We start from the raw sequence: 64,481 nt of genomic DNA on the forward strand, positions 1-64,481 counted from the left end.
AAGCACAGACAACTTCATTGCAAGTTTTCTCTTGGAATAAAACATTTATAAACCTCAATATGCTTCTGCAGGTTGGATGGCGAGTTTTTGTAGGCCATGATGTGGTTCGTTTCGGCAAACAAAGCAAACATTTAAAATGAAATGACTCTCTAATCCTTTCAGAAATCTGAAACATGGGTTCCAGGTATGGCCATGGGTGCGTGCATCCCCAGAAGAACCGCCTCCTTCCATTCTGCCATCAACTGATCATGTTCAAATAACGCTGCTGAGAAATCATTGAACTTGATCTTATACAGTCTATGGACGTGACGTGACCCTCATGATTACTGATCAGCTGTCTCAGTGTCTCCTGCAGAAAAAAAAACAATCACGTTTTAGAAAAGGAAAGAAAAAAACATCCACTTTCAAAGCTGCTTCATAGTAACGAGTAACGAGGACCTTGATAGAAATGTAGTGGAATGAAAAGTACAATATGTGTCTTTCAAACGTAGTGAAGTTAAAGTCATAAGTTGCCAAAAAATACTCAAGTAAAGTACAGATACTCAAAAAGTGTACTTAAGTACAATACTCAAGTAAATGTACTTCGTTACTGTCCACCTCTAGAGAAAATGGATCTAGGACCGACTTAATACTGTATATACAGTAGCATGTTACAAAGAACTATTACAGGAAGTTTATTAAGTGTTTAAATGTTTATGTTCAGTAATGCCATTTCATCTAGCTTTTGATCCGTCTAAGGGCCCGAAGAACCCATTCATCTAGTTTTTGCAAGCTAGCAATCTGGATGCTAGCTAGCAGGAAACCAGCTATGCAAAGTAGCTAAGCCTGGTTAAAATACAACCCCGATTCCAAAAAAGTTGGGACAAAGTACAAATTGTAAATAAAAATGGAATGCAATGATGTGGAAGTTTCAAAATTCCATATTTTATTCAGAATAGAACATAGAGGACATATCAAATGTTTAAACTGAGAAAATGGATCATTTAAAGAGAAAAATTAGGTGATTTTAAATTTCATGACAACAACACATCTCAAAAAAGTTGGGACAAGGCCATGTTTACCACTGTGAGACATCCCTTTTTCTCTTTACAACAGTCTGTAAACGTCTGGGGACTGAGGAGACAAGTTGCTCAAGTTTAGGGATAGGAATGTTAACCCATTCTTGTCTAATGTAGGATTCTAGTTGTTCAACTGTCTTAGGTCTTTTTCATTGTATCTTCCGTTTTATGATGCGCCAAATGTTTTCTATGGGTGAAAGATCTGGACTGCAGGCTGGCCAGTTCAGTACCCGGACCCTTCTTCTACGCAGCCATGATGCTGTAATTGATGCAGTATGTGGTTTGGCATTGTCATGTTGGAAAATGCAAGGTCTTCCCTGAAAGAGACGTCATCTGGATGGGAGCATATGTTGCTCTAGAACCTGGATATACCGTACCTTTCAGCATTGATAATGTCTTTCCGGATGTGTAAGCTGCCCATGCCACACACACTAATGCAACCCCATACCATCAGAGATGCAGGCTTCTAAACTGAGCGCTGATAACAACTTGGGTCGTCCTTCTCCTCTTTAGTCCGAATGACACGGCGTCCCTGATTTCCATAAAGAACTTCGAATTTTGATTTGTCTTACCACAGAACAGTTTTCCACTTTGCCACAGTCCATTTTAAATGAGCCTTGGCCCAGAGAAGACATCTGCGCTTCTGGATCGTGTTTAGATACGGCTTCTTCTTTGAACTATAGAGTTTTAGCTGGCAACGGCGGATGACACGGTGAATTGTGTTCACAGATAATGTTCTCTGGAAATATTCCTGAGCCCATTTTGTGATTTCCAATACAGAAGCATGCCTGTATGTGATGCGGTGCCGTCTAAGGGCCCGAAGATCACGGGCACCCAGTATGGTTTTCCGGCCTTGACCCTTACGCACAGAGATTCTTCCAGATTCTCTGAATCTTTTGATGATATTATGCACTGTAGATGATGATATGTTCAAACTCTTTGCAATTTTACACTGTCGAACTCCTTTCTGATATTGCTCCACTATTTGTCGGCGCAGAATTAGGGGGATTGGTGATCCTCTTCCCATCTTTACTTCTGAGAGCCGCTGCCACTCCAAGATGCTCTTTTTATACCCAGTCATGTTAATGACCTATTGCCAATTGACCTAATGAGTTGCAATTTGGTCCTCCAGCTGTTCCTTTTTTGTACCTTTAACTTTTCCAGCCTCTTATTGCCCCTGTCCCAACTTTTTTGAGATGTGTTGCTGTCATGAAATTTCAAATGAGCCAATATTTGGCATGAAATTTCACAATGTCTCACTTTCGACATTTGATATGTTATGTTCTATTGTGAATACAATATCAGTTTTTGAGATTTGTAAATTATTGCATTCCGTTTTTATTTACAATTTGTACTTTGTCCCAACCGGCACGGTGGTGTAGTGGTTAGCGCTGTCGCCTCACAGCAAGAAGGTCCGGGTTCGAGCCCCGTGGCCAGCGAGGGTCTTTCTGTGCGGAGTTTGCATGTTCTCCCCGTGTCCACGTGGGTTTCCTCCGGGTGCTCCGGTTTCCCCCACAGTCCAAAGACATGCAGGTTAGGTTAACTGGTGACTCTAAATTGACCGTAGGTGTGAATGTGAGTGTGAATGGTTGTCTGTGTCTATGTGTCAGCCCTGTGATGACCTGGCGACTTGTCTAGGGTGTACCCAGCCTTTCACCCGTAGTCAGCTGGGATAGGCTCCAGCTTGCCTGCGACCCTGTAGAACAGGATAAAGCGGCTAGAGATAATGAGATGAGATGAGATTTTTTCCCAACTTTTTTGGAATCGGGGTTGTATTAAATATACAGTTGTAGCATGTTATCATACATCAATACTTTATTAACAGTGTAAATATAACTGAGCCTTCAGAGATAAGTGCACAACATTCATGTGTGTGTGTGTTTTAAAATAATCTTTGTGTTTACATTAATGCTTATCCACCAGAACTCTAAAGTCACTCTTAGTAACTATCTGAAGTGGCAATACTAATGTCATGTTCCCCTTACAAAATCTCATTCATTCTCATCTCATCATCTCTAGCTGCTTTATCCTGTTCTACAGGGTCGCAGGCAAGCTGGAGCCTATCCCAGCTGACTACACGTGAAAGGCAGGGTACACCCTGGACAAGTCGCCAGGTCATCACAGGGCTGATACATAGACACCCATTCACACCTACGGTCAATTTAGAGTCACCAGTTAACCTAACCTGCATGTCTTTGGGGGAAACTGGAGCACCCAGAAGAAACCCGCATGGACAACATGCAAACTCCACACAGAAAGGCCCTCGCCGGCCACGGGGCTCAAACCCAGGACCTTCTTACTGTGAGGCGACAGCACTAACCACTGCACCACCGTGCCACTCCCCTTACAAAATGTATTTCTGTATTTTTAAAATAAAAAATACTATATGTCCCTGCCCAGTTACAGAAATGTAAACCTGACCGCTAAGTGCTAACTAGGCACAATGACATATTCTAATTCGATTACTACTTCATTCTAATTCGATTACTCCCTCATTTTATTTCTATTACTCCTACATGTAAATCATCCTAAAACTGTCACCAAACTGCACTAATACCTGTTTATTCAGGCATAAAACAGGGTGTGATTAAGTGAGCCAGGGTGGAAAGAGAGGAGGAGAGTCAGCCAAAACTCTGCGAGGAAAACCGCAGGATTAAGCTGAGCCAGTTCTGACAGAGAGACAGAAGCCCCCATGCTGCGAGAGAGAGAGAGAGAGAGAGAGAGAGAGAGAGAGAGAGAGTGTCTCTCCCGTCCCTCCCTCCTCTCTGAAGTGCCTGTCAAGAGCTTCTCTCCTGTCACAAAGTGAGAAAGAGAGAGAGCGAGCAGTTCTATGCAGACATGAGAAAAAAGAGACGGCCAGTTCTGAGGACTGTTTTTTAAGTGCATGACTGCAAAACAACAATAGAGTCTGTCTAGCCATTCTGGGCGCGCTCACATCTTGGTCCTGGTGAAGTGACAGTCAGCAGGCATTTTAGATTTAAAGGCATAAAAGGCTGTCAAAACACAGGATGAGGATGCCTCAGGGGACGCAATTGAAGATTAAGTTGCTGGAGACATCAGCAAGGAAAACGAGCTCAATGATGTTCAAGGAGCGCCGTAACACAAATGTGCATCTCAGGACAATGCTATGAGCCTACACTCGAGAAAGTAGATTATTGAGGTTAGAGGATAAATGTCTGAAATAGCTAAATGTAGTAAGCTGACCGGTTAACAGTGGCAGCTTATCCGTAGGGGCAGGTGGGGCAAAGCTGCAAAATTTATACCAGCCCTTCAACAAATGTTCATCTTCATAAAACCCTCATTCACACATCTATACATTTTTAAACTACAGTGAAATACTAATTACCGTTTTTTAGTGAACAACGTAAAAAAAAAAGTTGCTATTTTACAGATAAGGCAATGTTCCGTTACCATATTGCCGTTCTAGATGTTGTGAAATCATGGGGTAGCATGCTCACTGCCCACTTTTAGCTCCACAGAGTTATTACTACAGCCCCAGGTTTGCCAGCATTTTACAGCAAATTGGGCTGGATAAAAATATTCTGTTGTAAAATCTTGTTTTATAGCAAATCATCAGAATGAAATCTACTGTAGTAAATTTCTGCAAACAAAGGCAAATTGTAAGTGCAAACAGGGTATGTTAAGTTTGCTTGAGACCACGTTGTTAGTAATGCACCATATAGGTATTGAAAACGCAGACCCTTTAAACCAGATCAGATAATAAGTCACATATAGACATTTGTGCTCGATTTTGGTCACAGCATGTCTTGGCAAAAGCTCATTAGCATTAATAGAGGGTTGATGGGATCAACTTTATTAATGTTTGCTGGAGGGAAGGGCTTTTAAATTGGGTTTTATGTGATAGTTCAAGGAAAAACACCCAAAACCTGTTTTGAGGACTGTTTAACATGTGGTAGCTCAGAAATGCTTTCGACACTCTTATCTCAAAGAAATCTAGATTTATTAATGTGCAAATTGGAAATGCTTCCATCTGTACTATACAATGGTGAAATATCATGCATTTGCATTTTAGCCAAATCTGATTGGCTTTTCTGTGACACAATAGCATACGCTCATGTCACATGCTCAAAATTTCCATTATCCATAACCGCTTATCTTGTGTAGAGTCGCGGGCAAGCTGGAGCCTATCCCAGCTGAAGATGGGCGAGAGGCAGGGTACACCCTGGACAAGTCACCAGATCATTGCAAGGTTGACACGTAGAGACAAACAACCATTCACACTCAGAAATGAAATGAAATAAATTTAAGAATGTTTATTTCATTTATTTTGGTGTATTTTCCAGAAATGACACATCCAGATATTTGAAATCTGCAATTTCGTCCTCTGACAGAAAGTCAATAGACTGGAAGTGTGTGTTTGTGCAAAAGAGTGTTTATTACAGTGTATAATTTTATAATGTGTGTGTTTTTATTTCAGAGTATGGCTACTTGACTTAGTGAGGAGAAGTACTCCAGAACTGGAGAATTATAACTAACCATAAATTTTGGTTAGTAATGGGTGTGTAATGATATATTGCGTGATGATAAATCGTGATACAAATTTGATGATTCAGATCATCTCATCTCATTATCTGTAGCCGCTTTATCCTGTTCTACAGGGTCGCAGGCAAGCTGGAGCCTATCCCAGCTGACTACGGGTGAAAGGCGGGGTACACCCTGGACAAGTCGCCAGGTCATCACAGGGCTGACACATAGACACAGACAACCATTCACACTCACATTCACACCTACGGTCAATTTAGAGTCACCAGTTAACCTAACCTGCATGTCTTTGGACTGTGGGGGAAACCGGAGCACCCGGAGGAAACCCACACGGACACGGGGAGAACATGCAAACTCCACACAGAAAGGCCCTCGCCGGCCACAGGGCTCGAACCCGGACCTTCTTGCTGTGAGGCGACAGTGCTAACCACTACACCACCGTGCCGCCTGATTCAAATCAATGAAATAAAAAATTAATAATTATTGTTGTTAGGCTGCAAAATCTCTTAGTTTTTCCAAGCTGTAATTGCATTGTTTAGACAACAGCGGGCACAATCATGTGCAATAGCAGGAATACAGGTGACTTCATCGTAGGTGGAAGTAACACAGCAGTAATGCTGAAACGTACAAAAACCAGATCTAAAATGAGAAAGAGCTGTTGTGTGATTGACTGTTCAAATAGATTTAACAAGAAATCAGAGCTCTGGTTAGAGCTCAAGCAAATGGAGGGAGGACAAATCTTGATAAAAGTTTATTAAGAAGAGGCCTATTTGTTATTGGTGTTTTCATTTTTCATCAAAGGAATATTTTATTTAATAGGCAAATATTTTTCTCTAACCTTTACAAATATGGGTAATTAATTATTGTTAGTTATTAAGAAAATGAAACAAAGGTTTATTTTAATTCAACAAAAGGAATATTTAAGTTGATAAAGAATAGGTGAATACATTTTTGAAATGCTTTTTGATAATAAAAAATTCTTCATTTAATTTTTTTTTTCAAAAATATTGTGGGGAAATTTGAATTGTGCGTCAATTTAGAGCTACCAATTAACCTAACCTGCATGTCTTTGGGGGAAACCAGAGCACCCTGAGGAAACCCACACAAACACCACACAGAAAGGCCCCTATCAGCCACTGGACTCAAACCCAGAACCTTCTTGCTGTGAGGCAACAGTGCTAACCACTACGCTGCCCATGCTCAAAATTGTTTTCGTTAAAAATAATGCTGTAAAAGTGCCATTTTCACAATTTTAAATAAATTCCCCCAGAATTTTGCAATTATTAAAGAATAAAAACCAACATTTTAATATGTCTAAGGTCAAGTAGAAGATTAAGGGCCCAGTCCCACAACACTTATAACTATAACTATAACTATGACGATACCCATGCCTGCATTTAGTTCAAGTCCGGAGCAGTCACACCACAACTATAATCCTGACTATAATATCGATTGGTCCTGTCGCTCAGGTCAATAAATATACATGGTTCTTGGTTGTCGTGGGAAAATGTGGTGGTTGTATGCTGTTTGTGTGCACACCCAGTGCACTCAGCAGCACACAAAGGCTGACAGTGACAGCGAGGAAGAGCTGCTTTTGATGCTCATTTTGCATAGAAGGCAAAGCTGAAAAAAGAAGAAGAAAAGGAGAATCTGGGTGCATGAAATCCTGCAGCACAGAGAGAAGCTGGGAAAATTCCACCATCTTTTCCAGGAATTGTCTTCCCATGAAGACAAGTTCTTCCAATACTTCCGAATGTCTGAGGTGCAGTTTATGCAGATTCTCCACTTGGTGGAAGGAGATTTGACAAAACAAACCACCACATACAGAAGACCAGTTAGCACCAAGGAAAGATTAGCTTTATTGCTCAGGTAAGTATTTAATGCTGTCATCAGACAAAAAATAAGATAATTCCAAAGCACAAGTGTCCACTATACAGTATCAAAATAATAGGTGTGTGTGTGTGAGTGTGTAGTCATAATAATATTTTACTGGTAGCAATAAGAATCTGAATGATATGGTTTCAATGATAATGTTTAGTGGCAACGTTCACATGTACAAATATGTACAAAGATACCCAGGGAAAATAGCACATGTTAAGACAACGTCACGTGTCAACAGTTACCTGATTGGTTGGCAGATGTTTTATCGGATCAGGTCCAGGCCTGGAAAAATCGCTCCAGAAGCAATTTCACTGATATGGATAAACCCAGGCCTGGACTATAGGTATCGTTATCAGTCTGGTGTGACCACTAACCATATAAACCGCAGGGGACCGATTTATTTATACTTATCATTGTAGTTATAGTTATCGGTATTGTAGGACCGGGCCTTAACAAGTAGATCAAGTTCAATTTTATTTTTAAAATGAGTTAAAATTCAATTTAAAATTAAAAGTACAGTCTCCAGCCTGATGGACATTTGTGATTTATCGCAGTTTGTGGAAGTTTATTAATACCCTGTACAGGAAACCCTTTGCTCATTTGCCTTTCTTCTTGTCCCAGAGTAGTATAGGTAAGGATGCCAACATCTCTATGAATTCCATTTTCACAATTAAATATGCTTAAGCAGGTGGTGTAGTGGTTCGCACTGTCACCTCACAGCAAGAAGGTTCTGGGTTTGAGCCCAGTTGTCGGCGGGGGCCTTTCTGTATGAAGTTTGTTCTCCCCGTGTCCGCGTGGGTTTCCTCCGGGTGCTCCGGTTTCCCCGACAGTCCAAAGACATGCAGGTTAGGTTAAGTGGTGGCTCTAAATTGACCGTAGGTGTGAATGTGAGTGTGAATGGTTGTTTGTCTCTATGTGTCAGCCCTGCAATGACCTGGCGACTTGTCCAGGGTGTACCCCGCCTCTCACCCATAGTCAGCTGGGATAGGCTCCAGCTTGCCTGTGACCCTGTACAGGATAAGTGGTAATGGATAGATGGATACTTTTAAGCATCAGAGTTTTTAAGTAAGTTCAAACAAAATAATTGTAGAAAAACAGCTCAACTCTTTTTGACCACGTGCCTCTTCCTGCCTCCATATTTGTATATTTGTATGTAGCATTTAAAAAGTAGAACTACGGGGATGTCGTGGCTCAGGTGGGTAAGGCGCTATACCATAAATCTGGGGACCTGGGTTTGATTCCGACCCGAGGTCATTTCCCGATCCCTCCCTGTCTCTCTCTCCTGCTCGTTTCCTGTCTCTACACTGTCCAATAAAGGTGAAAAAAGCCCAAAAAAAATCCTTAAAAAAAAAAAAAGTAGAAATATACTGAATATGGTAGAATATGTCCCAGAGGAAGCTACATCACTCCTACGGGAATCTGTGCTTGTTTGGCATCTGTGCAAATAAAGCTGAATACTTTGTGGATGAGACGGAAAGACCAGATGGAACAGCAGTCTCATGATGCATGGAATAAACATGGAGCAGAAATGAAAGAGAGAGAGATGGAAACACTGAAAAGTAAAGGGGAGACCAGAATTCACCTCTCTTATTCAGTTTGTCCCTCCTTCATATGCTCTGCTTTATATTACTCTGAACTGTGGCACCTGTAAAGACGAGTATTACCAGCTGGAGGCTATGAGCACTTGCCAGACTGTAATGCATTCTTCATTTGTCATGGTTCTGTGTGTAATTTTATTTTGTTTCACATTGGCATTGAACAGAAAAGCACAGGAAGGCAAACATCCTATACAGTATGCATTTTTTTCCGAAAAAAATCTGGGCAATCACCGCACCCTGTGAGTCACTTACTCCTGACTCCCCAATTACAAAAAATGCCTTGAGATTTGTTATACACTTTCCCCATTCAGAATTGCTACACTTTGCCTACAGATCGACACCTGATATTAATAGATGTACAGTGTCTTGCAAAAGTATTCATCCCCCTTGGTGTTTGTCCTGTTTTGTCGCATTACAAGCTGGAATTAAAATGGATTTGTGGAGGGTTAGCACCATTTGATTTACACAAAATGCCTACCACTTTAAAGGTGAAAATTGTTGTTTTATTGTGACACAAACAATTGTTAAGATGAAAAAAACAGAAATCTGGAGTGTGCATAGGTATTCACCCCCCCAAGTCAATATTTTTGTAGAGCCACGTTTTTGCTGCAGTTACAGCTGCAAGACTCTTGGGGTATGTCTCTATTAGCTTAGCACATCTAGCTACTGGGATTTTTGCCCATTCCTCAAGGCAAAACTGCTCCAACTCCTTCAAGTTAGATGGGTTGTGTTGGTGTACAGCAATCTTCAAGTTATGCCACAGATTCTCAATTGGATTGAGGTCTGGGCTTTGACTAGGCCATTCCAAGACATTTATATGTTTCCTTTTAAACCACTCCAGTGTAGCTTTAGAAGTATGTTTAGGGTCAATGTCCTGCTGGACCATGAACCTTTGTCCCAGTCTTAAACCTCTGGCTGACTCAAACAGGTTTTCCTCCAGAATTGCCCTGCATTTAGTGCCATCCATCTTTCCTTCAGTCCTGACCAGCTTTCCTGTCCCTGCAGATGAAAAATATCCCCACAGCATGATGCTGCCACCACCATGCTTCACTGTAGGATTGGTGTTCTCAGGGTGTTGGGTTTGCGCCACACATGGCATTTCCCATGATGGCCAAAAAGTTTAATTTTAGTCTCATTAGACCAGAGAATCTTCTTCCATGTGTTTGGGGAGTCTGCCACATGCTGTTAGGCAAACTCCAAACATGTTTTCTTAAGCAATTACTTTTTTCTGGCCACTCTTCCATAAAGCCCCACTCTGTGGAGTGTACGGCTTAAAGTGGTCCTATGGACAGATACTCCCATCTCCGCTGTGGATCTTTGCAGCTCCTTCAGTGTTATCTTTGGTGTCTTTGTTGCATCTCTGATTAATGCCTTCCTTGCCCGGTCTGTGAGTTGGTGGGTGGCCTTCTCTTGTCAGGTTTGTAGTGGTGCCATATTCTTTCCATTTTGCTATAATGGATTTAATGGTGCGCCCTGGGATAGTCAAAGTTTGGGATATTTTTTTTATAACCCAACCCTGATCCATATCACATATACAGACATCATGTGACAGATCATGTGACCCTTTGATGGCACACAGGTGGATCTTAATCAACTAATTATGTGACTTATGAAGTGAATTGTTTGGACCAGCTCTTATTTAGAGGTTTCATACAAAAGGGGTGAATACCTATGCACACTCCAGATTTCTGTTTTTTCATCTTAAGTATTGTTTGTGTCACAATAAAAATACAATTTGCACCTTTAAAGTGGTAGGCATGTTGTGTAAATCAAATGGCGCTAACCCTCCAAAAATCCATTTTAATTCCAGCTTGTAATGCGGCAAAACAGGACAAACACCAAGGGGGATGAATACTTTTGCAAGACACTGTACATAATCGATCAGTGTGTTGCAGTAGGAAGGCAGCTCGGGAGATAGCCTTTTGGGCAGCATGTGCACATATTCTAACAGCTTCTTTCCCCCAAGCCATCAGACTCCTGAACTCTAAATAATCCCTTACCATATATATCTGGACAAGACCTCACTATGTGGACTACGTGCAATATCTTACATGCTGCTATAAATTCTTTATTATGTAATATATTTAGTATATCTAGTATAGTTAGTATATTCTATTCTATAGAATATTTTATTTATTTATTTATTTATTTTACTTTACTTGTAAATTTGGTATTTTTGGTGACTGGATTCTGTGCAATAATTATATGCAACAGTTATATTGATGTAAGCCAGGGGAACGAAATTTCGTTCAAATGTGCATTTTGAATGTACAGGTGAATGATAATAAAGTTATCTATCTATCTATCTATCTATCTATCTATCTATCTATCTATCTATCTATCTATCTATCTATCTATCTATCTATCTATCTATCTATCTATTCAACATAAAGGCAGATCTGTTAGGAATGCTGCTGCCCAACATTTCACTCTGACTGAAACTCTATACACTCGGAGTTATGTCAGAGTTAGAATTGATATTTGCGTCCATAGATTGCCAGAAGTCATTTTGTTGTTAAAATTAAATCGTAGAAAACAACCTCACAGCCTCACACTGAATGCTCTTTCTAATCAAAATCATGATGCACAAAAGATATACTTACATTAAGCAGATGCTGTTATCCAGAGCAATGTACAGCATACCCAGAGCAGCTTGGGTGCCTTGCTCAAGGGCACTTCAGCTATTCCTGTGGGTTCAGGGACTCAAACCAACAACCTTTTGGTTGCTTCTCTAACCATTAGGCCACAACTTCCCTGACTTGTTTTTTAACAAGCGATTCAGCCCATGCCAGCTGTGCTGCACTTGTTCAATTCAATTCAGATTTATTTGTACAGAGCATTTAAGATCCCTAATGAGCAAGTCAGAGGTAACTGTGGCAAAGATAATCTCCCTGAGACAACATGAGAAAGAAAGACTGAGACTACTCAAAGGGAACCTATTCTCTGATACTGACACTGAATAGTGTGATTATAAATGATTAGCATATAGATGTGTAAAAGAGTAAAGGCAAACCGTACTGAGTGTGTTGTTTAGATCGTTCAGGATGAGCACATTGTGAATAAGTGAACCTGAGAGGAGCACTACACTACTACTACTATTTCGAGGTAGCTCGGACATCGTCGACTAGCTTCCTCCATTCTTCACAGTCATCCATGATATTTTTCAATTCCTCAGTGGGTAATCTGGTGTCTTTCTTCAACTGGTCAACATAAGTAAGTGCTGGTCTTTTCCTCCTTCTGACTCCTTGCTTTGGCTCCCAAAGAACCATTTGACTCACTAATTCCTCCTTTCTCTTCCACATGTGTCCTATAAACTTCAGCCTCCTTACACGAAGTGTTGATGATGTGCTGCTGAGGTCTCCGTACAGCTCACTGTTTGATTTGTGATCATTCCAAGAAACACAGAACTGCTTTTAGCATCCGTGTGTACGTGCCATCTAATCGGCTGTTCATATCCTTTGTAAGTGTCCAGCACTCTGCACTGTGCAACAAAACACTCAACTGTCGCTCTGAAAAACTGTATTTTTAGTGATCTCTCTAGATTAGAGGAGAGGAGTACAGGACTGTTTTTATGTCTATAGGAGCAGTTTTTAGAAGGGGGAAATCTACAGAAATGGAAAAAAAAACACTCCACTGAAATCCCTTTCATTTTCTATACACTGTGAATCTCATTTAAAACCATAATCTAGTATAAGGATGTCTTGATTGTGTAATTTGTAGTTACAATGACCCATATGAGTAACAAGAATAAAACGCATTAGTCCTAGTTATTTACTCATTATCTCATTGCTTCTTGTCACTTATTATTGTAATTATAGCAAATCCAACTTCAGCTGTCCCCATGGTCACTGTTATGCATATGGGTGTTAGCTTTCTTGATAAAAATACAGTGTGTTGAAATGTCAGTGGCATGTGCAGAATGTGTGGTGCAAATTGGGTGGGCGGGCGGACATCAGGCGCTGTCCATGTAAAGCAGACATAGGGCTTGTGCAACTAATCTGGTGTGAATTCAAGGTTAAGCCAGCTTCACGCTGGACGATTTTCAGCCCGATTTTGCTGTCACAGACAAAAATCACACACTGTAAAAGAATTATTTGTTCATGTGTTGAGATGGAGATGGTGGTCGAATTGGTGAATGCATCATGTGATGCGCCATTGTAGCCAGCACAGGATGACGCAAAAGTCACCAAAGGTCTATAAATATGATAATGGTGAAATGTAAATATAACACAAGCCTTTTTTTTTTCTTGATGATGTAAGCAGAAAATATCTTCATCCTATAATCTGACAGAGTGAATATATTGTTGCATGTGAAGCCATGGACTAGTGGTTATAGAAGCAGCTTTGGGACCAAAAGGTTGCTGGTTTGATTCCCTTGACCAGCAGGAATGGATGAAGCCCCCTTGGGTGAGGCACCTAACCCCCAGGCTGCTCTGGGTATGTTGTATGTGGATAAGAGTATCTGCTAAATGCTTATAATGTGTACATTAAAGAATTGGGCCTGTTTTTTTTTTAAATAACCTCTTTTAATGTCTCATCTCATCTCTCATTATCTCTAGCCACTTTATCCTGTTCTACAGGGTCGCAGGCAAGCTGGATCCTATCCCAGCTGACTACGGGCGAAAGGCGGGGTACACCCTGGACAAGTCACCAGGTCATCACAGGGCTGACACATAGACAACCATTCACACTCAGTCAATTTAGAGTCACCAGTTAACCTAACCTGCATGTCTTTGGGGGAAACCGGAGCACCCGGAGGAAACCCACGCGGACAACATGCAAACTCCGCACAGAAAGGCCCTCGCCGGCCACGGGGCTTGAACCCAGACCTTCTTGCTGTGAGGCGACAGCGCTAACCACTACACCACCGTGTCGCCCCTCTTTTAATGTAACAAGTAATAATCTTAAAAGACTTCTGTAACTGTTCAGTCTAAAACCGTCTTTAGTCTTTATATCAGCCACTATTAGCCAATTTTTATATCAGCTGTGTACAATGGATGAAGATTAACAACAGCATCTCCACCCTCATTGGAAAAAGATAAAAAGCTGGGTCACTCCCTACACTCCCTATTTTTATGATGAAGGTTTAGAAACATCTTTTATATAAAGAAATAAACAACTGGATACAAAACTACAACACACCCACAACTTGATCAAGTTTTCGAGCACCTAGGGACATAGAAACACACACGCACACACAAACAGAACAATCAGTAACACCAGGGCTCAGCATTCGCAGTGCTGATTTGGCATGAGCACAACATTACAGCACATTAACAAACACCATATCGAGGCCTCACAATCGTTCTGTACCCTTTTACTGCTGATGTTGGACAAACGGCCGAAACAGCAAGGTTTAATGGGCTGAGACCTCGTTCACAACCTCCAAAACGATTCCCACCACCCCAAAACACCCCTCGCTGTGACAGTGCTTTAAATATTTAGGTATTTCAGTTAAAGCAAACGACGCTGACCTTCAGCTTGTCCCTCAAATCCCCTCTAGGTCCTGGCCTGCCCACCTCCCTCGCACCTGGAACACAGTAACGTGAGCAGGCTGTAATGATATTTGACATTTCAGTGGTTGCATTTCATGACTCTTTAAATGAAGTTAGCACTGTGCTATTTGGAACGGCTGGCGCTATTCCCTGAGTAGCTGCTAATTCACACTCCTGGCGCTTGTCAGTTGGTGCATTCACTAATGAGGAAGCATGATTTCACATGAATGGTTTGAAAATAATCAAAGCCAGCATTACTTCGGATTCATCAAGGCTCACTCGGCGACAGCTATAGATTGACCTCATGTCCACATGTAGCAAGCCGAGCAGCCCTGTTGCTTGCGACGGCTATTTGGGAACCAAAATGAATTTTCATTGAGCTATTCTATCATTATGCACGGATCTTATCTCTGGCACTATGCACTAACCAGCTCAAACATAAGGAATAAACATTCTCCCCAGCAGCTGTCCAAAAAAGGGCCTCCAATAATACGAGGGAGGAAAATAATAGACAAAAGCACATTGTTGTTAGAGTAATATGAATACAAGAATGTGTATTTTCCTGCTCATTATGGCCATGCTGTTGGGCAAGCGGCTCTGCTTTCTCTCCCCCACCGTGCCCTGGCATCCCAGCGCATCCCTGCTGTGGCGGCTTCCTTGCCGTGATGAGTTTTTGACAGGCCTCAGCGTTGCCCGTGCCAGCCCAGACGTAGCAGGATGGCAGCTTCTTGGCCGTTGCCCGACTCTGCAAACCGCAATCCAATTTCTTTCTCTCTCCTCTTAAACACACGAAGAGAGAATAGGCGTTCTCATGATCATTATCCAAAGGTCTCAGAGTTTGCTCGGGCGCAGATGTGGAAGATGGTTGTAGGATATCCCATGGATTAGAGACCACTCTAGATAAGAGATCCTGCTTTATCTGATGCAGCCTCCAGATGCTGTGGTCCAGCTATTTATCCTGTCCTGACATTAAGTGCGTCAACGATTAACTGTACAGATACAGAGTATTATATGATACATCCAAGTGTACATGTGTATACGGACAAGAAGAAAGGATAATCAAATTAAAACTAAATAAATGTTAGAGGTGACTTTAAATAAGGCACATGTTTTTGTAATGAAATCGTTAAAACCCACAAAATGATAGAATGATGTCTTAAAAGAACAGTTTCTTGATTACTTGAAGAAGCTTTTGATTTTTTTGGTGGCGCACAAAACTGAACAATCATTTCCTACGATAAATATTTGTAAACATTAGACAAAAATTGTCTGTGGTAGTTAATAGCTTCAGATTATGTGGTTGAAGAACCTTGGCATTACTGTGAAAAAAAAAATCCGACAAGTTAGAATGAGTTTTATAAAATCTGGCAAATTAGACATTCATTCTGTCACTAAGCAGTTTATCCTGGTCAGGGTTTCAGTGGATCCGGAGCTTATCCTCAGAACGCCGGGTGTGAGGCAGAGCTACAACCTGAAGTGCCACCAATCCAGTACAAGGACCATGCACACACACACACACACACATTAATTCATTCATGCTTAAGGACTATTAGAGTCACTGCCAATTCACCTAACAATTGGAGGGAACCTGATAACCCAGAGGAAGCCCATGTTGACACAGAGGACATGCAGAACCTCCTACAGACAGTATTCGAAAACCTGGCTGTCCATATGCACTTATACACTGGGACAAAATCTCAGGTCTTCAGATGTACATCCATTATCTGTAACCGCTTATCCTGTGCAGGGTCACAGGCAAGCAGGAGCCTATCCCAGCTGACTATGGGCAAGACGCAGGGTACACCCTGGACAAGTCACCAGGTCATTGCAGGTCTGACACATAGAGACAAACAACCATTCACACTCACAGTCAATTTAAAGCCACCAATTAGCCTAACCTGCATGTCTTTGGACTGTAGGGGAAACCGGAGGAAGCCCACGCAGAGAACATGCAAACTCCACACAGAAAATCCCTCATCGGCCGCTGGGCTCAAACCCAGAACCTTCTTGCTGTGAGGCGACAGTGCTAACCACTACACCACCGTGCCACCTTCAGGTGTCCGGTGAAGATTTATTCTTAATTTTACACAAATCCTAAAAGCAAACTCTGTCGTAATATATACCATAACCTGACTCACTTAAAGCGATCCTGCAAATAGAGATAAGTGAACTGTAGTAAAATGTTGTGTTATGTATGTGTGTGTATAGTAATGTTTGTCTTATTTTAAAGCCTGAAGCCTCCAGGAACAGATTAAGCCTCACCTCATACCCTGAACACACCTTGCTTTCTAAAGCAGCATCCATTCAGGCATGAAAATCAAGTTACTGCTGCCATCTGCTGTCTCTACACTTTGGTTTAACACTTTTATTAAAGCTATCAGAATCCGGTTCAAGCACAAAGCCATCAAAATCAAAGGGGCAAACACATTCATATGGCAATATTACAGGATTGAGTCAAGTTTATCAAGACGTCTTTTGGGGGAAAATACCAGAAAGCCACCATTAAAAATGAGGCAAAACGTGAGCATGAGTACATAGGAGTACTCCAAACACTCGTTACAACACGTAACCAGTCTGTGGGTGGAAGAAGGCTATAGTGTAGTAATAGTGTAATACACAATAATACCAGTAATATACAATCCCTTCGGAAAGTACTGAAGTAGCAAGGTCAATTCTGGTCGTGTAGCGGTTAGCACTGTTGCCTCACAGGAAGAAGGTTCTAGGTTCGAGCCCAGTAGCTGACAGGGGGGGCTTTCTGTGTGGAGTTTGCATTCACATGTGGAAAATGTGTTTTGCACATTGGAAACGTGGTTTTGGCCCAATTTTATGTGAATCACATGTGGGAATGTTTTACACGTGGTAACGTTTTCCACATGTGCTCTACATGGTAACACATGTTACAAAATCTGATACCATGTATTCCACATGTTACCACATGTGAAATACATGGGAAATTCATGTGGTTTTTTCTGTAAGGGTTGTGGGTTTCCTCCAGGTGCTCCAGTTTCCTCCACAGTCCAAAGACATGCAGGTGGCTCCAAATTGACCGTAGATGTGAGTGTGAATGGTTGTTTGTCTCTATGTGTCAGCCCTGCAATGATCTGGCGACTTGTCCAGGGTGTACCCCGCCTCTTGCCCATAGTCAGCTGGGATAGGCTCCAGCTCGCCTGCGACCCTGCACAGGGTAAGTGGTTACGGATAACGGATGGAAGGTCAATTCTCTTGGTTTTGCTATACACTGAAGACATCTGGTTTTGAGATCAAAAGACAAATAAGACAATAGATCAGAATTTCAACTGAGTTACCTCACATTCATCTTCAACCCGAATGTCTTCATTTATAGGAGAAAAAAAAGACAACAACAAAAAACTAAAGAACTAGCCTTGCCATTCCAACCCTTTCGGAGGGGGCTGTATGGACTTACAAGGAACTTCTGATAACCTCACAAACATAACAGCATGCTTTTCTAAATTGTCCACAAGTCACTGAAGGGAAACCATTTCTCCCCATACAACTGTTAAAATTAAAAGTACTGTGCAAATATTGCACAATTGACATCGATTATCTGATATTATCTGATATACAGTTTATCTGATATTGGCTCAGTGTCAGCCTGCACAACACAGCAGTCATTTGTGGTTATTACAACACTGGCTTTTGCAATCTTCATACAGAAAAGTGCAATATGCAAAGTGCATGACGTGCAATGTCCACATGTCCTGGCCGTCTATATGACGGAAAAGAAAACGCGATTCCTCAGACCAGACCACCTTCTTCCATTGCTCCATGATCCAGTTCTGATGCTCTTGTTGCCCATTGTAGGTGTTTTCGGTGGTGGACAGGGCACTCCACAGCCTCATACACAGGAAGCTGTGATGCTCTGTGTGTTCTGACACCTTTCTATCATAGCCAGCATTAGCTCATCTCATCTCATTATCTGTAGCTGCTTTATCCTTCTACAGGGTCGCAGGCAAGCTGGAGCCTATCCCAGCTGACTATGGGCGAAAGGCGGGGTACACCCTGGACAAGTCGCCAGGTCATCACAGGGCTGACACATAGACACAGACAACCATTCACACTCACACCTACGGTCAATTTAGAGTCACCAGTTAACCTAACCTGCATGTCTTTGGACTGTGGGGGAAACCGGAGCACCCAGAGGAAACCCACGCGGACATGGGGAGAACATGCAAACTCCGCACAGAAAGGCCCTCGCCGGCCCCGGGGCTCGAACCCAGGACCTTCTTGCTGTGAGGCGACAGCGCTAACCACTACACCACCGTGCCGCCCGCCAGCATTAGCTTTTTTTAGCAATTCATGCTACAATAGCTCTTCTGTGGGATTGGACCAAGATAGGGTAGCTTTTGTTCTTTGTGCATGAATGAGCCATGGGCATCCATGACGCTGTTGTCATTTCTTGGTCCACTTTTAGTAGGTACTAACCAGTGCATACTGGGAGCATCACACAAGACTTTTTCGCCAGGCTGTGTCTCTCTGTGTGTCTGTGTGTGTGTGTGTCTGTGTATATAATGTATGTATGTACAGTATATACAATGCCCTCCACGATTATTTCCCCCTGCCGCCGCTGTAAAGATTAATAAAAAGGGTTAGGAAAAAAATCCACCTTCTGGTGAAGTAGCTTCATCTCATACTGAAAAAAAGAGAAAAATCCAACCTTTAATTAAAATAAATGTATTCAGAGAAAAAAAATCAATCCCTCATCAAGAAGTAATATTTTCAACAAAAACACGTGCCACTATTATTGGCACCCCTGAAAATGATAGTGAACACAACGTAACTGAAGCATGTTTCCCATTTAAATTGCACATTGTTGAGCTGGTTGGAGTGTGTAGGAACTTTCAAGCTGGAATTCATGACTTCCTGATTAACTGGGGGACAAATATGAGGTGACACAGAGGCCAAATTCCCTTAGTCATCCATCAAAGTGGGAAAGATAAGAGAACACACAAACCAAATAAGGGATCTTCATAAGTCAGGGAATGGTTATTAAAAAAAAAAAATTGCTACACGCCTGAAAATGTCCATTTCTACTGTTAGTGCAATAATAATAATAATAATAATAATAATAATAAAAGTGGACACCAACTGGAACTGTTATAAACTTGCCTGGAAGAGAACCCAAGTTTATTTTGCCCCCACACACAGTGAGGAGGAGGGTAAGAAAGGCAAAATAAATTCCCTAAGCATCACTGTTGGTGAATTACAAGAAAAAATAAAATCTTGGGGTTTCCAAGTCTCTAAAACCACCATCAGACGCCACCTTCATGCCAACAGATTATTTGGAAGGTTTACCAGAGAAAAGCCTTTTCTGTCAGTTAACCACAAACATAAGTACCTGAAGTTTGTGAAACACTACTACAACTTTGACTGGAACTGTGTTCTATGGTCTGATGTAACAAAAATGCAGCTTTTTGGCAATAAACACTCAAGGTGGGTTTGGCGTAAAAAGAAGGATGGCTTTAATGAAACGAACCCGATCCTAACTGTAAAATATGGTGGAGGTTCTGTCATGTTTTTAGGCTGTTTTTTCCTCCAAAGACCCTGGAAACCTTGTTAGGCTACATGGCATCATGGACTCCATGAAATACCAGGATATTTTAAATCAAAATCTGGCTGACTCTGCCAGGAAACTAAAACTGGGTCACTATTGGAGCATCCAGCAGGACAGTGGTTAGATGAGAACAGAATCAAGCTCAGTCCCCTGACCTGAACCCCAGTGAAAACCTGTGGGCTGAGCTGAAGAGGAGAGAGTACAAGAGAGAACCAAGGTCCCTGGAGGAGCTGGAGAAATTGCGTAAAGAGGAACGGTCTCAGATGCCCTGCTCTTTATCTCCAACCTTATAAACTGTTACAGGGGAAGACTACTTCACCTAAAGGTGGATTTTTTTTTCTAACCCTTTTTACTAATATTTACAAGGGTGGCCAATAATCATGGAGGGCACGATATATGTTTATACACACACACACACACACACACACACACACAAAAGTCCAAAGTTTGGACACACCTTCTTATTCAATGGCTTTTCTTTATTTTTATTATTTTATGCATTGCAGAATGATACTGAAGTCATCAAAACGATGAAAGAACATCTATGGACTTATGTAGCATGCAAAAAAGTGTAAACGAAGCAAATTATTTTACATTTTAGATTCTTCAAAGTAGCCACCTTTTGCTTTGATGACAGTTTTGCACATTCTTGGCATTCTCTCAACCAGCTTCATGAGGTAGTCACCTGGAATGGTTTTCAAACAGTCTTGAAGGAGTTCGCATACATATTGAGCACTTGTTGGCTGCTTTTCTTTCATTCTGTGGTCCACCTCATCCCAAACCATCTCAGTTGGGTTTAGGTTGGGTGATTGTGGAGGCCAGGTCATCTGATGCAGCATTCCTTCACTCTCCTTCTTGGTTAAATAGCCCTGACATAGCCTGGAGGTATGGTTTGGGTCATTATCCTGTTGAAAAAATAAATGATGGTCCCACTAAGCGTGAATCAGACGGGATGGCATGTCACTGCAGAATCCTGTGGTAGTGATGGTTAAGTATGTCTTCAATTTCAAATAAATCACCAACAGTGTCACCAGCACAGCGCCCCCACATCATCACACCTCCTCCTCCATGCTTCACGGTGGGAACCACACATGCAGATACCATCCATTCCTCTTTTCTGCTTCTCACAAAGACAGGGCAGTTGGAACCATCCATCCATCCATCCATCCATCCATTATCTGTAGCTGCTTATCCAGTGCAGGGTCGCAGGCAAGTTGGAGCCTATCCCAGCTGACTATGGGCGAGAGGCGGGGTACACCCTGGACAAGTTGCCAGGTCATCACAGGGCCAGTTGGAACCAAAAATCTCAAATTTGTACTTATCAGACCAAAGTACAGATTTCCAGTCGTCTATTGTCCATTCTTTTTGTTTCTTGGCCCAATCAATTCTCCTCTTCTTATTGTTTTCCCTCAGTAGTGGTTTCTCTGCAGCAATTTGACCTTGAAGGCCTGATTCATGTAGTCACCAGTTGATGTTGTTGATGTGTCTGCTACTTGATCTCTGAAGTGTTCATGCAGGCTCTAATCTGAGGTGATGCTAATTGGCGATTTCTGAGGCTGGTAACTCCAATGAACTTATCCTCTGTAGCAGAAGAAAGTCTTGGTCTTCCTTTCCTGAGACAGTCCCCATGAGAGTCAGATTCATCATAGCGTTTGATGGTTTTTGAAATTGCATTTGAAGATGCATTCAAAGTTCTTGTCATTTTCTGGACTGACTGATTGACCTTCATGTCTAAAGTAATGATGGATGTCGTTTCTCTTTACTTAGTTGAGCAGTTCTTGACATAATATGGATTACTACAGTTGCGGAATAGGGCTATTTACTGTATTTTTATTATTTACTAGTTGTTCTCAAATATATTAAGAAGGTAAGAAATTGCACTAATTAACTTTTGACGAGGCAGCTGTTAATTGAAAAGCATTCCAGGTGACTACCTCATGAAGCTGGTTAAGATAATGCCAATAGTGTGCAAAGCGTCATCAAGGTAAACGCTGGCTACTTTGAATAATCTAAAATATGAAACGTACAGTCCCAGTCAAAGGTTTGGACACACTCATTCATAATAATGAGTGTGTCCAAACTTTTGACTGGTACTGTATCTTTTTTTTAAAAACAATTTTATCATCTACATAATTCCATACGTGTGGTTTCATGGTTTTTCTGTCTTCAGTATTGATCTACAATGTAGAAACTAGTCAATCGCGAGTTGGCCTAGTGATTAGCGTGTCCGCCTCTCGACCGGGAAATCGTGAGTTCTACTTGCGGTTGGATCATACCAAAGACCATCATAAAAATGGTACCTACTACCTTCTGGTAAGGCACACTGCAATACAGATGTGAGTGGGGAAGTCAAACTCTCCTGGTTACCAGAGGACTAGACCCCCACTGTAACCCTGGCTGTATTGGCGAGAGGCCGAGGGCTATCAAAACGGAGATCGGCGCCGCACCCATACACCTTAAAGAGTTGGTTAGTACTGGAACCGGAGACTGCCTGGGAAGACCAGATTCTGATGTGAGAGCGACTTTGACTTGTAGAAAATAGTCGAAATACAGAAAAACCTGTGAATGAGTAGGTGTGTTCAAATTTTTTGACTGGTACTGTGTGTATATAGTATTCTGTGGTTGTATCTAATTCGAAGTCATTTGTGCTTTTGTCATCATGACCTGCTTATTTATTTACTGAAGCCTAATCCGGGGGATTTTGAAAGGGGAATGCCCACAGCAGTCATCCATTGTGGTGTTTCAAACTGAAAGGTCACTACTGAAGGGACTAACTGATGGACACTTAGCTCTAGAGACTCTTTGCACCGTTAGCTAAGGTTTAAACATGAACGCTAACAGTTTATAATAGTGAAATGTACCTAAAACCATCAAAAAAGGTTTTTATTGCTACCTCAGCGAACAATTTGTGCATTTGTCTCTGTTTATGCTTGTAACAAAATCAGACTTGTGAAGTGAAGTCTGTGTGCGTTTGTAGTGACAATGTGGAGAATTTAAATGTGTCCACACTTGTGAGAAGGTTGAGCCCAGGCTTGGAAAAATTACATTGATGTAGATTCTTATTAGCCAGTACTTTCAGTCATGGAACCCTTCTCTTTTAACTGTGAATAGTGGAGCCTTTGGAGACAGCAGATCATGGTCAGACAGCATCCGGTGTATTATGTTCCACGTATTTTTCATTTTAATGCATTTGTTTCATTGCTGTTCTCTTACCTATATCGCACTGATTGGAAAATATGTTGTGTTCCTGCTGTACTGTAGTCCTGGAGGCTCCATATTTCAGAATTATTAGCTCATCCGGCCAACAGGTGATGAGCTTATGTGCCATCATGTGTTATCCATCCGGCATCATCCACATTTCATGAAAATCACTTTTTCAATTCTTCACCAATTTTTATTCTTTTTGGCAGGAAGGTAGGTCTGCCTGGGGTGAATATAGCTTTGACCCAAACTTGCATAATTGCAATTAATAATTTAGATACGGAGTAATTAAATCAATCCCTAACGAGCAGTTTCCACACAAATCGCTTCTTCTCCCTTAATTCTTCACTGATTTTGATTCTTTCTGGCATGAAGGTAGCAGTACCTAGGGTGCATATGACTTCCACCCAGATCTGCTTAATTACAGTTATTATTAATGAAGTTAGGGCGGCACGGTGGTGTAGTGGTTAGCGCTGTCGCCTCACAGCAAGAAGGTCCTGGGTTCGAGCCCTGGGGCCGGCGAGGGCCTTTCTGTGTGGAGTTTGCATGTTCTCCCCGTGTCCGCGTGGGTTTCCTCCGGGTGCTCCGGTTTCCCCCACAGTCCAAAGACATGCAGGTTAGGTTAACTGGTGACTCTAAATTGACCGTAGGTGTGAGTGTGAATGGTTGTCTGTGTCTATGTGTCAGCCCTGTGATGACCTGGCGACTTGTCCAGGGTGTACCCCGCCTTTCGCCCGTAGTCAGCTGGGATAGGCTCCAGCTTGCCTGCGACCCTGTAGAAGGATAAAGCGGCTAGAGATAATGAGATGAGATTAATGAAGTTATGGACCAAGTAAGCCTTAATGAGCAGTTCAACAAAAATCACTTCTTGGTCAATTCCTCACCGTTTTGGATTCTTTCTGGCAAATAGGTCGGTATTCCTCGGGTGTATATAGCTTCTATATATAGCTTGCAACATTTGTGCAAGGTGGCCCACTTTAGATCGTTCCTTCTGGACTAGATAGGGCCAGAGTGAGCTACACCGTCATTGACTGCCCGTTGAATATCCTTATGGATATGACGATAAACATTTACCAATGAACAAAGTTTCCAAACGTCATAAAAACGTCTCTACAAGCAACATATCTTGCAAATGTGTTTTTGTAAGCAGAAGTGTCTAATGTGGAAAATGACCATCCACCAGTTAATAGAACAGAGGAACTACCAGTGCTCTCCTTTCAGCCATGCATTCATCTGAAAGTAAATACAGATTTTTGAGTCTTCGTAGGGACTTGAAAAAGGAGCAGATATAGTCATGGCTATGCTGCTCATGACTGCAGAATGCTGGAAGACCGACAGGATGGCATTTTCTTCTTCACAGTAATCCCGACAACCTCTTTTTCCAAAAAGCCAAACACACCAGTTTGCCAAATGCAACCGCCACTATTTCAGCAGCCTCCAAATAATGACATCTGATGGCCAATTACAGAGCATCTTGCTCCAAAAACGGTTACACTGTCTCCTCAAAACATTTAAAACGGTCTCGACAAGCATCACACACCATTAATAGTTGTGTCTGCTCAGCTGTATCCTCTTAAATCTGTTACAGATGTTCCTGATATACTTATGCACAATGTGTTTGTGATAAAAATGACATAATAAAGCTGTTGTACATGGCAGTAAGGACTCGTGTCGATAAGAAACCCTGTTAACTGGAATCTTGTACATCATTATTATTACAAACACATGATCTAGACAATACAGAACACAGTGTGGGCGATGCTCGGTCTGTGGTGAAGGGCAGTGGGTTTGATTGATTCAGAACGTCTCTGTCCTTGGCCTTGCTTATTGAGGAGTGCAGATTGTGGGAGGATTGTTAGCACTGCAGGCACTGTAACATCTTTCTCTTCAAAACAGTCACAGCCGCGTCAGGGAAACTTAATATAAGTGCGCCTGAGGTTTATTGCGAAAGCAGATCCCCTGTGAGGCTTAAATATTTAAGGAGACACTGACGTGTATACTTCATAGACGAGGCATGAATCAAAACACTAATAAAAGAAACCAGGGAAACCTGGAAGACGTAATTAAATTGTGTCCAAGTAGAGAAAGGCAGAGGAAAGGAGATGGTTTTAATTGGGACAAGGAGATAGAGTGAAACCCTATCTGCAGGAAGCCTCTGAAACTTCCCAGCTCTGCATTATTTCACCACAGTTCAGACGCTTTGAAAACCACAAAGGACAAAAAAAATCTAAATCACTAGTGGATGAAAGGAAAATGACCTCAGACTTTATAATCTTGCAAAAATAATTCAGTTGTTCCCTTGCTAAATTCAAAATGGTGATCAATGCCAATATATACATCATGCATGCTTGATATAATGCCATGCTGGCATGTCTTTAGAAAGACATTCAGAGAAATTATATACTATTGTTTTATCCCCCTCTTTGCCTCCCAGAGGTTATTTACAATCCCTAAGGATGTGATTTCGGACGTGCTGTTGGAGAAAATCACTAGCAGACCCCATGAGGGGTTCATTAATCTGAATGGGTGTGTAATTCCCTGCATGCACAAAAACAAGTGCCAAAATGTACAACTTAAAGGTTCTGGCTTCAGATCCAATGCTCGGTTCCGAGCCAGCCATAATCAACATACGTGAGCGACCGTGGACAATGCTGATGTCAAACAACCTTTAATTGGTAATTGGTAACAGCCTCCAAGCAAGGTGGACTTTAATTAACACCAGCAGAGAGAAGATCCTTCCTGGACATGTATGGCATATTTATTATCAGACGTCTGCACTCTGGAGCTCGTCATACTCACAGTTATGAACACAAATGTGCCAGATGCGCCAGGTTCCCATCATCACATGGGGCAGCAATCAGCAAAGGTTATCACCGAGCATCGCACCGGACTGAATCCTATTTAAAAGAACATACCTCTGACATTTAGAGAGCTGGAGAGATTTACTGTGAATGAAAGCTGGAGGGCTTTGAGGTTATTGGCGTTTCTTATCTGCACATTAAGCAAGAGGATTGTATTTGCTGTATGTCATGTCTGTCTGCTGCCATCCCATCATGCGCTGCCATTCTCTGCTGTAACATGAGCTAAATGCATTCCAGATGTACTCAAGAAATTGGGCCAAATTTTTCAAGCTTCAGTATTTCACACTGCATATATTAATCATGAGAGGCATGGCACAGATTTCTGCATTGATAACATCACACACTTTAAAGATGGCTGACTCGAATCGAACCAAAGTGGGGTCGAGGTTAACCAAACAATTCCAGAGAAAGAGAAACTTCTTTCAAGCAGTTGTTGCACTCATATGTCATAACAATAAGTGCTTCCACATTTAAAGTTTCAAGCTTTTTTTTTTTTAATGCTGGTAAAAACTGACACCAGATCACAGACTTAAGCTGTCAACATTATTTTTTATTTCACGCTGCAAAACAGGACTTACAAAAAATATATTATGCAACAATTTATTCATGCGTTTCCATATTTCTGAAACCAAGTCATAGTTGTGAAGTTCTTCTCAGTCCCAGAGGTGTCATTCCTGGACGGCTGCTTCTGTAGAACACATCACGTAGGGTTTAATAAAGTCCTGTCAGGCTAAATTAGGTGTTATAGCAAGGAACACACAAACATTTAGCACTCAGAGTCCCAGAACTGGATTTGAGAAGGACTGTACTAGTGCTTTATTCAAAGCGCATTCCCGGTAGCAGCTATTGTTTTTGGAACCGGGTACCTTGCAGTATGATCTGCAGAACAGCATCGTTAAGAGCCTCAGAATAATTCGACTTAAGGAAGTACCTGAGACAATACTATTAAAAGAAGCTGATCCTACAGCTTCACGTGTCTGTCCGAAGGCTAAGACAGGATCAGTCTCCTGGGTCAGTCTTCCTCTGAGATGGCCCCATCGTCATGCACTTCTCTGTATGCAGTCAGAGCGCCCCCCTCAGGATTATAGCTGTTCATACTGACGGTCAGACCCTCGGTCAGCTTCTGGGCAGCTAATTTGGCTTGGACCTCCTGAAAGATGTTGGGGGAAACATAAATACAGATGTGCATTCAATAATTTGGCAGACACTTGAGCAAAAGTGATGTGGAGGGGAGATAAAATGCCTAAGAGAGTCCAAGTGCACAGCTATTAACCCTCTGGGGTCGAGAGCTTCACCAGCGAAGCTCGACAGGTTTAGAATGAATAGGTCATGTATTTAGATAAATTTCTTAATGAGTGTTTCCCATCATACAAGCATGATAAACATATTGACAAACATTATACTTTACACTTTCCTATGTGCCCACTGACAAATATAGTTTTTTTTTAAATGACCTAAATAAGATGAAACATAAAACTCATCATCTTACTCAGTCACACCGGAGTCGGAGCCCACTTCCGCATTCATAAAAGACTATTCACATGATAGACATGATAATCACTTTCACTCTTTCGGTTTCGATTGGTTTCTCTTTCATGGTGGGAACACCCACCATAGACAGGATAAAATCTGTCAGCCATAGTTTAGACCATTTGGAGGTAAAACCTGTTGCAAGATAGCATGCGGATTTTATGCGCTTCAGATGATTCAGGACACAGAGTCAATTCATGATTCATTTCATGATTAAGGACAGCAATTCAATTTCAGGACAGCGATTCAATTCATGATTCAGGACAGCAATTCAATTTCAGGACAGCGATTCAATTCATCAGGACAGCGATTCAATTTCAGGACAGTGAATCAATTCATGGTTCAGGACAGCAATTCAATTCAATCTTGAGAACTGCGACACTGATGATGAGCGGTGGCTTTTTTTTTTTAAACTTCGACTCGATCCAGCTGAAGCTCAACTCAAGTAAGTGTAAATATTTATTCTATTTCTGATGAGCAGATCGGTTGATATGCGTGCACTGTAGTGCATACACAGGAAAAATAACTGAGCAATTTATCCAGAGTTAAAAGTATTTTCCTCAAAAATAGTTCGTTTTGCTCCATTCTGAGTTGAGAGAGTAAAATTTGGAGTTGGAGTAAAATTACAGAGTAATTGTGTAACAGAGTTGGTTGTGGCTCTGAACTGAGTAAAATAGTAAATTTCAAGACCCACTGAATAAAGTCAAATACCAGATAAATGAAGGTGTTGTAAAAAGCATTTTAGAACAGTGTTGGAATGAGTGGAAAAAACATTACATTACCCATTGTGACCTGACCTGATGGGAGTAAGAGTTAATCTGATGGGATTAACAGTTGGTAGTGGGAGGGGGTTTCACTCTTCTCATTGAATGAATGGAAATTTTTACCCTTTTCATTGAATGCCCCTCCCACTGCCAACCCTTTATCCCAAAACAGGACATAAATTTTTGATGGCCAGTTCTCATCTCATCATCTCTAGCTGCTTTATCCTTCTACAGGGTCGCAGGCAAGCTGGAGCCTATCCCAGCTGACTACGGGCGAAAGGCGGGGTACACCCTGGACAAGTCGCCAAGTCATCACAGGGCTGACACATAGACACAGACAACCATTCACACTTGATGGCCAGTTAATTGTCCAAATTAATGGAGCAGATTGAAGTTTTTGTGCAAATACAAAATGATACATTCCTAAAACTGAACAGAATCGCCTCAAGTGACCAAAACGGTTCATTACAATGGGTAAGGTCATGCTTTTTTCACACATTCCAACACAGTTCTAAAACTGCTTTTTACAACATCTTCATTTAGGCCACACCAATTCAATTAGTTGGTTCTTGGAATCGCCGCTTAAAGAAAATGCAAAACGAAAAAAAAAAAAAAATCAAACTCCCGCCAACAGAAAAGGTCACGTGACGTTGAAAACCAATCAAATCGCCCCTTTCACTTTCAATACAGACTTGTGGAAGAAACATGCCTGTGGAGGGAAGTCCTGTAAAGCCTGTGTTTGTGATTGTTAGGATATTCAGCGAACAGAAGCGTAAAATCTTTGACAGGTGTGTTGAAATTCTGTTTACTGGTTTGCCTGTATTGTTTGGTCGATTTCCACCACTAATTTTACCATCAGAGCATTTTTTATTTTTTAAGATTTTTTTTGGACTTTTTTCACCTTTATTGGATAGGACAGTGTAGAGACAGGAAATGAGCGGGACAGAGAGACGGGGAGGGATCGGGAAATGACCTCGGGCCAGAATCGAACCCGGGTCCCCGGATTTATGGTATGGCGCCTTATCCACCTGAGCCACGACACCCCCCAGAGCATTTTTTTAATTTTATTTTTATTTCGCCCGCTTGCTTCATAGTTTTCCTGAAAAAATCCGAGAACCAACTACCGTATTTTCTGGACTATAAGCCGCTACTTTTTTTCTAGGTTTTGAACCATGCGGCTTATACAAAGGTGCGGCTATTCTGTGGATTTTTCTTCCACCGCTAGGGGCGCTCTAACCGGAAGTAGAATCAAAAATAAGATCGACGAAAAATCGATGCAAAGAAGAATTAGCAGATCTTTAGCAGATAGAACACACACGACAAATTACTAACTGGTAATTATTTTCAAATCCAGCGAAGATGATTAAAGTGACTTGTGGTTTCAAACACAGGAGAAATGAAGGTAAATAAATACCGGTTATTTTCTCTTGGTTCTGTTCCGTTTTAATCAGCAAAGTTGCTGCCGTGTTAAAAGGCACTGTTCGGAAAGAATCTGTTCAGGTACATACATGTACATTTACAGTACAAAATCGTTCTGTACATGCAGTAAATATCTCATTTTTCAACATAGATATCTGCAGCTTATAGCCCGGTGCGGCTTGTATATCTTTTTTAAAAATTTTTTTAAAAAATAGAGCGGATGCGGCTTATATACAGGTGCGCTCTATAGTCCAGAAAATACGGTAATTAAATTGGTGTGGCCTTATCTGTTTTTTTTTTTTAAGTACAATCATGACATACATACTACATAGATATTATTGTAGCCGTAATTGTGCTGAATACAAAAAAAAAAAAACTCATATGACTTTGAAAATACTGCTTAGATTTGTTAAAATTGACAAAATCAGAGCATGCCAAAATAATTAAGAGTGCCAGAAAATACCCTCAGACCCCAGAGGGTTAAAGGGCCCCAACAGTAAATACTGTAAGTAGCATATTAATAGCATACCTGTGCAAACAGATAATCAAGCATGGGAAATATAAAAAGGCTTTTGTGATTGGTGCTTGACTACTAGGTAATTTGTAAAAATCAATGCTTCCAGTGTTACAGGGGCTTTATGTGACTGTATTTAGACTACAGAGATCCTCAGTTCTCATTATGGGCTGAAGATTATGGCCAAGATTGTTCCTGTGGTTTTTAAATCCTTACTTTGCTATTAGTTTATTACTTTGTTGTTGTTTTTTTAAACCAACAGCACATTCATGACATTTAGAGAGTACACAGTGTTTCAACAGAATTGCAACTGTAAATTTGATTCCCACTTTACTTTAAGGGCATGAACACCATTCTTTTGGCTCACATACAGGCTTTGCAAAGGAGACGAATCAGAGTGGCGCTTATAGCAGTTCTGAATCCAAATGGACCACCAGTACACGCTCACGAGCTTTCAATTCCATAACTACATTATAAAAGATGTATATGCAGCAAATTAAAGGGGAACAGAGGGCAATATATAGAGTAAATATAACAATAAAACACACATTAACGAACCTTATTCAAGACTTACAAAAGTTTTTTGTTCTAAGGTTGGAAAGTTATAGTGTTTTGAAAATAGCTCGAGCAAACTATTTCTGCAATTTGAACAGCCCGCCATGATATTAATTTTATCCAATCAGAATGCACGTTCATTTTCTCTGCGTAACACTCATGACGTATGTATGTGCCCAGTTGTGTTGGCTCATTGAGGTTGGGACTAGCACGTGTGAATCGGAAAGTAGGATGAATTGTAAGTGATCGGCTACACAATGCCACAGTGTGTTGCTTTCGGGTGTAATAACAGGACCGATGGAAAGCATAACGATCCTCCAGACGTGTCTTTTCACTCATTTCCGCTGAAAAACACCAAGCGAGTTCGAGCTTTCTTCTCTTCTTTCGTCATCACCGGAGTCGAGAGTACCTCTCCTAGGTTCAAACTGGTACCCTTCTAAGCCATAGCCTGCTTGCAGTGTGTCTTGCAGGATCTCTTCGTATGATTCGACAGAGCTGTCGCTTTCACTTGATGCGCCCGACGCCATAATTACACGCTTCTCTCCTAGTGCAGTGGGTAGGGCTGACGTCACAGTCTTTTAAAAATGGCGACTCTTGTGCGGTTTAGCGTACCGACTATTATATTTACAATTACCAAAATATTTAGTTGTTTTCTAGTACATAAATTTGATAGAATACGTTACTTTGTCACATCAGCAACCGTATATATTGCCCTTTCTTCCCCTTTAAGGTAAGCTGGCAGATGGACACTTCAGATTTCACAATATTTTATGACTGCGTCACACGTAAAGTTGATAACATCCAAGTTTAAAAATTAAACGTACAACAATCAAAACACTTGACCCCACCGATGCCCCTTCTGTCTTATACAATGAGAGAGAATTTTAAAAAATCTTCATCATGTCCTGATTATAACATAAGCCTTAAACAAATCCTCAAAAAGTGAACTCAGCAATGCTTACGAACCTACAGTGCCTTGCAAAAGTATTCATCCCCCTTGGTGTTTGTCCTGTTTTGTCGCATTACAAGCTGGAATTAAAATGGATTTTTTGGAGGGTTAGCACCATTTGATTTACACAACATGCCTACCACTTTAAAGGTGTAAATTGTATTTTTATTGTGACACAAACAATAAGATGAAAAAAAACAGAAATCTGGAGTGTGCATAAGTATTCACCCCTTTTTGTATGAAACCCCTAAATAAGAGCTGGTCCAACCAATTCACGTCATAAGTCACATAGTTGATTAAGATCCACCTGTGTGCAATCAAAGGGTCACATGATGTCTGTATAAATCAACCTGTTCTGGAAGGACCCTGACGGTAGAGATGGTGAAGCTGAGCTGTCAGGCAGAGAAAGGAGATCGGCTTACGGTTGGAGAGAGAAGCAGGAGCGCGGAAGGTTTGAAAGTAAACTACTGTACAGTGAATGTAAAGTGGGCAATGGCAGAGGAATCAGATGGCAGTAATACAAGAGCTCATTATGGTTTGGATAATGATGAAATGTTTTGGGAGGAAATGAGGAAAAAACAAGTGAGACCAAGATCAGATTCTAACAGCAGCAATGAATCCGTAGACCCTGTTAAAAGGAGCAAACCTGAATTAAGAACTAGAGCCAAGGAGCCAGACAAAGAGCTTTGGAAAGTAATCATAGTGTTTGATCAACAAGGAGGGCCAGATCTACACCCGTTCATGTTACCAAAGCAATAGAAAAAGAAATAGGTAAAATTAATCATGCTCGATTTATGGGAAATGGTAGGCTACTGATTTTTGCACTGTCTGAAGCTCAGCGAGATAAGATCTTAAAAGAAGACTACATTAAATCGTTCTAAAAGAACATCACACATCCCAGGAATAGTGGCAAAGAAGAGAAGAGTTATAACTGGGATTCCAGTTTCAGTGTCCATTGATGAGGTCAAGAACAATCTGAAAGGGGGAGAAATAGTCGATGCAAAACGCTTGACTAAAGGCAAAGAAAAAAAAAAGTGTTTGTCAGTTTTACTCTTTTTTTAAGAATGAAATGCCTGCCAAAGTCCAAATGGGTTTTACGGTATTAGCCACCCAGTGCGAGAATTCATTCCCCCTCCAATACGATGTTTTAAATGTCAACGTTTTGGCCATGTAGCAGCACAATGTAGAGGTAAACTTAGATGTGCAAAATGTGGAGGTGAACATGAGTCTGGGAAATGTGGGGAGAATGTTCAGTTAAAATGTTGCAACTAGGGCTGCGTACCTAAACGTAACATCAGGTACAGGTACAGAGGTTTAGGTACAGGTCCGGACCTGTACCTGTACAATTTGACAAATTCTTCTGAACTTCTTCAATAATGACAGAAACATTAATAAACTGTTGACAACTTGTCAGTATCTTTATTCAAAGAAAACCGAACATAACTAGGTTTCCTACCTCACTTCTCAGTCACCTTATTAAATAGTAAACCAGATGTTCTGTATGGGGCGGCACGGTGGTGTAGTGGTTAGCGCTGTCGCCTCACAGCAAGAAGGTCCGGGTTCGAGCCCCGTGACCGACGAGGGCCTTTCTGTGCGGAGTTTGCATGTTCTCCCCGTGTCCGTGTGGGTTTCCTCCGGGTGCTCCGGTTTCCCCCACAGTCCAAAGACATGCAGGTTAGGTTAACTGGTGACTCTAAATTGACCGTAGGTGTGAATGTGAGTGTGAATGGTTGTCTGTGTCTATGTGTCAGCCCTGTGATGACCTGGCGACTTGTCCAGGGTGTACCCCGCCTTTCGCCCGTAGTCAGCTGGGATAGGCTCCAGCTTGCCTGCGACCCTGTAGAAGGATAAAGCGGCTAGAGATAATGAGATGAGATGCTCTGTATACAGGAAACATGGTTAAAACCACATTTGGATTTTGTCTTAAAAGGTTAGAACAACATTAGATATGACGGGGAAAGATAGAGGAGGAGGGTGTATGATGTTTGTCAGAGAAGGAGTGTCATACAGACATTTGAGTACAGCTGAGGAACATGAATGTATTGTGACTGAAATTTTTAATGGAGACAACTGTTTAATGGAGACAACTTGGGACAAAAAGTCATAAGTTGTCTCACAGCGAGAAGTGACCACTTGAGTACTACAGACTACGTGCAGTCTGCGGCCTTTAACTTGCGCGGCAAAATTACATGAAGCAACAAAGGCTGCCAATGCCAGCAAAGAAAAAATGCCTGACCTGCTTTTGAGTCTTTTTGACCAATCAGAACGCTGGATCAGCCAAGCTCTCGCAATGTTTCGTGAGACTGTGGCGAGAGGATCTCAAATCAAAGATGGCTCTGATTTCGAGTTTCAGCGCGGCATTTTACGTCTTTTCCAGTGCTAAATTTTCGTCTTTGTGGTAGGATTTACGCATCTTCAGTCACAAAATAAGCAGATACTTGGTGTAAATTTATATCGGTACAGTACTGGTACTTCATGATCTGGTATTTTGGACCTGTACCGAATCGATTTTCACGGTACAGTACCGGTACGCAGCCCTAGTTGCAACTGTGGAGGTCAGCATAGTGCTGCCTATGGACGGTGTGAGAGACAGAAGGAGGCAAAGGAAGTTCAGAAATACATACGAACTCATCAGGTGTCATATATGCTAATGCACTAAAGGAGATAAATAAAAATAAGACAGACGTTCTTATACAGATTTGCATCTCTAACAGAGCAAAATTCTTGGACTCCAAGACAGAATGGTGGGAACCATATATATCAGACAAAGGTAGGCCTGCCAAGGTCTAACCCAGTGATAGAAATGTTGTGAATGCAAAACAAGAATTTCAAAAGAGACTCTACTGATCAAGAAAAATGAAATTTATAGCATTTATCTGTTTTATAGTTAATGTCACAATACAGCACTCTAGGAAGAGTGACAGAATTAGATCAGTTGTGGAAACCGCAAAGGAATTTTTGGGTACCACAACCAAAGCTGATGAAATTCATGAAATGTTAAATATGGAGAATCTCAAGTTGGTTAAATGTCTAATGGTGTTAAATCATTCTTCAGTGGAATGCAAGAAGTCTGATTGCAAATGGACAAGAGTTTAAAAGGTATGTGCATGAATTAAATAGTAAACCAGATGTTCTGTATACAGGAAACATGGTTAAAACCACATTTGGATTTTGTCTTAAAAGGTTAGAACAACATTAGATATGACAGGGGGAAAGATAGAGGAGGAGGGTGTATGATGTTTGTCAGAGAAGGAGTGTCATACAGACATTTGAGTAAAGCTGAGGAACATGAATGTATTGTGACTGAAATTTTTTAATGGAGATAATGGTAAATACATAATTGTTAATTACTATAACCCATGTAAAGCTTTAACAAATGAACTGTTGAGAAACATTATCTCATAGAGAGATATGGTGCGGGGATTTTAATGCCCATAATAGCTTAAGGGGAAGTAAACACACAGATCTAAATGGGGAGACTGTTCATCTCATCTCATCTCATTATCTCTAGCCGCTTTATCCTTCTACAGGGTCGCAGGCAAGCTGGAGCCTATCCCAGCTGACTACGGGCGAAAGGCGGGGTACACCCTGGACAAGTCACCAGGTCATCACAGGGCTGACACATAGACACAGACAACCATTCACACTCACATTCACACCTACGGTCAATTTAGAGTCACCAGTTAACCTAACCTGCATGTCTTTGGACTGTGGGGGAAACCGGAGCACCCGGAGGAAACCCACACGGACACGGGGAGAACATGCAAACTCCGCACAGAAAGGCCCTCGCCGGCCCCGGGGCTCGAACCCAGGACCTTCTTGCTGTGAGGCGACAGCGCTAACCACTACACCACCGTGCTGCCCGGAGACTGTTCAAGAAATGATAAATGAAAGAATGCTAGTATGTCGGTACACAGATGAATATATATATATATACACAAGAATGAAACCTCATGTATTGACCTGACTTTAGTTGATAGGAAATTAGCCAGTAAATGTGAATGGGAGGTAGACCAGAAAACAAGCATTGGTAGTGATCATTTTCCTATCTCTTGTAAAATTGAAGTTGAAATGAAGACTGAAGAAAGTTACATTCATCATAAATGGCATTTTATGAAAGCAGACTGGGAGAAATTTTTAAAAAGTTGCAATGAAGAAATGAAAAATGTTCCAAAAAAATTGATCAAACTACAGAGCAGATGAATAACCTAAGCATCCTCATTCTTACTGCAGCTCGTCAGAGCATTCCTATTAGTAAGAGTCAGAAGAAGAGAGTGAATGTTCCATGGTGGAATGATAAATGTAAAGAAGTTATTAAAGACCGAAATAAAGCTTTTAAAAAACTGCGTAAAACATTAACTAGAGATAACCTTGTGGAATACCAAAGCAAAAAGGCTCTAGCGAGGAAAGTAATTAAAAGAGGTAAAAAGGGAATCTTGGAGACAGTTTTGCTCTACAGTTGGAAGGGAAACAACCTTAGATAAGATGTGGATGATGGTCAAAAAGATGTCGGGTAGATATAAGCCTGCAAGTATTCCTGTACTAATTGATAAGAATTTCAAAGCTGTATCAGATAAGGAAAAGGCTAATATGTTGGGTAAAATATTTGCAGATATTCATAAAGGTGATCATTTAGACGATTGTTTTAAAAAAAGGAAAGAGGATATATTAAAAGGCGAATGAAGGTATCCTAAATGTTAAACCTGAAACAGGGTCAATACTTGATAATGAATTTAATACATGTCAGAATTGAAAATGGCAGTAGCTAATACAGCATACTCCTCACCAGGAAGTGATAATTTGGTGTTATGCTACGTTTAGAAAACTACCTGTGGAAGTACTGGAAAAGATAGTTATTTAATCAAATTTGGAAAGAAGGAAAATTACCTAAAACATGGGAAAAGGCAACAATTCTTCCATTTCCTAAGCCAGGGAAAGATCCGAGTAACCCAGGTAATTACAGGCCCATAGCTTTAAAGGAACAGTCCACCGTATTTCCATAATGAAATATGCTCTTATCTGAATTGAGACGAGCTGCTCCGTACCTATCCGAGCTTTGCGCGACCTCCCAGTCAGTCAGACGTGCTGTCACTCCTGTTAGCAATATAGCTAGGCTCAGCATGGCCAACGGTATTTTTTGGGGCTGTAGTTAGATGCGACCAAACTCTTCCGCGTTTTTCCCGTTTACATAGGTTTATATGACCAGTGATATGAAACAAGTTCAGTTACACAAATTGAAACGTAGCGATTTTCTATGCTATGGAAAGTCCGCACTATAATGACAGGCGTACTAACACCTTCTGCGCGCTTCGGCAGCGCATTGATACGGAGCTCAGATATCAATGCGCTGCTGAAGCGCGCAGAAGGTGTTAGTACGCCTGTCATTATAGTGTGGACTTTCCATAGCATAGAAAATTGCTACGTTTCAATTTGTGTAATTGAACTTGTTTCATATCACTGGTCATATAAACCTATGTAAACAGGAAAAACGCGGAAGAGTTTGGTCGCATCTAACTACAGCCCCAAAAAATACCATTGGCCATACTGAGCCTAGCTACATTGCTAACAGGAGTGACAGCGCGTCTGACTGCGTCTGACTGACTGGGAGGTCGCGCAAAGCTCGGACAGGTACAGAGCAGCTCGTCTCAATTCAGATAAGAGCATATTTCATTATGGAAGTACGGTGGACTGTTCCTTTAACTTCACACCTAGGAAAGTTCATGGAAAAATTGGTAGTGGGTCGTCTGAATTATTTCTTAGAAAATAAATGCTTGCTTAAAAGCTATCAAACAGGATTTAGAAGGAGTAAATCAACCACTGATGCTCTTGTTAAACTTTGTAATGAGGTTGAAAAGTCTTTAGTTATGAAGGAGGTGATGGCAGCTGTTTTTCTGGATATTGAAAAAGCTTGACACCATGTGGAGAGAGGGCCTATTAATTAAGTTGGAGAAAATTGGGATAAATGGGAGAATGTTCAATTTCATTTTAGATTTTTTGACACATCATACTTTGAGGGTAAGAGTAGGCAATAGATTGTCAGAAGAAGAATATATGGTAGAAAGTAGAATCCCCCAGGGGAGCATTATAAGCCCTGTTCTATTTAATATAATGATTAATGACATATTTGAGAAAGGAGATGAACTATTGTATGCAGATGATGCTGTTGTATGGAAAAGGGGACGTAATGTCCCATATATAATAGATAGCACACAAAAAGAAATGCAGATATTAGAACAATGGGGAATAGATTGGGGATTTAAATTCTCTTTACCAAACACTAAGGTTTTTTTTTTTTTTACCAGAAAGAAGATCCCAGAGAACTTCAAAATAACGTTGTACAACCAACCACTTGAAAGAGTAAATATCTTGGAATGTTCATGGATGAAAGAATGACATGGAAACAGCATATGGCACATGTAGAAACTAAGTGTAAAAAAGTATTGAATCTTAGGCCATCCTTAAAAAAAATCCGTTTCCTGTCCACCGGGTGAGCAAAAAAATGTTCAGTCGGGAGGGAGGGATATATATATATATATATATATATATATATATATATATATATACACACATACATACATACACACACATACATACACACACAGGTCCTTCTCAAAAAATTAGCATATTGTGATAAAGTTCATTATTTTCTGTAATGTACTCATAAACATTAGACTTTAATATATTTTAGATTCATTACACACAACTGAAGTAGTTCAAGCCTTTTATTGTTTTAATATTGATGATTTTGGCAAAAAAGTAAAGGAAAACCAAAAATCCCTATCTCAAAAAATTAGCATATTTCATCTGACCAATAAAAAAAAAAAAAAGTGTTTTTAATACAAAAAAAGTCAACCTTCAAATAATTATGTTCAGTTATGCACTCAATACTTGGTCGGGAATCCTTTGGCAGAAATGACTGCTTCAATGCGACGTGGCATGGAGGCGATCAGCCTGTGGCACTTGGAGCCTGTGGTCTTATGGAGGCCCAGGATGCTTCGATAGCGGCCTTAAGCTCATCCACAGTGTTGGGTCTGGTGTCTCTCAACTTCCTCTTCACAATACCCCACAGATTCTCTATGGGGTTGAGGTCAGGAGAGTTGGCAGGCCAATTGAGCACAGTAATACCATGGTCAGTAAACCATTTACCAGTGGTTTTGGCACTGTGAGCAGGTGCCAGGTCGTGCTGAAAAATGAAATCTTCATCTCCATAAAGCTTTTCAGCAGATGGAAACATGAAGTGCTCCAAAATCTCCTGATAGCTAGCTGCATTGACCCTGCCTTTGATAAAACACAGTGGACCAACACCAGCAGCTGACATGGCACCCCAGACCATCACTGACTGTGGGTACTTGACATTGGACTTCAGGCATTTTGGCATTTCCTTCTCCCCAGTCTTCCTCCAGACTCTGGCACCTTGATTTCCGAATGACATGCAAAATTTGCTTTCATCCGAAAAAAGTACTTTGGACCACTGAGCAACAGTCCAGTGCTGCTTCTCTGTAGCCCAGGTCAGGCGCTTCTGCCGCTGTTTCTGGTTCAAAAGTGGCTTGACCTGGGGAATGCGGCACCTGTAGCCCATTTCCTGCACACGCCTGTGCACGGTGGCTCTGGATGTTTCTACTCCAGACTCAGTCCACTGCTTCCACAGGTCCCCCAAGGTCTGGAATCGCCCATTCTCCACAATCTTCCTCAGGGTCCGGTCACCTCTTCTGGTTGTGCAGCGTTTCCTGCCACACTTTTTCCTTCCCACAGATGTCCCACTGAGGTGCCTTGATACAGCACTCTGGGAACAGCCTATTCGCTCAGAGATTTCTTTCTGTGTCTTACCCTCTTGCTTGAGGGTGTCAATGATGACCTTCTGGACAGCAGTCAGGTCGGCAGTCTTACCCATGATTGCGGTTTTGAGTAATGAACCAGACTGGGAGTTTTTAAAAGCCTCAGGAATCTTTTGCAGGTGTTTAGAGTTAAGTCGTTGATTCAGATGATTAGGTTAATAGCTCGTTTAGAGTACCTTTTCATGATATGCTAATTTTTTGAGATAGGAATTTTGGGTTTTCATGAGCTGTATGCCAAAATAATCAGTATTAAAACAATAAAAGACCTGAAATATTTCAGTTGGTGTGCAATGAATCTAAAATTTATGAAAGTTTAATTTTTATCATTACATTATGGAAAATAATGAACTTTATCACAATATGCTAATTTTTTGAGAAGGACCTGTATGTATGTATGTATGTATGTATGTATGTATGTATGTATGTATGTATGTGTGTGTGTGTATGAGTGATTCCACGCTTATGGGTACTGAAATGGGGACATGAACTTATTTTTAAAAATTCACCTAAAACCATTTCTTTTTTTTACCATCAGGTCACAAAACATGTAATCTTTAATGAATGATATGTTAAAAGATAACTTTAATTTTCTGAGATGTAATAAAAACATATTTATATGCCAAAGTCAGAACGTAACAGAAGTGTTGTGGACATATATATTCTCAATTTTAACAATGTAGAATTACTTTTTGAAACATAGGAAGGTGATGTTTCAGCAACTATAATTAATAAACATGTGTAGTAGAATAAACATACACATTCTTTCAATAAGATTAACATGGTATATAGCTAGATTGTAATTAATTTGTAACAGACGCGAGATGGACAATCGTAACAGAAGTAATGTGACAGACATCATTTTGGAACTCATAGGCTTGACTTTGGCATATAAATATGTTTTTATTACATCTCAGAAAATTAAAGTTATCTTTTAACATATCATTCATTAAAGATTACATGTTTTGTGACCTGATGGTAAAAAAAAGAAATGGTTTTAGGTGAATACCGTATTTTCCGGACTATACGTCGCTCCGGAGTTTAAGTCGCATCAGCCAAAAAATGCATTATGAAGACGAAAAAAACATATATACGTCGCACCGGACTATAAGTCGCACTTTTTTGAAGGGTTATTCTATCCATAGAATCTGTGATTGTATCTGATAAGCAGCGCGTGGTTACTGCGCGACTGCATTGTTTATTTAATAAACGAACAGCTGAGCAGTGATAACGCGCCCTTTGCCCTGTAAGTAGCCTAGTCTGATTATTTTAAATATCTACTACTATCTTTAATACTATCACTATCGTTATTACTAATAGCCTATATTATTATTATTATAACTAATATTAGTAGCCTATTACTGACGCATTAATCAGTTTGCTTTTAGATTATTTTTACCGGTAGGGCTTATTATCGCCCCATGGCTCTTTCATCTTTGTTATTAAAGCTGTACTCATCATCGAGGAGTGTCATTCTTCATTTTTGTCGAATTTTATTTCATCAAATCAGAGGTCAAGTAGGCTATAGGTATATCATCTCCAAAGACAGGTACGGTAGTAAAAACAACCGTCTAGAAAAAAAAACAACAACAACCGCTTTTAAATCCCCTACTTAAATCCTTAAAATGAGTCATTTAACTCATGTCTTGTGTGATCTGATCTCCAATGGTGAAATAAACCGGTTGTGATGAGTACAGTCTGTTATTTTAGAAGATAAATGTAATATATAATTTAATATATAGACTAATAAAAATTAATATTTTATAATATAATATCACGACATATTACTGTCTGTAACTGTTTGTCACTAAAGCGTTTTCTAAGATCATAATGTCTGTTATTATTATTATTATTATTATTATTATTTTACACACACAATAAGCGCATGTGCGTAAAGTTATAGTAAACCATCCCCCGCCTTTTTTTTTTTTGAGTCGCCGGACCCACCCACCTCCTGCGTTCCGGGACCTCCCACTTCACAAATTAAGCACTGCCTAAAATCACTACATAACTTATTTAAATAACTATAGGCCTATCATTAATAATAAAACACAGGTCAATCAAGTTTATCAAGCTGATGATTTCACTCCAAATCAGCAAATCCATTGAATTCCTCATCCTCGGTGTCGCTTCTGAACAACTCTGCCAACTCCAGCGGCAGATGAAGCGCCGTTTCCTCTTCTTCTGCGTGGCTGTCGTCAGACTCAGCATCAGCTCCAGTTATTCCGCGGTGAAAAAAAAAACAAAAACATATATACGTCGCACCGGAGTATAAGTCGCATGGCCAGCCGAACCATGAAAAAAAGTGCGACTTATAGTCCGAAAAATACGGTAAGTTCATGTCCCCATTTCAGTACCCATAAGCGTGGAATCACTATCTATATATATATATATATATATATATATATATATATATATATATATATATATATATATATATATATATGGATAAGAAATCGCAATGCTGTGTTTGCTTTTTCTTTCAGTACTTTTTTATTACAAAAGCAGACACATTAAAATATGACAGTTTAATTAACTGAAACTTGTACAAAAACTAAGTTAGCATTTTAAATGCTGACTGCAACATTTGCAAAACTTTTACAAAGGTACTTAAAATGTCCGACACACGGACTTTTTGTAGTTCTAAATTGACTGTTAGGCCTAGTTCGGATGAAATTACACTATTAAAATGATCACTGAATGATTTGTTTTTCTGAATCTTTACTATTTTGTTGTTCGCTAGAATACCATTTTGCGATTTCACACTTAAGCAAATGTTTGAAAACTCCGGATCTCCTTCCTTCATGGTGGCTGCCATTTTTTTGTGCCGCACGGCGCATGCGCAGAGCTGATTCAATTCTATATTCTGCGCGGAATGCAGGGCTTTCCACAAGCGCCGGCTGCGGCCATACAGCCGACTACTACACAATTAAGTCCAGCCGGCTACTTTAATGACTTATTTTTGTAGCCCACAGGCTCTAAATATTAATTTTTGATTTTAATAAAATTAAATGTTTATCTAACGGACTGACAATAATGTCAAACTGAACCACACTCATTTAAGTTGTGAGTCGCGCTGTTTGTACCGATGATAACCACAAATTCCCCGCCGACTTCGTTGATCAAGGGAGAGTAACTCATCCGCGGCCCCAACATGCGGTGTGTGTGCGTGCACTCGGCGGAGGCAGTAGTGTGTCGGGGCCGTCGGAGGGAACAGAAGCAGAGATAACATTTTGTCTCCGGTAAACCAGTCTTCTCTCGTTCAATTACGTGCTGGCATCAAAAGACGCCGTTGGTTGTAAATGAACCCAAACTGAGTGGTTGGAGTGTATTTTCATACACAAATAGAGAAATGTTGGCTGAGTGTGTAATTGTGTAGCCCCACTGCAGACCGTTGTCGTTGTTAATTCATAGCATGCTCAGCTGCGTGAATGTGTCATGCACCGAAAATAAGAGATTTACAAGCCAGGAACGCCTCATGATGCAATACGCAAGAAAAGAAAGAAGATTTACTGCCATTTTACTTTGTATTTGAGTAAAGTGAATAAATAAATGGTCTGTGGAAAACGCATTTAATCCTGGGAACTGCGTGCACAGGAGTTTATTTTGTGTTTACCCCCCCGGCTGGCTACTTATTTGTCATGGCTGGCTAGTATGAGCCTTAGTGGAAAGCCCTGGGAATGCATAAATGTCAAGTTCGATTTTAGATTTACGAACCCGAAAAAAATGTTGAAAAACCGGTGTTAAAAAAAAAAATTTCAACCGCACAAACGGCACTCACCCGGCCGGTGGACCGGAAACGGAACATTTTTTAATAATGGCCTTATGAGGATGCAGTACTGGGGTGCAGACAAACAATCACTGATGAATATTTATAAAGCATTAATCAGATCAACCATAGATTATGGTTGCATAGTGTATAGTTCTGCATGTGCAACATCTCTCAGGAAACTTGATAGAGTTCAGTTTAAAGGTTTAAGGATTGCTATAGAAGCTATCAAAACAACTCCTACCTGTGCACTGTTAGTAGAAGCTGAAGAAACCCCACTTAAACTAAGACTTGATAAATTGTCCTTAACGTACTGGGTGAGACTTAAAGGGAGCATAAATAATCTTGCTGTATCAGTTCTAAATGAGTGTTGGGAATACCATTCAAAGAGTTCTGGTTTTGGATGGCATATTAACAATATAGGGGCAGAATATGGAATTCAAGATCTGAACTTGAGCCCTGCACTTGTGTTGGGTACAGTTCCTCCATGGGTGCTGCCTGTTCCATCCATTGAGTTAGAACTGCTGAATGAAAAAGCAGAGCAGCCTAATGAACAACGCCTTGCAGAATGCAGCCAAAGACATCTCATATCTAAATATTATGGTTTTATTAAAATGTGCTATCTTGCCAAAAGTATTTGCTCACCCATCCAAATTATCGGAATCAGGTGTTCTAATCACTTCCATGGCCACAGGTGTATAAAATCAAGCACCTAGGCATGCAAACTGTTTTTACAGTTTGGAGCTGGCCCCTTCTAGTCTGGTTAACACCAGACCATATCACAAGTGAAATATGGTCTGGAATCCGCCTATTGAATTTCTCGTAGGGGAGGTGTGGTTTACGATTGTCAACGGCCGTTTATTGGACGTTGCGAATGTCTATCATTTGGCGTATACGTAGCCCATGGCCAATCATGGCAGTTGTACCCGGTGACGTAGTTAGAGCGACGAAGAAAGACAGTAACGCCAAACGCTGTTCTTTTTTTAAAACAAAACTTTCGCTCTAAACTATTCAGAACAGTGTCTAAAGCTTGATCGAAAGTTTGGTTCGTATCGCTCGCCGCCATGTTAAATGTGATCCGTAAACAGTCCCAAATAAACTACAAGCTTCCGTTTGTCGAGTAGTACGCGTCACCGTCTTTCCACCCCTCCCCACTCTCTGATTGGCTCCCTAACTCAGGCGAGCCTTTAGACCCTGGGTGCCCACTACGTCGATCGCGATCGACCGGTTGATCTCGAAGGCAGGGATGTCAGATCTCATGATTGATATGTAAATATTAATATATTTGTTATGAAATTAAAAAAAAAAACGTCGTGGTCATTTTTACATGTAAACAAATTCGCTTTTTCCCTGAAGCAAAATGTCAGTCGAGCGCTGCGTCAAAAAAATTGTTACATTAGGTTACCATGACAACCAGCAAAATGAAACTGCTGGTTTCAAAGATGCAGCGCCGTGATTTAGGAAACTTCCGAAACCTCGCCTCGGAGCTGGAGATGCAAGGGAGGGCGTTTGCGCAACTTAACAGTGCGCGCTACACTGAGCAGATTGAAATTCTCCAGTCAGAGTTTGAGAAGCGATCTCAAGACTTTGCTTTGCTCGAGCCACTAGCTACATTCATGTGCCACCCATTCGGGGAAAATACTGAGGTGGATTCCCTCGCCTCAAAAGTTGCGGCACTGTTTCAGCTGAACACGTCTGCCGTGGAAGACGAGATGCTGATGCTGCAGTCTGACATCGAGTTGAAGTCCAGGGCGCATGGGCCGTTTTGGAATTTACTCACGGAGGCGAAGTACCCGAACATGCGGCAATGTGCCACCTCCTTAACCGCATTGTTCGGCTCCACTTATTTGTGCGAGTCGGCCTTTTCGCATATGAAGATCATTAAGTCCAAATACCGCTCCAGTACGTACGACGATCATCTCGAGGCCTGCTTGAGGCTCGCTACCAGCAGCTACTGTCCGGACTATGCAGCCCTCTCTGACTCCCTCCAGTGCCGATCATCATCGGATTAAGATCTGATTTAGAGCCTACATCAGTATGCTATGTATTAAAGTTGTGCTGTTGCTAAGTTCCACGGTAAAAAAAAAAAAAGAAAAAAGATATAAAAGAAGGAAAAATGTTTTTATATAAAATTGTTGTAAATGTCAAATCTCTGTCTAGCAGGCTATACAAAAGTCAATTGATGTGAACAAAAATGTTTTGGGGTTTACAATGCCTGTCTGGATGCATTTAACTTTTTTTTTCTAAACATAGCCCTTTTTTTTTTTTTTTACAGTGGGCTTGTTTCATGTTTACATATTAGTAGTTTGCGGTTTATAAAAATTAACAGTGATTTGAACAAAAATACGTTTAGGAGTACAAAGCTTATGCATTTAACATAATTTGAATGTAAATTTCAGTCACCTTTTTGTATGCATGTTTGCATATTATTAAACAAATTGCATATGAATGTTTATAAATCAAAACAAGTGTCATTATTGTTGTTATTATTATTATTATTATTATTATTAGTAGTAGTAGTAGTAGGCCTAGTAGTAGTAGTAGCAGTACTAGTAGTCATAGTAGGCCTAGTGGTAACAACCTAGTCCGAGTAGATCATATTAACATGGTCATTTTAAAAGCAGCTCGCGAATCAAAATATTGTGGGCACCCCTGCTTTAGACCATAGTTTCCATGCTGTCTTTTCAGATCGGAACGATTGTGCAAAGCAGCATGGGATTTCCCAGGCTAGGCCCCTTCCTCTTCCAACATGACTGTGCACCAGTGCACAAAGCAAGGTCCATAAAGACATGGATGACAGAGTCTGGTGTGGATGAACTTGACTGGCCTGCACAGAGTCCTGACCTCAACCTGACAGAACACCTTTGGGATGAATTAGAGCGGAGACTGAGAGCCAGGCCTTCTCGTCCAACATCAGTGTGTGACCTCACAAATGCGCTTCTGGAAGAATGGTCAAAAATTCCCATAAACACACTCCTAAACCTTGTGGACAGCCTTCCCAGAAGCGTTGAAGCTGTTCTAGCTGCAAAGGGTGGACCGACGTCATATTGAACCCTATGGATTAGGAATGGGATGTCACTTAAGCTCATATGTGAGTCAAGGCAGGTGAGCGAATACTTCTGGCAATATAGTGTATTTACAGATGGGTCAAAAGATCCACAAGATGGGCATTGTGGAATTGGGATATATATATATATATATATATTCCCAAATTCAACAAAAAAGTATGTATATAGGCTTAGCAACTTTTTGTCAATATATTCTATAGAATTAGCGGGAATAATAACTGCTCTGAGATGGATTGAAGAAGTCAAACCACTAAGATCTGTCATATGTACTGATTCATTGCCATTGTTACTCAGCTTTGAAACAGGAAACTCAATTGATAATAGAGGCAAGACATGTTTTATTGAATCTTAAGAACCTTGGATTATTAGTTCAGTTTTGTTGGGTTCCAGCCCATGTTGGGATTAAAGGAAATGAAGTGGCTGACAAAATTGCTAAGAAAATGCTGGAAAAAGAACAGATAGAAATTTGAAATATTTCAATGGGGAAGGGAGAAGCTACTGTAAATCTAAAATAAAAACAGAAGTTCTACTTAAATGGCGAAATGAATGGAAGGTAGAATTCAATGCAAGGCATTATCATGAGATCCAGGAAAATGTTTGGGGGGAAAAGGATAATATCAGGTCTCAACAGAAGGGAAGAGGTGGTATATAGTAGACTAAGATTGGGTCACACAGGTCTTAATGGCACTCTACAGTTAATAGGGAAGAGTAATGGTTTAATGTAGTGAATGTCATGTTCTAGAAGATGTAGTTCATGTTTTATTTAATTGCAATAAATACACAGAACACAGACAGCAATGGAGAGAAAGAGAGGCTGATAATGGAATAGAAAACATCCTTAAGGAAGAAGGAATGCAGAGAGATAGGATCAAATCCCTATTTATTTATCTTAATGATACAGGTTTAATTAAAAGGATCTAGGATCCTTTTTATTTTTTTTCTTAAACTTCAGATAGCCATGATAGTCTGCTAAGTCCCTTTACACATTCCTGTACAGTAGGTGGCGGTATGCACCAAAGAGACGTGATCCGTCAATAAACCAAAGAAGGAGGACCCTGACTCTGCAACACTACTAAGCAAACAACATGAAAACCAAGGAGCACTCCAAACAGGTCAAAGTTGTGGAGAAGTATAGATCAGGGTTGGGTTATAAAAAAAAGTAAATAAAACTGGGTAAATATGGGGGGTTTTTTAAAAAAAAAAAAAAAAAAAAGGGAAGGCTGCCCACCAAAACTCACAGACTGGGCAAAGAGGGCATTAATCAGAGATGCAACAAAGACACCAAAGATAACACTGAAGGAGCAGCAAAGGTCCACAACGGAGATGGGAGTATCTGTCCATAGGACCACTTTAAGACGTACACTCCACAGAGCAGGGCTTTATGGAAGAGTAGCCAGAAAAAATTTTTTGCCTAAAGAAAAAAAAAATAATAATAACGAAACACGTTTGGAATTTGCCCAACAGCATGTGGCAGACTCCCCAAACACATGGAAGAAGATTCTCTGGTCAACTGAGACTAAAATGGATCTTTTTGGCCATCATGGGAAACACTGTGTGTGGTGCAAACCCATCACCCTGAGAACACCATTCCTACAGTGAAGCATGGTGGTGGCATCATCATGTCGTGGGGATGTTTTTCATCTGCCGGGACAGGAAAGCTGCTCAGGACTGAAGGAAAGATGGATGGCACTAAATTCTGGAGGAAAACCTGTTTGAGTCACCCAGAGGTTTGAGACTGGGACGAAGGTTCAGATTCCAGCAGGATAATGACCCTAGACATACTGCTAAAGCTACACTGGAGTGGTTTAAAGGGAAACATTTAAATGTCTTGGAATGCCCTAGTCCAGGGCTTTTCAAAGTGGGGGGCGCCAGAGTTCTTCGGGGGGGCGCAACGTGAGAGACAAAATGGATCGATTTTTAGTACCTAAAGCTACAGGGAGTGAGGAGACGGCCAAGCAAAAAAACAGAGCCTCCAGGATGTTGCGATTTGCAACTTCAGCGCAAATTCAACCAATCCCCGCGAATTCAGGGCGGTGTTGCAATTATATCCAATCACCACAACTTTCCCGCAAATTTGACCAATCGTTGGCGTCGTCTTGAGGCGACATCGACAAACTACCTTCCGCCTTACTTCCGGATGTCTATGTTCAAGAGAAGCAGCATGCGCACAGTGTTGCCAGATTGGCGGTTTCAAGTGCATTTTGGCGGGTTTTGAACATATTTTGGAATGGAAAACGTCAGCAGTATCTGGCAACATTGCATGATGTGCGAGACAATGTTTATATAGGCTTAAATTCTGTTGCTGAAAGTGTGTTATGTTTACAGTGAAGGACTGTGTGCACTTTATTTTTTTTTACTTAATACAAGAAATTAATGGATGCCAACATTTTTGCCAAAATGGTATTTTATTTTCCATTGTTTAGGCAGCTTCAGCATCATACTGTGAGATTCTGTTCAAATTGTTTTTTTTTTCTTCTATGAAGCCTGAGCCATTTATTTTATTAGTTTATAATTACTGTTTAATTTAGTATTCAGGAGAGACTGCCTGCACACAGTACTAGTATTAATAGTTTTTTTTTTCTTACATGAAAGCTGAGGCATTTATATTATATTTTAAGGTAACTTCATGTTGTGCTGTGAGGTTCTATGCACTAACTTTTGAACCAACAGGTGCATTTGGATCAGTAAAGCCTATTTTTCTGCATTTTTGTAGTCCTGGTAATCTTTTATATTGGTAAAGTTGTTTATAGGACCATTTCTCAGTGTCTTTGTTTTTTTTAATCAATAGTTTTTCAGTAATAACTTAATATTTAACATATCACTCAATTTTAATCACAAAAAGAGAAAATCGCAACAATTTCTCGCAACTTTCACTTCCTCCCGCAATGTAATCACAACAAAAACCTAAACACCGCAACTTTCATCGCAATTTTTGTTGGAAACCCCCGCAACATCAGACATTTTAGCCCACAACAATCACAAAAAAGGCCCGCGGAATCCTGGGGGACTGGAAAAAGAAGGAAGTATGACCACGATTATTTAAAGTTTGGATTTTCATGGACTGGATCTGAAGATGCTCCACTGCCACAGTGTGTTGTCTGCCAAGAGGTGCTAGCTAACGATGCTATGCGATGTTTAAAATGTGTAAAACAAGATGTTTTAAAAAGCACAGATGTTTAAAATGTGAAAAAGAAAAAAATAATGTGTACAACAACCATTTTTTTTTTAAATACGAATGGAACATTAAGTCTAGCAACAACAAAAATTGTAAGGGGGGCGCTGTTGTTTATTTGCTCTCTGGGGGGGGGGCTGACTCTCCCACACTTTGAAAACCCCTGCCCTAGTCAAAGCCCAGACCTCAATCCAATTGAGAATCTGTGGCATAACTTGAAGATTGCTGGACACCAACGCAACCCATCTAACTTGAAGGAGTTGGAGCAGTTTTACCTTGAGGAATGGGCAAAAATCCCAGTGGCTAGATGTGCTAAGCTAATAGAGACATACCCCAAGAGACTTGCAGCTGTAATTGCAGCAAAAGGTGGCTCTACAAAGTATTGACTTTGGGGGTGAATACCTATGCACACTAGATTTTTTTTTTTTAAATCTTAATTATTGTTTGTGTCACAATAAAAAATTTGCACCTTTTAAAGTGGTAGGCATGTTGTGTAAATCAAATGGTGCTAATCCTCCAAAAATCCATTTCAATTCCAGCTTGTAATGCGACAAAACAGGACGAACACCAAGGGGGATGAATACTTTTGCAAGACACTGTACAGTTAAAAAGGCGCAGCTTTACACAGAACTAAAAAAAAAAAATAATAGCACTTTGTGAGGTTGTATTGTATGACTACGCAGCTTTGCAGTCGTACCTGATACTTCTTTGCCTGCTCCTTCAGGATGGTGACGGACTCCTCCAGTGACAGTAACTGTGCAGGACTGTGGTGCAGCGGAGGAAGTTTGGCAGCTGTGATGTCATCGAGGTGCTTCCTGTCCCTCTGTCTCCGAGCCTCAGCACTGAGGGGGGTAACACTGCCAGGGGATTGACCAGGAGACGGAGACGCTGACTTCACTGGCAGTCTGAGATGTACAAAATATAATAAGTTATATTACACTAAAATGTGCTTTACAATATAATGCTGCCTCAAATAATATCAAAACTGGCAAGGAAGTCCCTCTTCCAAAAAGTCTAATCCTTCTTGTTACAGATGTGTGTGAAATTTCCTTGAAACATGCATGATACTGCCCGAAGTATGTGGACACTTGACTAACCAAACCCACAAGTTCTTAATGAACATCCCATTATAGATCTAGTCCCTGTTTTGCTGTTATAATCACCTCCACTCCTCAAAGTCTTTCCACAAGATTTTGAAGCGTGGCCGTGTGTTCGTTCAGCATTAGAGCATCAGTGAGGTCAGGCACTAATGCTGGGTGAGGAGACCTGGCACGTGGTCAGCGTTCCAGTTCATCCCAAAGGTGTTCAGTGGAGTTAAAGTCATGTCTTCATGGAGCTGGAGCAGAGCACTCAACTTCTCCCACTCCAACCTTGGCAAACCGTGTCTTCATGGACCTCACACTGGTATAGTGGAACAGGACTGGGTCTATTAGTTCCACTGGAGGGAAATCTTAACGCTACAGAATACAAAGACATCCGAGACAATTATGTGCTTCACACTTTGCGGAACAGTCCGAGAAAGAACCGCGTATGGGCTAGGGATGTTAACCGATGACCGTTTGACCGGTGGTTGACCGAATCAACGTCAACCGGTTAATTTTTTTTTGGTTGTTGGTGAAAAAAAAAAAAAAATCAATCGTTTTGAAGCTGCCAATTTTGGAGCGGAGAACCTGGAATTCTGTGTTGTAAACGCTTGGGGCATGCCATGCGGTGTAAGGACGACAGCTGACAAATCAGAAACTCCCATTCAGTCATGTCCCGCCCTCCCGCCCCAGTTAAAGACAGCTGACAAATCAGAAACACCCATTCAGGTCATGTCCCGCCCTCCCGCCCCAGTTAAAGACAGCTGACAAATCAGAAAACACCCATTCAGTCATGTCCTGCCCCAGTTGAACACAGCTGCCACTCGGCAAAAGAAAAAAGTGTAGACACAGGCTTTTTAGCTTACAAATTACTATTCTGTTTTTTTTTTTTTAATTATTATTAGAAGGCACATGGAGTTTAGTCCTGCCTTGGCCAGTGCATTCTGAAAGTATGTTTCGGTCTGTAGCCAACAATGCATGTTATTGCAGATCATATCTCTCCACACAAACTAAAGGCGCAGATGCCGACTTTTTCACGGACTGTAACGGCATTTGCTTATGTAGTAATTTTAATATAGAATTTCTCATCTCATCTCATTATCTCTAGCCGCTTTATCCTTCTACAGGGTCGCAGGCAAGCTCATCTTCGACTCGTTCAGTATCATGCTAGCTGAATGGAATATATCTGGTATACCACTCAGTGCTAGCCAATATTATTTACATAATAACCTCGACTGTCTATTATTCATCAAGATTCACCTCACCTTCGGCAAATAATTGTTAATTATGGCATGATTAGCGAGCAAACTTTGTAGGTTTAACTAATGTACTCCAGTCAAGCAATAATAATAATAATAATAATAATAATAATAATAATAATATACTCCCAACTGAGCTACTATTAACAAGTTGTTTCCTAAATTGTTAAAGACTTTAAAAATATTTTACAATTTATATAACAGGCTTGTAGTCTGACTCGTACCCTAATTTTAAAGACTTGTGACTTGACCTGAGCACTGATGACTCGGACTCGTGCATTAACTGCATTCAGACTCGTCAATTGGAGACGAGGACTCTGATTTTTTCTTTATTTTTGTAACATGCCATAATAATTTGGCATAAGATATTTATATCTACATTAATTTTTGTACTAACTTCGTGCAAGTGTCACACCCGCGCACCTTGGTGCGTGCATCAGATAGACTCTCGGACGGTGCACGTGTGCGCCGTAAACGATTCACACCTGCACAGGATTAAGGCGCAATCAGTGCACCCATGTAAAAACCGTGAAAACACACTTACATTGCGAAGTATTGAGTCACGTTGCTGACACATTACCAGGGTTTCCCATACATAGACCATTGTGTGGCACAGCGCCACACAATGGATTCCTATCGCCACACAATCAGACTCGCGATTTTCATCTAAAAAAAATAATAAATTCCGTTGTGTATTGTTCCGTTCATTCATAATGCTCTTTCTTCTCGTTCACATGTGCACACACCCACACACAGAGACAGTGAGAGAGAAAGAGAGAGAGAGAGAGAGAGAGAGACGGAGAGGCGTGTACACAGGCCTGCCGTTGGCCTGTTAGGCTAATAATAACGCAGCCTTCCCGATTCGCCTCCGACCCCTCATTTTAAAAGGTAGCCTACGTCGTGCTCGTGATGAGCTTTATCACAGCCTTCTTGGCTTACAGGAAACGGACATCCCTGAGTCAGGCTATAAACCAATTTTGATGCATACAGCAGCAGCTTGACGCGAGGAACTGGCCTTATTGCATTATCCCGTTTATCCCGCTTCAGTAATGACTTCCCTTACGATAGGGCACTTGAGGTTTTTTTTTTTCAGGAAGCCACGCAGAATTAAATGTTCTGATAGGGCATGCAGGCTTTGCACCAATTAGGGTAATGCCTTTCATTATTGTTAGTTGCCTTGGTGTTACCTTAAATGGTTTCTTACATCTAATTATGATATTTTATTTTATTATACTACTTATTTCATTTTAGTATTGGTTGAGGTAAGTGTTGAGTTCAATATTTGAAATAAAAACCTCCAGCTTGTTTTATGCAATTTATTCCTTGAATGTCAACTAAAGAATGATTGAAAGATTACCACCAAAAAGGCAAAAAACTAAGGTAAAAACCAGAGATGCACCGATTGACCGGCTGCCGATTGGAATCGGCCGATTTTCACGTGATCGGCCATGACCGGCAACCAGCCGGTCAAAATTAAAATATGCCGATTTTCTGCCAATCAAAACTTGTGTATCACAGAGATGAAAGTGGAAATACTCGTAATTCGCAACTAAAAAGACTGCAGCTACACTGGCAGCTTCAACATGCTTTCTAGTGCGATTGTGTTGCGCTTGCACAGAACAGTGTCAGTCCTGCGCGCCTAACGAGCTCCGGCGCGCGCCATTAACAAAAACAAAAAATTCACTATATTTGGATATCCAAATATAGTGAATTTTTTTTTTTGTGCCAGATATTGGATGTGAAAAGAAGAAAATGTTTGTGGTTGTGTGAATTTCCCATTACAGGAATTAATACGTTAGCCTATTACCAAACATCTAGTTAGATTTGTACAAAGAGAGAAAGAAAAAAAAATGCCTTTTTGTTTGTTTTACAGCCTTGGTTGCACTTGATTGCATTGGAAATTACTCTACAAATACACATTTGACAAAGATGATAGAATGGCTATGGTATAAGTATGACTGGAAATTATTTTTGTATTTTGATACTGAATGAAGAAATGGGTTGTTCTATAAGGCATAAGTTTTCAGATCTAAATAGGCTTATGAAAGTGTGTTCCATAGCAGTAGGCAAATAATATATGAGGGGGAAGTTGTTTTTGTGCCAGATATTGGATGGGAAAAGAAAAAATGTTTGTGTGAATTTCCTATTTCAGGAATTAATATGTTAATACCAAACATGAAGAAAGATTTTGCAAAGAACAATGTCTTTGTTTGTTTTCAACCTTTGAGGTGTTGAAAATTTATTACTGAAAATCTGGCAGAATGTTCTATTAAAGAAAAGATAAAAAGAAAATAGTCTTTGTGTGTGCTGTGAAGTGGTTTGAAAAAATGAAATCGGTATCGGCCAAAATCGGTATCGGCAGGTCACACTCCATGGAAAATCGGAATCGGCCCAAAAAATTGCAATTGGTGCATCTCTAGTAAAAACTAAACTTTAACTTCAATTTTGGTGAGTAATTTTCATAAATTTAAAAGACGGGTTTTCCACCAACATCAAGCCCAGCAAACTAATGGCCTGCCCTGTAATGTAAAGTTGGGTCGAGGAATGAAACCAGGCAGGGTTCTGGTAAAAATTGTTTTAGCTGTCTTCTCTTAAAGAACTTAAAAGAATTTAGATTGAACTGAATCATCTCAAATGCTTCTTGTAGCTTTAAAATAGTCCCAGCAGGTGACTCTGAAGAAAAATACTGTGTGTTTGAACACCGCCCGCTGTAAACACTTTGCATACACCCCAATGACTGACTCCACCAACCGCCACGACACCACCGCGCACGATTCCCTCATCGGCACAGTGGAGCACCACAAATTGCTACCTGGTCTGTGGGAAACACTGATTACCGAGCCTTATTTCCTTGTTTGGGTTCCTGACCCCTGATTTCCCGTTTCTCGTCTTTGATTCTACCGAGTCTACGATAGCCTGTTTGTGCCTCGCTCGGCCTGTTGCCCGTTTCACCGTTTTACGATTTTGCCTGCCATTCTGGATTGTTTACCGTCTTCACTTGTATTAATAAACACACCTTCTGCACTTACATCCGTCTCCCAACCAGCTCTGACAGAATACTTCACACTCCCTGATAAAGAGAAGCACATTCACCTGTTCATACATCATGTTCAGAAACAAACTAACGTTAATGGCGCTGAAACAGCCACCGTCGCATGGTGCAGGTGGAGTCTTGTTCTCGGACTCGACTTGAATTTTTTTTTAATGAATTGGACTTGACCTGAACGCTGGGGACTCAAGACTGGACTCGAACTTGAGGTTTAGTGACTTGACTATGACACTGTTATATGGCATGTAAGAGAACCAGAGGACACCACAAGATCTTTGTGTAAACAACACGGGTAACCAAGTGAGTAATTTCAGAAAAAGGAAGACCTCAGCTCAGCGACCACACCGGAAAAACGTGCCCTCACACAAACTATTAAGGCAAATGTATAGTACACACACACACACTATCAGGATCTCAAGCTAAATGCTAGAGTACGTCACTGAAAGAAAGGATCGCATCATAAATCTTTACTCACTGATTGGGCCTGAATCGAGGTTTAGTCACGTTTTCTTCAGATCTCTCCAACACTTCGATGTAATGTGGCTTCTTCTGCTGCTGGGAGCCTAAAAAAGGATTTCTAGCCGAGTCTCTGGGAGGAACGGCGTTCTCCTCGGATAAAGTGACCCGTTCAAACGCCACCATGAGATCCGTGTCGTTCTCTCCATCTGCATTCCTCGACGCTGCGGTCTCTCCCATCTCAGTGTTCTCTATACCGAGCGACTCGGAGCCGTTTTCACCATCCACTCTGCTCACAGCTTCCTCCAGGTGCGATGGTTCTGTGTTCATCGAGTCCTCGTTTTTTTTACGCCTTCTTCTAGCAGTAGGTAGATCAGTGGAGACGACGTGCTGGCGCTGAGTAAACGCCTGCTGGTATCTGGCCTGAAACTCTGCTCGCACAGACACCAAGCTGGCCTGCTTCGTCTCTTCTTCTTCCTTATTTGCAAGAGCATGGTGAACTTTCTCCACAAACTCAGAAATCTTCTTTCCTTTGTCAGGAAGGGTTTGAACGAACCGCCTGCAGAGACAATATTAATTATTTCATGTAATAGTTTATATTATTTACAGTTGTATACGAGGCACGTGTCAGGATTCACTTAGCTTTATATCCAAAACCTGCTGTATTATTCGCATGGATGCCCCAGTCTGATGGATGCTCCATCTTCCTTAGCAGTTAAGAGTTAAAATAACACACAGTACCCTAAAACATGATGACGATGTGTTTGTCAATATCCAATTTTAAAATGATACTCAATTAATGATACCCAGAACTGGATGCTATTTAATACCTAATTTTAACCAGAGGAATCATTTGAGTGGAAAAAAAAAAGTGTACTTTGTAAGTGATTCATATCACAATACTCTCGGTTATACACAACACAACGTTACTTAAATACTGAATAATATATACATATATTATTTACCAGCTGGGAGTTCCGTATCGTGAAATACCGTGACTGAGGTCTTGAAAGTACTGAGCGAGGCCCTCTGGGCCGAGGTCAGTATTCAAGGCCGAGGTCACGGTACTTCACCATACGGACCGACCTTAAGCTGGTAAATAATATATTTATTTTTTTCTTTACCAAATTCTAAGATAAAACAAGAGCGCCCGAAAGGGAAAACCGAGCCGAGCCGCCATTTTGAATCCTCATTCACGGCTGTAATGCAAATGGCTTCCTCCTCGGTATACAAGTGCACTTCCATGGCAGGAAATAAACTACATTTTGTCACCTATGTAGTCCCCTAATTATACAAAATTGAGTCATTCAGGATTCAGCCATGTTTTTGCTCGGCGTTAGCAACAGTTACAGGTTTTTAGCTTTCTCCTGAAATGTTTTCTTTTATTTCTTCTTCCTCAGGGTAGTAAAACTCACTTTTGCTGTGAACACTGTCGTTATTGCTATCCATGCTGTAAAATTAATGCTATTCTCCTGAGAAATCTCATCTCATCTCATTATCTCTAGCCGCTTTATCCTTTTACAGGGTCGCAGGCAAGCTGGAGCCTATCCCAGCTGACTATGGGCGAAAGGCGGGGTACACCCTGGACAAGTCGCCAGGTCATCACAGGGCTGACACATAGACACAGACAACCATTCACACTCACATTCACACCTACGGTCAATTTAGAGTCACCAGTTAACCTAACCTGCATGTCTTTGGACTGTGGGGGAAACCGGAGCACCCGGAGGAAACCCACGCGGACACGGGGAGAACATGCAAACTCCGCACAGAAAGGCCCTCGCCAGCCCCGGGGCTCGAACCCAGGACCTTCTTGCTGTGAGGCGACAGCGTTAACCACTACACCACCGTGCCGCCCCCTCCTGAGAAATGCTGGCAAAAATTTATAAGATTTTTGATAATCTTAAATAAATCTTATTTAAATAAAAAAGAAATGTTGGCAAAAAATGCAACTATGTTTATTGCTGTTGTGAACGAGCGAGTCGCCAGAGATCCATAACCGGGGTCCGTATCATAGGATACGGACCCGCTCGCCAGCCAATCAGAGCGCAGGATTTGATGGCAACCAGACCGTGAAAAAAATAAAGTGCAATATTTCCTATAATACAGGAGCATAATATATGGGCAACCATGGTCTAAAGGTTAGAGAAGCAGTCTTGGGCCCAAAGGGTCACTGGTTCGATTCCCTGGACCAGCAGGAAAAATCCATGGCTGAAGTGGCTTTGACCAAGGCATCTTAACCCCCAGCTGGAGGCGAGATACGTGCGTGTTTGTTGTACATCGCTCTGGATAACAGCGTCTGCTAAATGCCTGTAATGTAACATTAAGCTACGGTCACACAACAGTTCACGATGGGTTATCAATGAAAATGAGGCGTTCTGGTGATGATTCATGACGATATAGAGGTGAGCTAAAAGTTGTCGTCACACAGCAGGCCAACACTTGACTGTCACCCTTTCGTGCGCTCGCTCTCGGGACCCAGTCATTACAAGAAACACCCGATGCCGATTTGTGCGTGATCAGCACGCATATATAAGGACACTGTTTTCACAGAGACTTTGTAAAATATCATTATCACGTTTGTTTTTAGCCATGTTTACGACTCAGCTTTTTTTTTTTTACACTCTGAGCTTGCCTCATGTTTTGTTTTTGTAAATATCACACCTGCACTTAAACAAACACACTTCCTGCACTTACATCCATCTACTGCCACATACCTGACAGAATACTTCGCAAAGTCTTTGTGTCCTTATATGCGCGTGCTGATTGCACTCAAATCAGCATCAGGTGTTTTCCATATCGACCTGGGCCCAAGAACGTGCTCCGAAGGATCCCCGTGAAGTCTCGGCAAAAGTTTAGCTCTGCCGAGTCGCTGTGTTGATAAGGCTCCTGTGAGCATCAGGGATATGGGATTTGAGACAAAAACATCTCAAGAGGCTCGAAGAAGGTTCCAAATTGAAACCTGCACAGACACGGGAAGAACATGCAAACTCCACAGAGAAGGTCCCCATCGGCCACCGGGCTCAAACCCAGAACCCACCTGCTGTGAGGCGACAGTGCTAACCACTACACCGCCGTGCAGCCGCCCCCCCATGACAAAAACATCTCATCTCATCTCATTATCTCTAGCCGCTTTATCCTTCTACAGGGTCGCAGGCAAGCTGGAGCCTATCCCAGCTGACTACGGGCGAAAGGCGGGGTACACCCTGGACAAGTCGCCAGGTCATCACAGGGCTGACACATAGACACAGACAACCATTCACACTCACATTCACACCTACGCTCAATTTAGAGTCACCAGTTAACCTAACCTGCATGTCTTTGGACTGTGGGGGAAACCGGAGCACCCGGAGGAAACCCACGCGGACACGGGGAGAACATGCAAACTCCACACAGAAAGGCCCTCGCCGGCCACGGGGCTCGAACCCGGGCCTTCTTGCTTTGAGGCGACAGCGCTAACCACTACACCGCCCCAAAGATGAACTCTTTTGATGAAAAATAAGTTTGAATAATTCTAATGAGTTTTATAGATGATAAAATTCTAGTCTGCCCTAAGTTTCTTCAGAGAACGTTTTGATATGCAAATGACCCTAATATGAATATGCTAATTTGTACAATGACGTTATCAGGCGACTTCTAAGGACTGCCTGAACCGCCTTTTACCATCTTCCCCTGAAAAGAGCTGGCAGTACTGACAGTATTCTATTGTTCATCCTCATTTCAGTTCAATTCTCCTGGTTTATGTTTATATTGAAGAATGTCATTTAAAACAGTATTTAAGGCACTGAAACATAAATCATGTTAAACTCCACAGAACAGCAGAGCTGGAAACAACAACACCATCTCTCAAACGAAACCTAACAGGTTTATTTATGTATATAAAACAAAAACCCGCACACTGATCTGTTTATAAAGAGCTGAAGCTTTGGTAAACTGACAACACTGTCCACTTCCTTACTTATTATTTAGTAACTTCTCTTGTCGTGTCAGTATTTCACACAGCTGCACTTTACTCTTCCTCTCCAGGTCACCGATTAAACCCTGAGGCTCCATTGTAGCTCACTAAACTAAACCGAGACCAAACTTTAAAAACAGACTATAAATTAAAACCTCAACAGCGATTTCATCCATGTCTTCAATCTGACTTAATTTCCCATTTCGACCAGGTACACGCCAAAACGCGACTATCAGAGCATCTTCTTCTTCTTCTTCTTAATGGCAGATTATCACAATCTGTGTATACCGCCACCTACTGTACAGGAGTGTGTGAAGGGACTGGACAGATTCTATGTCAGATTACTAGGCTACAAAAAAAATAAATAAAAATAAAAATTATATTCTTTTCATTAGACCTGTATCATTAAGATAAATGATTAGTGCTTTAATTCTATTTCGCTGTATTCCTTCTTCCTTTAGTATGTTGTGAATGTCTGAACCTGCTTCAAGCTCCAACCATTTCTGTCTTTGAGAACTGTATTTACTACAATGGAATAAAACATGCTCAACATCTTCCTTAACTCTACATCCTTGACAAAGACCATCACTTTTACCTAATATCTGTAATGTTGCGTTAAGACCTGTGTGTCCCAGTCTTAATCTTGTATATACTGCCTCCTCATTTCTGTTAAATCCCATTGATGTTATTCTTTTCCCCCATACCTGACTCTGCATATTAAAGTATTGTCTACCTTTGGGTTCTGTTTCCCATTCTTTTTGCCATCTTTTCATAATCTCTGTTTTAATTAAGGCTTTAGCTTCTCCTTTTCCCAGTGGAATATAAATGTCTATCTGTTCTTTATCAATGAATTCTTTGGCTATGTGGTCTGCAATTTCATTGCCTTTAATTCCTATATGGGCTGGTACCCAACAAAACTCAATAGTAAGTCCCATATTCCTTATGTGAGCTAAGAGATGTTTAACTTCAATTACTAAGTCTTCCCTTGTTGAGTTACCTGATAAAAAACTTTGTAAAACTGACAATGAATCTGTACATATAACTGACTTGAGTGGTTTGATTTCTTCAATCCGTCTTAATGCAGAAAGAATTCCAGCCATTTCAATTGAGTAAACTGATAGGAAATTATTCAGTCTATAGCCGTATGTTTTTTTGAATTCTGGAATAAAAATTCCAATGCTACATTTACCACTTAATACATCTTTTGATCCATCAGTATAAATTTGGAGATATCCATAGAATGAAGAAGTCAAGTATTGTTTGCAAAATAATGCAAAACTCTTTTGATTTGGATAATCTTTCTTTACTTCTAGCAGTTCTATATTAACCTCGGGGGTAGGCAAAAACCATGGAGAGACACCACTTAAAGCTAATGCAGGGCTGTATGTTAATTCCTTCAAACCATACTGGTTTGCAGTATTATCAATATTCCACCCAAACCCATTACGCTTCTTGTAATATTCCCAGCACTATCAGAGCAGTTAGGCTGAATCCTAAATAACCAACTGAAGAGTGAATACTGCACTAGGTAGGGTGTATAGACTATAATATCGTGCCCTAGAAAGTGCATGTACATAGGGACTAGAAATCTGTTTGGTATTAAAGCAGCTACTTAAATGTTTAGGTGAAGTTTGCAATTATAACCCTATAACGGATTTCAAAATAAAAGACAGTTACTAACTACAGAATAATAGATTTCTAATGTCGATTTCTAATTCTATATCTCCCACATTGCACCTCTGATTGATTGATTGATTTTATTTAGTAAAATAATGCACAAAATACATAAATATAGTGTACATTAAGATACACGGATAACACAAGAAAGTGTATAACACTTATTTCCAATATGATCCGGCTGAATAGGGACCATATTTAACCATTTGTTTTATTTATTTAGTTTTCGTGTTGTATTTCTTTAGGAAACAAGCAAAAAATATTAAGAAAGATGGCTACTACTGAGGCAGCACGGTGGTGTAGTGGTTAGCGCTGTCGCCTCACAGCAAGAAGGTCTGGGTTCCAGCCCTGTGGCCGGCGAGGGCCTTTCTGTGCGGAGTTTGCATGTTCTCCCCGTGTCCGCGTGGGCTTCCTCCGGGTGCTCCGGTTTCCCCCACAGTCCAAAGACATGCAGGTTAGGTTAACTGGTGACTCTAAATTGACCGTAGGTGTGAATGTGAGTGTGAATGGTTGTCTGTGTCTATGTGTCAGCCCTGTGATGACCTGGTGACTTGTTCAGGGTGTACCCCGCCTTTCGCCCGTAGTCAGCTGGGATAGGCTCCAGCTTGCCTGCGACCCTGTAGAACAGGATAAAGTGGCTAGAGATAATGAGATGAGATGAGATGAGATGAGGTTATTATTGAATTGTGCTGCTAGTTTTTTATGAGCTTCTTTGCCCTCCAGGTGGCGCTGTGGGGGCAGTTCAGCATTCATGAAGTTTCTGGAAGTCATGAAGCAACAAACAGTTAAACATCTGGATAATCCCACTTAAACTTTAGCTTTGTTTTTGTTTGTTGTTGTGTAAAATGGTGTAAGCAGTCTGATTATCTCTGATACATGTTCTTTCTAGAACATCAGCTGTGTGTGAAATGTGTTAAAAACTGCCCCAGAATATACCTTCTACTGCACTCTATTCCTTGTAGTATGCAGATATAACACGCATGTGAGAATTTATTTGGTACAGTGTCTTGCGAAAGTATTTATCCCCCTTTGCGTTCATCCTGTTTTGTCACGTTACAAGTTGGAATTAAAATGGATTTTTGGAGGGTTAGCACCATTTGATTTACACAACATGCCTACCACTTTAAAGGTGCACATTGTTTTTTTTATTGTGACACAAACAGTAATTAAGATGGAAAAACAGAAATCTGGAGGGTGCATAGGTATTCACCCCCCAAAATCAATACTTTGTAGAGCCACACTTTTGCTGCAATTACAGCTGCAAGTCTCTTGAGGTGTGTCTCTATTAGCTTAGCACATCTAGCCACTGGGATTTTTGCCCATTCCTCAAGGCAAAACTGCTCCAACTCCTTCAAGCTAGATGGGTTGCGTTGGTGTACAGCAGTGTTGTTTTCGTTAACGATGACTATGACGAAATGATTTCGTTAACGCACTGACTAAAACGAGACAGTGACAAGCTAAACAGAACTCTTTGATCACAAAAACATGACGAGACATAGCTGTTTTTGTTGACAAGACGAGACGAAAACGTTAGTGGGTTGGCTATAGGACTATCAAAATGCATAGCGTTTCCTCCAACGGTGCGTGCAACCTGTCTGCCAAATGCTGAAAATATCAGCAATGCACCTGCATCCTGTCCTTGTTTGGTCACTCCCACCACCGGGCATGTCCGGGCACAGTGCACAGTTCAAGGACTATGGCGGCGGCAACGCCAGCACAAGGGCTTGGTGAACGGAAAAGACAGGATTTATGGACATACTTTACACATAATCCAGCAGAAAATAAAACGGAATGCCTTGTAGTGGGAGACAGAGGTACACGCTGTGGCTATAAACTACGTGGCAAGAATACGACCGACCTCAAGAGTCATCTAAAGGGTCACCATGCTGCTATTTCTGCGATGGTAAGTTAATGTTACAAGAAGTCCTGTTAACAAATCATGTATACGTTTGCTAGCTTTGGTTAATGCCACTCAACAATCGGGCTGTGATGAATTTCCTATGAAGTTTTCCAAAACACCGTGACCTGGCAAAAATGAATGGGACCGCTAGCTTCATGCTCAAGTTGGCTTGGTTAAGCTAACTTAAATTCAATTAACATGTCATGAGTAAAACTTGTCCTGCAGGGATTATTGGTGGGACAGCAACTGAATGCTTTGTCATATATTGGCCCACATTTGAGTTACTGTGAAACATACGGGGGGAAATGTAGCTTTTCAGACCTGTTGCTTTGCCTTAATATGTCTAAATGAGCAGCAGCACACCTGGCTACTCTAACGTTAGCAGCATGTTTAGCCATCATATTTACATTAACGGACAGCGTGGTCATCTTCTAGTTGTGTGTTCATCATGACATGTTTGTGCTCTATCAGCGCATTGCGACATGTTAAACGGAGGCAGAAACACAAGTCTGTGAACAATGGAGTATACACACTAGACAGCGTTTATGTAGACAGACATCCCAAGTCTCCCGGAAGTTCCGGGAGTCTCCCGCATATTGATAGTGGCTCCCTGATGCCCGCAAATTGGATAATATCTCCGGGAATCTAGAGCAAGCGAGCAAGAGCGTGCACGCAAAACATTAATGTCTGCATCGTGCATATGATGGAGTGCACGAGAGAGACTGTGCGTGTGCCTGTTCATGTAGCGCATGCTAGACAAAGAGCAGCCTGATTGGTTTACAGACATCCAAACTCATTTCAGGGAGGTGTCGTGACACCCCCCCACTGATGGGAAAAAAGTCATGCGTCACGACACCTCCCTGAAATGAGTTTCTGCAGGTTGGGATGTCTGTATAGAGAGCATACACACTAGACAGCGTTTATGTAGAGAGCATGCGCACGAGACAGCGTTTATGTAGAGAGCATGTTATGCACAACCTGTCAACCTCGAGTACAATTTCCTATCTCTGTATTGGCCTAATTTAATGTTTTAAAGTAATAATTTTTTCGACTAAAACTGGACTAAAACCCTTTTAGTTTTCGTCGACTAAAACTAGACCAAAACTATCAAGGATAGAATTGACTAAAATGTGACTAAAACTAATAAGCATTTCATCCAAAAGACTAAGACTAAATCAAAAATGGCTGCCAAAAACAACACTGGTGTACAGCAATCTTCAAGTTATGCCACAGATTCTCAATTAGATTGAGGTCTGGGCTCATATACATCCATTCCTGTGTTTCAGGCCTGCAACACACTCCAAAAAAGTTGGAACGGGGATGATGTAGCGCTAGTAATGAAGTAAAACAGTTAAATAATGA

General features: G+C 41.0%; 1 protein-coding gene across 3 annotated transcripts; it reads right to left on the reverse strand.

Annotated features, from left to right (window-relative positions):
• Positions 1 to 26,698: 26,698 nt before the first annotated feature.
• On the reverse strand, positions 26,699 to 59,789 carry polr2m (RNA polymerase II subunit M). 3 transcript variants are annotated; one of them, XR_009651731.1, is made up of 5 exons: positions 59,546 to 59,789; positions 55,607 to 56,146; positions 50,439 to 50,646; positions 27,101 to 27,319; positions 26,699 to 26,857 (listed from the first exon to the last, which is right to left on the reverse strand). XR_009651731.1 is itself a non-coding variant. In XM_060911434.1 (4 exons), the coding sequence occupies exons 1-4, from the start codon at positions 59,638 to 59,640 to the stop codon at positions 27,182 to 27,184; spliced, it is 981 nt and encodes a 326-aa protein (XP_060767417.1). In that variant the 5' UTR covers positions 59,641 to 59,789; the 3' UTR covers positions 26,699 to 27,181. The 3 variants fall into 3 exon arrangements, 2 of the variants coding, with proteins under 2 accessions (XP_060767417.1, XP_060767419.1); XM_060911434.1 differs by having other exon boundaries at positions 26,699 to 27,319; XM_060911436.1 differs by having other exon boundaries at positions 26,699 to 27,319; positions 59,698 to 59,784.
• Positions 59,790 to 64,481: the final 4,692 nt, after the last annotated feature.

Source organism: Neoarius graeffei, chromosome 27 (genome assembly GCF_027579695.1).
Source record: "Neoarius graeffei isolate fNeoGra1 chromosome 27, fNeoGra1.pri, whole genome shotgun sequence".
Classification (NCBI taxonomy): domain Eukaryota; kingdom Metazoa; phylum Chordata; class Actinopteri; order Siluriformes; family Ariidae; genus Neoarius; species Neoarius graeffei.

Bases quoted from the DNA above. Each gene is read 5' to 3' on its own strand.
- polr2m (XM_060911434.1), bottom strand. From the start codon at position 59,640: ATGGAGCCTCAGGGTTTAATCGGTGACCTGGAGAGGAAGAGTAAAGTG. The intron at 50,647-55,606 runs GTGAGTAAAGAT...TGTACATCTCAG, and splicing joins CCTCGATTCAGGCCCAATCA to ACTGCCAGTGAAGTCAGCGT. The intron at 27,320-50,438 runs GTACGACTGCAA...AACATCTTTCAG, and splicing joins AGCAGGCAAAGAAGTATCAG to GAGGTCCAAGCCAAATTAGC.